Genomic DNA, 72089 nt, shown 5'->3' with positions numbered 1-72089 from the left:
CTTGCTGACTAAAAACCAACCCGTTCTTACTCCTACTTTTCGACCCGGAACCCCGGTAAACCCGCTAGGTTCTACCAATGAATATGATTGATAGAAGCCAAACGCATCCACAGCAACGAAGCATAGCACATCTCTGGTGGAAAAGCAACCTTAGAGTTTGATTTATAGTTTGAAATCTGACGCAATAGTCAAACTAATTTTTTTTACCCAAATCGAAGACTGGCCTAACCTAATACTTACTTCCTAGGCCACACCCACTTTTCATACCACACTTAAAATAATACGTGCTAAAAATATCTTCATGCCAATACAATGTGTAAATTCGCGAACACATTTCACATGTAACACATAATATCTGTAATTACATAATGTACTGAGATGAATCTTCTTTATTGAGGACATCTCAAAGATAAAAGCAACAATGTAACAATTTTTTTTAACTTTGTTAACTTTCCTGACCTGTGCAATCTTAACTCATTAATAAGTGTGGCGACACCTGACAAATGACAGATGACAGAAGTCGCACATAGACTATCTACGAGCAAAATCAATGAATGACGTCATAAATATCCTGCATCGCACATGACATGTGAAGTTTACATGGGGATTAACATGGACAGAAAATCAGAACGAATAGCAGTTGGACAGAAAGCCCGCCAGACATGATCACCTCGCCTGGTCGGAGGATCCTCCTTTTCTTAGGGAACTTTACTCTTTGTTCCCTAAAGTATAGCATAAAATACCACCATGTCAATTCAAATCAAAATTATTAAAAAAAAAAATACAAAATGTCTGTCTGTCGGTCAGTCCTCTAGTTAAGTGTGGGAGAGCCATGCTTCCGCACGACTGGGCCGACTCAACCGGAGTGATACGGCCACACCGAAAACCGACGTGAAACATCGCTTTTGTTGCGTTTCGTTGAGTGAGTGAGGTTACTGGAGGCCCAATTACCCCCTTCCCAATCTTCCTATAAGGTGTGGAAATCATCTAGTAACTTCTCCCTTCCTGGGCAAGGGCAAGAGGGAGTGTCAGACTCGTACTAACTAAAAACCACCCCGTTCCTACTCCTGTTTTTCGAGTCGGAGCCCCGGTAACCCACTAGGCAGTCCGCAGCTTCTAGTCGGCACTATAATTATGTTTAGGCTCTAGCTCTATTCAATCATGAAACCATGGGCATGAAAGCAGGCATAAAGATAGATAAATACTAAAGATAAAAAATAAACGCATATACTCACTTCGGACCCAAAAACATTAATCAAAAGATATGCCAAAGTTATCAAAGGTCAAAAACGTTATTGACATTATAAAAAATGTATTGAATGTGACCAAGCATTCGTGAAATACCTACTTTATTATATAATGCAATAGTATAATCGTATCGTCATATCGTCATGCCTTTTCATCTCAGAAGATATAGGAAGAAGTACAAATTACGGTACAATGTACGCCCACTTTTCACAATTTGTATTTTAAGTCCCATGTAATAGGGGGTGATCTTATTGCTATACTATAGCAAAAACAATTCCAGATTCCGTGTTACTATCCAGCGCCCGAGCCCAGCAGTACTTTGCCCGATTCCAGATGACTGGAAGGTTAGTGCGGTAGCTTGGCGACCGCCTGCCGCGCAATGTGTAGCGGCTTCGATTCCCGCACAGAGCAACTCTTTGTGTGATCTAGAAATAGTGGAGTGCCTGGAGCATTCAAAACCGTAAAACCTCGGATTAGAGTTACAGTGAATGAATTAATATGATCGATGTGGGATATTGTTTTTTAAACTATAAATTGCAATGTTTACCCAAAATTTTTTTGTGCACTCCATTTTTTTATTGTTTAAACAAATTATTATAAAAAATTAATGTTTGACCATATATTTTCACTTTAAACAGTATTTTTTTTATTTATATGTTAAATCTTACCTGAGTAGACATATAGGAACATTTTTCAAAGATACCTCTGTATAAAAATAGCAGTATCTCGAACAGGTAGAAAAACGTGGAGGGAGAGCGGAGCGACAGCTGCTATGTACAATGGAACTTCTTGGCCAGTTTAATTATAAATGAAACGCACTTTATTGTGTACATTGAAAAAAATACGGTAATTAATTATGACTAATGAAAAGAAAAAAAATATTTGTACAAAATCTGTTTATTTAAATACTAGCTTCCGCCCGCGACTCCGTCCGCGCGAATGTCGGTCTTCGCGTGGAAGTTTTATTTCTCCATTTTGAGTAACTCTGACAATGACATCTTATAAATATCTATTGGACCCAAATACGGCGAGGCCCATAATAATTAAGGAGATCCCTCTATTGAGCTACTGCTGTTGAGCTCGCGTTCTGTAGAATAAAACTTAAAAATAAAGATTTTTTCTACGTATTTTTCCAGGATAAAATGTATTCTATTTTATGCCCAGGACAATAAGGTATAATTATACCAAGTTTCATTGCAATGGAACCGTTAGTTTTCACGCGATGCCTGAACATACAGACAGAAAGACAGACAAACAAAAAAAAAATGATCACATATTTGGGTTTGGTATCGATTCAGTAACACCCCCTGCTATTTATTCTTTCAATATTTTCAATGTACAGAATTGATCCTTTTACAGATTTATTATAATTTATTCATATTAAGAATGAATGAATTAGAGTGTTATAAACGTAAGAGTAGACAAATATAATCAGAAAGCTCCGAACTGCTAAGCTATCGGGATTTATACGTGTTATTGTGAGTCAACCATAAAAGATAGACATTTGCTGTCGTGGAATATTTTATAAACAATTTTAAGGAGAACATTTCCGTCATACATGATTTCTATGTAGCTTTAACCATGAAGGCTGCACACGCGACGAAAGCTTAAAAAATGGAGTAAGTTCTTCTGTTTTCCCAACATTTCCCTTCACTGCTCTGCTCCTATTGATCGTAGCGTGATGAAAAGTATACTATAACCTGCCCAGGAGTATGAAGAACAATTGTACCAAGTTTCGTTGAAATCTGTCAAGTAGTTTTTGTTTCTATAAAGAACATACAGACAGACAGACAGACAGACAGACAGACAGACAGACAGACAGACAGACAAAAATGTTTCTAATTGCATTTTTGGCGTCAGTATCGATCACTAATCAGCCCCTGATAGTTATTTTGGAAATATATTTCATGTACAGAATTGACCTCTCTACAGATTTATTATAAGTATAGATATTACATGGTTATCTACATCAAATATTTTCTTCTATTTCATCTATCTGTATAATAGGTGAAGTATTGGAACAACTATTTCCGCTGCACTGTAAACATGATACACTGCAAAGCCAACCTCACCCCTAAACGGCCTACCACAGGCCCGAAATTGACGATCCGCCATCGGCAAGCGCGCATTCAATTTGCCCGAGAACACCTCGATTGGAGCATAGAGCAATGGAGGCCAGTCTTATTAACTGCCGAATGCAGAATGTGTCTGCACGGTAGTCGTACGGAACGCCGGGCGAACTGGCCAGGTGTTCTCGGGCAAATTGAATGCGCGCTTGCCGATGGCGGGTCGTCAATTTCGGGCCTGTGGTAGGCCGTTTAGGGGTGAGGTTGGCTTCCTTCAACCATCTCCGTACTGTCCACTCGCTGACAGCCACTCTTCGAACTCTTCTGAGTTCCTGTTGAACATCGACACCGGTTAAGTGACGATTTCGTAGCGAAGTTGAAATAATAAAACGGTCGTCTCACTCCGAGGTGGACCGGTGGCGGCTTATTTTTGGTTTTCGATTGAAGGCACTAGTATCTTGATACTACCTGTACCCTGTTGATACTGCAGATTGGCTCAAACTCAGATGAGCAGCAACTCTTCGCTGACTTAGTCCTTGTTCCAGTAGAGCAACGACTTGAGCGGCTTCTTCTGGTGTCAAATCCAAAATTTTTGGAAATAAAATGAAGCGTTTTTGCGGAGATGTGTACGATCAACTTTCGATAAGCCACGGATAAAGTTAACCTTAATGTGGAGGTTTTGTGTTATAACTTGTTGGAGTCGTAGTGAGCAAATACTCTAGTCCGCTGAATTAAGTAAAATATTTTAAAAAGTACTGATACAATTTTTATAATAATGGTACCAATATAAAGCTGAAGTTGTAAGCTTTCTAATGGTATATCGATTTTTAAAAGCAATTCAGTATATTTTTAAGAAAACATCTTCGAATGCGCACATGTAGGTTGAGTCGATTTGGTTGCTCGCGAGTGTAGTTTATACTGCAGTGTATCATGTTTACAGTGCAGCGGAAATAGTTGTTCCAATACTTCACCTATTATACAGATAGATGAAGTAGAAGAAAATATTTGATGTAGACAACCATGTAATATATTTAAATAAACAGATTTTGTACAAATATTTTTTTTCTTTTCATTAGTAATAATTAATTACCGTATTTTTTTCAATGTACACAATAAAGTGCGTTTCATTTATAATTAAACTGGCCAAGAAGTTCCATTGTACATAGCAGCTGTCGCTCCGCTCTCCCCTCCACGTTTTTCTACCTGTTCGAGATACTGCTATTTTTATACAGAGGTATCTTTGAAAAATGTTCCTATATGTCTACTCAGGTAAGATTTAACATATAAATAAAAAAAAATACTGTTTAAAGTGAAAATATATGGCCAAACATTAATTTTTTATAATAATTTGTTTAAACAATAAAAAAATGGAGTGCACAAAAAAATTTTGGGTAAACATTGCAATTTATAGTTTAAAAAACAATATCCCACATCAATCATATTAATTCATTCACTGTAACTCTAATCCGAGGTGAAAACCCCCAGGCGCTCCACTAAAATAGTTTTTTCGGGTCTGGGTGTCATGTGTATGTGAACTTGTATATTTATAAACGCACCCACGTCACAGGAGAAAATCCTAGTGTGGTTTTAAATAACAAAATATGAACCTGAGACCCCTTGTTCGGCATTCGCACTTGCGACCACTCGACTAACGAGGCAGTAATAGCATAATAGTTCAGTAAATGCCTCAGTGACACACACACAAACAGATTCGCTTTCTGTAAAAAACGAAAGTGTAGAACATGTGAAATATGTCAGTTCACAAAGTTATATGTAAATGTTCATATACATATAAATATATATTATGCGTTTATTAGCATAATGCTTATATATTAAAGAGGTAAATATAGCTCGGAGTTCGCGCTTATATGTTATGTAACTGTAACGTGTCCTGTTACAAATTATAAGACATACTATGAAAAGTATGTTTATACTATACTCTAGTTACAAAAAAAATATATTAATATAATATATATAGACTCCCTGCCGAGGTTTTCCCAGAGAGCTACAATATGGGGTTGTGCAATGCAACGTCACGCCTTTTATCCGGAGGTAGGCAGAGGTGCATATAACGGCACGAAATGCTGCTATACATTCACTTTTCACCAATTGTGTTATAAGTCCCATGTAATAAGGGGTGAGCCTATTGCCTATGATGACTAATGGTTAGTTTCTGAACTAAAATTAGGAAAATTAGGTTAAAGTTAGTTAAAGGTAAAAGTTAGTTTTTTTCTGTTTCATTGTACCTTTATTGTAGTAAGCTGTATCTAAATCTGCCAAAATAAAAATGCAAATACGTACAATGAATGGACATTCAAAATAACATAAAAAATATCCTAACAACAGGAGATTCATAAAAAATACACCTCATAATTATAAACCAATTTATTACGCAATACTTTCTTCTATTGCAACTATTTGTTTTAAATTAGCATAATTATTCAGAATGCATTAACAGATACGATTTTAATCTAAAAATAATATTTAAATACAAAGAGTAGATGATACCTACTCTCGCATGTTTTATGTTAATATTAGTATTAGTTTATCTTTTCAATCTAGTTAAAGCATGCTTATAATTTTGCGTGTCATCCTTGAATCTCTCCTCTTCCATAATCCATACAATACACAATTATTATTACCAAATCTTTTTATATACTGACACTACATGCCCTTTCTTTCTGTGTGTTTCTATTTCCATTGGAAGAAAGAAAAAACTTTGATTAAAGCCTGACGGCGTTCTCTCTAGTTCTAGTTGAATGACGATTGGCTGCAGCATCACTCATCACCAGGCAAGATGGTGGAAAAAAGACAACCTGATGAAAAATTCCACTAAGACTCAAAACTGGACTCAACTGCGCCACAAACACAGGGTTCATTTTCGATAATTTTGATAGATACCTTATAATAAATAATATTGAACATATGTACAACACTTGTACTTTAAGTATGTTTATGGATTAAAATTATCATCTCTACAACTACAGAAAGAAAAGAAAACAGAAACAACAGAACGTCACTTACAATAATCTTAATATTTATACTTCTTTAGCGTCCACCACATTTCTACCATTGGCCATAAGAATACGTAAAAACAAGCTTAAAAGTTAAAAATAAACAAATGAAATGCAAATATTTTTCCTCAAATCTCACAATGACAGCTATATTAACATAAAATATCTAGACTAGATAAATAATAATTTGAACACCAAGTCCCAACCCGACCACAGGTTATGATGTCAGAGGTATCTGACCTTTTGAGTAACATCATGTTAGGTAACGAGTAACATCACTTGTCACAGAGTAACATGATGACAAACTGCCTTCGATTCAGACTAATTTGTTGTAATTTCGTCGTCTAGGTTTTGAAAGAGGACTTAAAAGTCTAGATGCTAAATAATAGGTCTCTTATTAAGATAATATTGAGTATAAAAGAATGACATATAGATAGGTGTTAATAGGCAATTGGCAATGTCTGCTTTTGTTTGTCAAGTGCTCTGGTGATCGCGAGCGCGACTGCCGAGTGAGAGGTCTCAGGTTCGATGCATGGTTCAGGCACAATTCAGTTCAGTTCACAATGGGAAATCACTTGATAAAACAAAAATTGGTTGGAGCCACAATATCCATAATTAAAATTGAAAACAAGCATCGCTATACTCCTGTGTTCAGTTTGATCCACACTTTCAGGGACGTACTGTATTGTGAATACGCATAAACATCTTATTTAAGGTCTCAATCATAAAGGTTTAGGAATATAAACATAATGACCAACTACCTCTCTCCTATTGATCATAGTGTAATGTTTTTTTATAGCTTATAGCCTTCCTCGATAAATACAACGCAAAAATAATTATTCAATTCGAACCAGTTAATCCGGAGATTAACACGTTCGAACAAAGAAACAAATAAAGGCTGCAGATATACATATATATTATTGTAGATGTATAGCTTTGCAAGAAAAGCAAATAGGATTATCCTCACATATGCGATCATACGACTAACGAGGCGAAAAATCTAAATTCAAATAGTAGACAAAGATACCAGGTGCCAGTATTAAGTTAACAAAAAATATTACGCATTCTTATTTTAAACTCTAATATTGTTAAAGTGAAAGTGCCGATGTTCCGATGTTTAGGCACAATTACGTATTTTACTAAAATACGCTGTGAGGTTGTTAGCATGACTCTTATTATTTAACACAACATCACGCCTCCCAGAGAAATACATCAATAGTGCGAACTGCTAGAGAGTGGAATTCTTTGCCGGAGTCTGTGTTTCCTGATGGGTATAACCTGGGTGTCTTCAAAGCCCGAGTGAATAGGTTGCTTATAGGCAGACGTGGTCCATCGTAAGCCGCATCATCACTTACCACCAGGCGAGATAGCGGCCAAACGTCGACCTATCGAATGTAAAAAATAGGCTAGTTTCCTACGAGACAAATTCAATACTTATTTCGAAACGTAAAAAACGACATTTTCTATGAAATCTTGTATGAAATAGTGCGTTATGACGTCATCAGATTTTTACGTCTAATAGCAGACTTATTTCTAGAAAAATTTAGTAGTGAAATCTATGAATGAAAGTGTGATTGTTTTTGAATTTTTTTTTATATTGCAAAGTCGAAGTAATTTATTTTTGACTAAGGACCTAATTGTAGAATTCTAGATCTGCTTTACCGACAAAGCAAAGATTAAATTAGGCTATATAAAATGTACCGTGACTAAATGCAATTTGGCGTGACATAACTACTAACAACAGTGCATTCTTAGAAGCATGAAACGAATTCATTCATTGCTTGACATTTGCAGCTTAACAAGTGACGTTTTGAATGGCCATCGAGCAAAGGAGATTAGTTGCCATCCAATCGTTACGTAATTGAGGTGTTTATTTTTTAAATGTGTGATTTAAATTGTTAATGCATTCATTAGGCTTTTTTGAGAGGGGGGGGAGTTATCCTATTACTGGGGAGGGGGATCAGATTGAGGGTGAGAGGGAGTGTCAGATTCTTACTGACTAAAAGCCACCCTGGTCCTACTTCTGCTTTTCGAGTCGGGGCCTCGGTAACTCACAAGCCCGCAGCTCTGAGTCGACGTCACCCCAAATAGAACACGACGCGCCATATTGATTCTGGGCGGACGGCGAGCTACCCTTGCTCGCCGTCCGCTGACTCGCACTTACAGTGGCCGGAAATCGCCACGCGATCCCCGAAACCCAGAGTATCTCTCGCGACGGCTGGGGCATGAGGAGGTTCGTTCCCTCACGCGTCCCGCCTCCTCCTTAGAATGACTGATTCGCAGAAGGAGGAGACGGCATCCCAGTCCCCTCGCTCCGCACCATAGCCTGAACCAATGCCGGACGCGAGAGTTCACCTTTCCGACATGCATTTTAATGAATGCATGTCGTGCTGCCTTTCATTTTTTATTAAAGGTACCACCTCGTTGGATTAAGTCTTTGACTGCCAATAGAAAACTGTTGAAGGCAAATCCTCCGCTAATGTCGGTCACCTGGTGGTCCCCATGACGTATAACGTGTTAAGAACGGTTATGATGACTCCAACATTTTTTTTTAATAAAGACGATACGCATTAAATGAATTAATTACTTAATTATCAATAGCCTCATTGTCCTATAAGGTACCAACTTTAGATTAGCAGTATAAAAACATATTTCCTCATACAATTAAGTTGCGTATTTCTTATTCGACCTTATGTATTAAAACTTAAAGCTTGTAATTAGTACTGAAATACATCTGATAACTTTGTTTTTACTTTTTATTGAAAAGCTTAACACAGGATGTTATTAAATAACGAAAAAGGTCGTTTTACAATAATGTGTTGAAGAAATACATAATACGTATTAATTATTACGGTACTTACCACCGAACTCAGAATCATTTAACTTTACTTTACAAGATACAGAGATAATAGTTTAATTAATCATTAACGGCCAATTCCAATAACCTATCTATCGGTAGATTTGCCTACTAGAGATAGAATTTTGACATAAGCTCCATACAAAATGTGTCGGAAATTGGCCGTAAATGTCTCTGAGTACGGCAGTTAGACACAGATTGCGAGGAGACATCACAAGCTTAGAGATAGTTTTAAAAGGTGTTTGCTTTGACTTTGACATTGACTTTGACTTTGCACCGTACGCTGAAATCGAATTCCAAGTTCGTTGCACAACTATCGCAATATACCTCAAGACTAGACATTCAATTAAATTATAAAACAAAAGAAAAAAACACGTTAAGAATTCCAATAATTCCAGTTTAAACCTGTTTTTGCGGTTGTTTTCTGATCAATTACCAATTACTACACGTCTGTGGTATCATAACAATATACTTTCACACTCACTTGTGTTTTGTATATCGAAACTATATGAGAAATGTTGGGTTGTTGATCTTTTACTCATTCAGTAATTAGGGAGCTTTTCCACAAGAAATGTGCTATGATACGTTGCTGTGGATGCGTTTGGCTTCCACCAGTCATATTCTTTGGTACACATAGTTTAGTAATGGTGGAAACGGACTCAGCTAAGGTATGTTTTTATATGGAAAGGTGCGTGCTATGGATGGCTTTACTGCGATCGATACATAGCATACTCAACCTGAACATCTTCCTCGCAGAACTACATAGCTTAATATCAGTGGAAACTGTCACATAGTTTCACAGCTTAGCTATTATTAGATCTCCAGCACATGGCTATAGAGTATAGAGCACCCTATTTATTATTGTTAAAGAAATGACTTCTTTGGTAGGATAGAAATAAAATAACTGAGTGATAATTGGTGAACTTAAAATTAGCTGTATGGTTATGCTAGAATCTTACGGGGGATTCATTTAATCCTTTTGGGTATTAGGAATTTAAGGGTAGTTGGGGAATCAGGGATCATTGGGCCTCCGGTAACCTCACTCACACAACGAAACACAACACAAGCGTTGTTTCACGTCGGTTTTCTGCTAGGCCGAGGTATCACTTCGGTCGAACCGGACCATTCATGCCGAAGCATGTGCCGAAGCCTGGCTCTCCCACACTTATTATTTTTTATGTATGTTTATTATTTTTATTTCTTTCTTTCTTTACTTAAGTTATGGTTTTGTCCCGGTGTAGTATCAGCTCGCCCCCTGGATCTTGCCCCTTCCGATTAAAATGTTCCACTCGCCCCGTTTTTATTAATTTGGAGTTGTGGTTCGCCCCTTACGAAAACCCTTACGGGGCGAGTGAAAAATTTAACAATTAAATAATTATTTTGATGCATCGACTCGCCCCTTGCGGCATTCCCTTTGAAATTTAACTAAAAAATTGTATCCTTTTTCTTTATATGTCAATATTTCACTTTCAAAGATTTCTTGAATTGAGGTGCTTGCATCTTCTGCTATCTTATTTTTACAAGTATTTATAATACTTTTGATTTCAGTTTGTTCAAAATTTGGGATACATGAATGTTGTGTTTCTTTTAAAATTGTTTCACCAGTAATGGTAAGTGTACCTTTACAAGTAGGCCTGTTAATACAATGCCAGTTAGAAGCACCGCTCTTGTAATTTCTTTTTTTATGGTTATTCAAACATTGAAAAGATTAGTATGCGTGATTTACATTATATATATTACACTTTTTTAACTCCACATGCAGTTTTATTTCAATTTTCACTATTAAATCCCAAGGCATTATTGAAGTTTTAAGAAAAAATATTCATTTAAATATTTTATAAACTTAGAGTGCTGACAGTACATTTAACTAACCAACAATCGGGGGCGAGTTGGAGTATCTAATAATTTAAGGGGCGAGTTGATGCAGTTAGGCAATCAGGGGCGAGATCCAAGGGGCGAGCTGAGCCTAAACCTTTGTCCCCACCCACGACACCGGAGGAAATTCTAGTGTGACGCCATATCTCCATAATATGTCGCAATTCAACAATTGCAGACACCAAACAATGATTTCTAAACATTTCTCATCGATTCGTTCACTCGACTGGAACATTGTAAGTGTAGAATTATAATATTTCACGCATCTAATGTGACATTTCGATTTCATTCATAAACTTCGAGAGTTACAAAAGAAAATTATGTATTAGGTGTTGTGCTTTTACCGGCTTTTTGATTTCCAAATATTTATATTATTACAGTACTTTTGCTAGGTGAAAAATTAAAGGCCGACCCTTTTTTTAACGGAAAAATCATCTAATATCTTGAGCGAGGCGAGAGGAAGTGTCAGACTACTGACTAAAAACCACCCCGTTCCTACTCCTGCTTTTCGAGCCAGAGCCCCGATAATCCGCTAGGTAGTCCGCAGCTCCGGGTCATCAGCCTTACTGAACTCCATCTGAAGTGGTCTGATAAATCTTTAAAGCGCGCGCAGAACGCGACGCGCCGTACGCATGGATCTGGGTCTGCTTGACTTAACCAACCAATCAGAGCGCCGAACGCAGTCTCGTTTCGATTATTTTACATGGAAAGCAAACTTGTACTAAGAGGTCTCATACTAAGGTCGGGCGGCGAACTACACTACCCTTGCACGCTGTCCGCAGCCCGGCAACCCGCAACTCAGAAAGCAACTACCATATTGAGCCCCGTCAGTAGCTAGAGAGCTCAAGACCGATCGCTATAAAAGACCTTTCTTAACAACTTCTGGCCGAACTATAAGCATAGGACTTTAATCCCCGTTTTCACGACTCCGAGTCATTAAACACAGATTACGCGGTTATTATAAAATTAAATGCCGTAAGGTCGGATTTAAGGACACGCTATTGACAAACAAATGGCCGGTCACAAGTAGACATACGAAGCTATGTGAATCCAGTGTAAACTGACCGTCGAATGTGCGGTAAGGTGATACAAAGCGAGACCAAGATAAACTGGTTATTGTAGCTTGGAGTGTAATTGCTAATTGTTATCAAGTGCGCGGTGAGTCGGTGACAAAACTGTCTAATGGTTCGTCAACCGCATGACTGATTGTAAGTACTGGTGTGGACAGAAGTGTTTGGGTTAAACAAATTTTTTATTCACTGAAAAGTTTTATTTATTTATTAAGACCTTTGAACTGGGTGAAAGAATTAATCTTTGGGGTACTTTTCCACTAGAGATGTGCTATGCTAATCAAATTCATTGGTACCTACACTGGCTAGCACTGGTGGAAACGGACTCAGCTAAGCTTGTTTTACTGTTTGTTTTACTATCGATACATCGCATACTCGAGCTGCACGTCTTCCTCGCACAGCCACGTAGCTTAGTATCAGCCCCGGATCTAGGGGGCAAGCCGGGGCCCATGCCCCGGGCGGCAAATTTAGGGGCGGCAAAATTCACACTTCACGGACCAGTGGACAGCTCATCATTTATTTAATTTTGACCACGGAATAAATATAGTACCTACAAGTACAGGAATTTCATGGCCATATCAACTTGACCGATACCCTGAGCGCGGAGTGAGACGTGCTTCCCGAACATTTTATTATTCGCCGCCTCTACGCGGGTGTCGTGCGATCGATGGTCCTTTACGGGGCGCCTGTTTGGTCAGCTCGACTGTCAGGCGTCTGACGTTGCAGAACGAAAATCTATCGTCTGCAGCGGAAAATGGCCATCCGTATCGCATGAGGATACCGAACGGTGTCCTTTGAGGCGGCAACTCGCTTTCCGCCGTTGGATATCCTGGCGGATATGGACGCGAAGGTCTACGACCAAATCCGTTCCGTCCGTCAAAACGGCAGTGGTAGAGTGCCAGGAGCGGCGTTCGTTAGGCTGAGGCGGCAAGAAAGGCGACACTCGCTCGAGCGGTGGCGTGAGCGGCTACAACAGCCAGAGATCTCACGCAAGCGCGTTGTCGAAGCCATTTTGCCGCATTTCGAAGCCTGGCTGAAAAGAGAGGAGCGCATCTCCTTCAGGCTCACTCAGGTACTGACCGGACATGGCTGCTTCGGCGAGTACCTGAACAAGATTGGGCGAGAGACCACGGCAAATTGCCACCACTGCGGAGGTAACAGCACATGCTCGAAGAGTGTCCGGCGTGGGTCTCGGAGCGGCGGGTCCTGGTTACCAAGGTCGGGCGAGACCTGTCTCTGCCAGCAGTAGTAGAGGCTATGCTGGCAGATACAGAAAACTGGAGGGAGGTGGCCTCCTTTTGTGAGACTGTAATGTCCCAAAAGGAGGCTGCTGAGCGGGATCGTGCGAGGGCCGATCCTGCTCATAGAAGGCGTCGAGGTGGCAACAGTCTTGACGCCTAATCCCGCCTGCGTCAACTGCAGGTAGACCTTTGGGGTCGCGGGTACCTAGAGTGGGGACTCTAGGTGCCCATCTAGCGACCTCAGGGAAGACGGTGGCACAGTGGTCACGTGCTGCCGTGTAACTTGCACAACGAGGCTAATGGGAGGTACATGTCTCCCTAGGGATGTGCCGTAACAGGCGTTGCACCATAGGGGCTCCGGAGCAGGTCTAGTTAGAGGTCTCGGTGCCCCTTATCGGTGCTGAAGGTGGCCACCGGGGTGGTTTTAGTGAGGTAAAAATCCCGCACTCCCTAGTCTTTCTCCCTAAAAAGCTAGGCGCCTTTTGAAGGTTTCCCACCGACATCAAAAAAAAAAAGTACATAAAGTCGATTAGAAATACGCGCCCGGCTCTTGCTCGCCTGCAGGAATCGCAGATCGGGGCAGCACGCGTTTGATTACCGTGAGATGAAGCTATGTTCGAAAACTTCCTCGTCGATTTGTCTCCACGACAGTGTTTTGTTTTAAAAACGTGAGTAGTTTGTATGTTTACTATTTAGCACTCGTCGATTGTTACTTTTGCTCTTATGATGTAAAGGGTGTCCATTCGAAAAACAAACATACAATTCAGTATCCTAATTTACCGTCTGCTAAACGACCTGTGGACCAGGAATTTCGATTCCTCCACCTTTTCTTCCCACCATCCAACAGCAATCATCAGATGAAAGTTCAAACGGAAGAACCGTTGAAGATGAATTCAATCCTGATATAGGTTAACCTCAACAGTTTATCCAGGATGAATTAAATGACTTAGTGAGAGATTTGGGTCTATCAAAGGATGCTGCACAAATCCTAGGATCACGACTGAAAGACAAAAATCGATTGGCTCCAAGAACCACATTTTCGTGGTACAGGCATCGTGAAAAAGAGTTCGCGAAATATTTCTCTCAAGAGGGTTCACTGGTGTTTTGTAATAATATTCCTGAAGTAGTCATGAAACTGGGAGCTGATAATTACGATTCCACATCATGGAGGTTATTTATTGATTCTTCTAAGAGAAGTCTGAAGGGTGTCTTGTTGTACAATGGTAATACCTATGGTTCGGTGCCTGTTGCTCACTCCGTGCATCTCAAAGAAACGAACGAGAGTCTTGAGCTGTTGCTAAATAAAATAAAGTATATATAGCGAATATTGTTGGCAACTCTGTGGAGACCTCAAAATAATATCTATGCTTTTGGGTCAGCAGTCTGGATTTACAAAGTATCCATGATTTTTGTGCGAGTGGGACAGTCGAGCACGAAATTTACATTACATTAAGAAAGAATGGCCTTTCAGAGAAAGACTTGTACTGGGACAAAAAAATTTGCACCAACCCAAAATCAGTTCTTTCACCTCCCCTTCACATGAAGTTAGGATTGATGTAGCAGTTTTGTCAAAGCTTAAAATAAACAAGGTGACTGCTAATACATATGCGACAAATTTCCTGCACTTTCTTAAGCTCAACTTAAAGAAGAACTTTTGTAGGCCCTCAAATTCGAAATTTAAAATCGGATAGATTGTTCCAGAATACAATGACCCAGGATGAATCTGAAGCATGGAGTTCATTCATAGAAGTCATAGATGATTTCCTTGGAAATATCAAGTCTCCAAATTACAAAGAAATTGTAGCTAAGATGCTCCAAAATTATAAAAAACTGGGATGCAATATGAGCGTTAAACTTCATTTTCTGAATTCCCATGTTGACTATTTTCCCGAAAATCTTGGAGTTGTCAGCGAGGAACAGGGAGAGAGGTTCCATCAAAACAAAAGAGATGGAGAGACGTTACCAAGGAAGTTGGGATATTAGAATGATGCCTGATTACTGCTGGGCCTTGAACAGGGCGCAGTTTTCAGGGAAAAAGAGAACGATTTCATTAAAAAAACCAACGTCTGTCTAACGTAGGTTATTTTTTTTTATGAGCAGCTCAATTTTGCAGTGTAATTTTCTTTTAAATACATATATCTTTAATAAATATTTTCTAAGATTTTTTTGGCAGTTTCTATGAAAAAATTTATTCACACTTTTCCTAAAAACCTGACTTGCTAGAAAAAAACTAAGCACAGATTCGTGATCAGCACACCCCATTTACTATAGGAGACCTATTAAACTTGAAACACTTTTTCGTGAAAAAGAAAATGTAGGCCTGTGTGGATGTATTATTTCCGGAAGGTAGGTTAGTATGTAGGCTTTGTTCAAATTTCAAGCCAGGAACGCTTATCGGGTCTTGCAATCTAGCCACAGAAAATTGTATTGCACACGAGATAAATTACGACAAGGCTATAGACTTATTTGCTGAACAAAAAGCTCGAAGAGTAACATTGTAATTTCTGTTAACAAATTTAGTATATAATATATTTTTAATTTTATAATGCATATTTTTATTTTAAACCCTATCTTGTTATTAAATATATATCCTAGGTTTAGGTCTTTTTATCTGTAAATAATACACAACACAGAATGAACAATAATGGATGCATTATTTCCGGAAGGTAGGTTAGTATGTAGGCTTTGTCCAAATTTCAAACAATTTGTGGACATCTGATTGTTGCAATTAAATGGGTGAAAAAGGTGAAAATAAACACGATTTGACTGCACGGTTGGTGCGGTGACTGGGCAACTGGCTACCGTGCAACGGGTACCGGGTTCGATTCCCGCACGGAGCAACTCTTTGTGTGATCCACAAATTGTTGTTTCGGGTCTGTGTGCATGTGAACTTGTATGTTTGTAAACGCACCCACGACACAGGACAAAATCCTAATGAAAAAAAAAAAAAAAGTAAAGTAGGTGGGGGCGGCATTTCTCAAATTTTGCCCCGGGTGAAAAAATGTAGATCCGGGGCTGCTTAGTATTGGTAGAAACGGTCACATAGTTTCACAGCTTAGCTATCACATCTTCGTAGCGTAGCTACATAGCACTTCTCTGGTGGAGAAGCACCCATAATCTACCCTTTCGCAAATTAAAATAAAAGTAGGTAATTTATGTTATTTTGTAACTTAGCATTATTATTTTCGAACTGTATTGTAAATTAGTTACGAAATAACTCCAAGGGGGTACTCATTATCTTTCTTTATAATCAGGTTCATACTAACATTAAAATTACTATATGTCACAAAGAAACAAAATATTAAGAAACTGTGTATATAAAATACCTATTACATATATTTAATAGGATTTTTATTGTATGTAAATTAGGTATATTACTGCAGAAATCGTTATAATTCCTATGTTGTTTGGTGTCACAACATCTGTGTGCTTAGTCCTATATGTTTTCGTATATGTAGTTATATTTTGCATATAAATACTTTTAAATATAATTTAAACAAATCACGCTTACTCATTATCAACAAATCACCCATTGTCACTTGAAACTAGTTGAGGTTTTCTCAATTGACAACATTTCAAAACTGATACGACATGGAAACAAAAATACCATTTCTTTATTTTCGTATCCTGAGTTCAAATATATTTATGTCATATTTTTTTATTTTTTATTTCTGAGAAAAATAATTAAAATCACAAAACATGTGATGACGTCATAGGTACGGCAGAATGCAGTCGTTACCTTTGCCTTAGCAATCATGGTTTCAGATGAAAACATCAAGTGTCAAATGTCAATGTTTAATGTCAATTGAAGCTGTAACTTTTATTTACATTCGAAATCGAAATTGATTTTACACAATATTTTCCTATCGAATCGACACACTGCTTATTGTTATTATTCACAACTGTTGATTGACTTTATTTCGTCAATAAAATGGATTTCAATGAAACATATACGCCAATGAAGGATCCAAAATATTGTTTTGTACCAGCCTGCAAAAACAACACTGCCAATACGTATTTCTGCAAAATTGTAGCATTCATTTTCGTGCATATATTGCAATAGCATTAAATAGTCAACTTTCGGCAAGTTTCTGCAATCGGCAACTAGGAATCATATAATTATAACAACAATAACAAAATCTGAAATCACACAAACACAAGCGCACCAACGAGTTTGACAAGCTTAGTGTTGCCAACTTTATTTTTACCAGCCCACCAAATGAGGCCGTGAAAACCACCAGAAACCACTAAATCTTAGCGGCCTCTAAAACCACCAGAACTCCTCAAGATCATCACAGAATCTAAAAAAAGGGATTATGAATAATATTTTCATGGCCCCCTTTACTCTTTCAATAACTACGCACATTATTTCAAAGGGTTTTATTTTAATTGTATTATTAGATTTTTGTGCTTAATATAATCTACATATAATATAATTATGTATTTTAAAATATTCTTTATATAAACTGACTTTTTAGACAGACTGCTTCAAAAAGTTTTGATTCTGTTATTGCCTGCGCAGAAGCCAAAAATTGGGTTCTGTAAGTATGATGGGCAATTAAAATACTGAACTCTGGTTTTCATGAGTTTCAAGTTTCCTGATCAGGCGGTTGTACTTTCTGTTTCATAGATGTTAAGTGAATTTCAAATCGGTACCCCAAATAGCATTTCATACCTATAAAATCTTTAATATTGTGCGTAAAAATATTTACCTTCTGAGTAGGCAATATTATCTTGCCAACAAGTGTATCAATTAAGTATTTTAGTGGTTAATTTGTAACTTACCATTAACTGAAACAATCTAGTCCACTAAAATATCCACTAGCCACTAAAACCAATATTTTCCCGCTGAAACACATATCTAAACCACCAGATCTAGTGGAAATTCCACTAAATTGGCAACACTGGACAAGCTGTCAGTGACAGTACATTTGACATCTACTAGGTTTTTTTACGGATCTAAGTGAGGCAAAGGTATTATCGCCATTCTACCGTAATTTGGCACTTACGTCTTTTTAGAATACACTGAATTTCAAACTCGAAATCATGAATGAAAAGTACATAATTTCGAAAAATGAAAAAATATGGGTGCCCTAGTTTTCGATTTACTTTTATATAACATAATAGTACATGCATGTTAAAAATATGAAATGTTGTCAATTAGCTCACTTGAATAAGCCACGATTATGGCACGTCATACTGATGCTCGTCACTTCTTTTGCCAAGGATGGCCAAGCTTTATTTTCCTTTGGATTGACAATGTTAAAGAAGGGTCAAAATAAAAATACCCTTATACACACAAACATACTGATGACTGTTGATTAAGCGAAAGAGGTGTGTAAGATTCGTAGCAATTGGTGTTCCATTTGTCTCTACCCCAATGGGAGACAGGCGTGAGGTTATGTATGTATGTACGTCTTTTATGAAACTGAATTATATATGGAATAAAAATTATATCTCCTTTTTTCAAAAAATAACTCAGTAAAATATCTACCACTAATAATATTATACACATCCTTACTAACTGAACACGAACGAAGCAACAGGTGAAAGTTAGTATGTATCGATTCTATGTATGTAATTGAATAAAATTAATTAATTCCGAATCTCTAATTGATTTCGTAACAATAATTCCGTTTTTACATATAAATGTACGAATTAATTGGCGACCCGTGCGAACTTTGCACTGCCTAAATATTTTGTTTATTTGCTAGTTGCCTAACTGCCTACCAATCTACAAATTAATCGAATTCAACTATGTATAGACACGATTTATCATTATTATTGTGTTAATCAACAAATTACGTGGAATAACACCAAGATATTCATTAACATTAAAACTTAAGACGGGATATTTACCATGTTTATTTATGTCTATGAGTTTCCGATATTTCCTAGTAAACCCGTAAAAGTGCCAACCGGGCACCGTGGGCAACCGGCGGCCGCGCAACGTGTAGCGGGTTCGATTCCCGCACGTAACAACTCTTTATGTGATTCACAAATTGTTGTTGAGTGTAATGTGTACGTGAACTTGTAGGTTTGTAAATTTACCCACGATACAAGAGGAAATCCTAGCAACATTTTTTTATTTATTAATAAAACTCCTATTACATGGGACTTATAACACAAATGGTAAAAAGAAGGTATAAATTTGTACAGTGGCATTACGTGCCGTAATGTGCATCCTTTCCTACCACTTCGGAGATAAAAGGCGTGACATTGATTTTTTTACATGAATAAAAACTTCAAACACTTTTCTCCACAACTGTCGAAGGTACACTTGCATACATATATCGTTGATAAGTAAAAGGTCGCGGGTCGCTACTGAAGGCCGACCCGACCTCGACACACTGTTTGTTCCCAACTTAGAAGCTGAATTTGTATAAATATTACCTAACTATGTAGTTTGGTAGTAACATGTATGTGTATTTTTATTTATTTACCTATTAGCTACAAAACTACATGGTGGTAAGTGGTCACCGTAGTCCAAGTAACTACTCCTGTAACACCAGTACATGAGTGCGTCATGGATAAATATTTTATGTTTAAAATTATCGAAGAACTGAGCTTTATAATTTTAGGAATTCGAGGTAGGTACAAATTTTTACACTGTAGGGACACATCGTGTGTTAGGAAATATGATCGCGTGACGTATGCATGTATGTAACTATGCATGGGTACAGCAACAACTGCACTCTGTCAATAAGTAGATGCAGTCGTGAATATACGGTCCTACCAGTACTACGTCTTTCATTTATTTGCCCAGTATACTCAGCTAGATTAAATAACCCTAAATTCGTGTTTGTTACCTGTTACCTGCCGAAGTAACCAACACCAGAATTTCATAGTCCCTAATCATTATTGTTTATAGTATAAGGCGGTAAACGAGCAGACGGATCACCTGATGGGAAGCAATCGCACGATTTACTTTCCTCTTAGCACAATAAGAGATGCAGGTGTGATGATGCAACTCAAGGAAATTTCCAAAACGTTTAGTCATTGATTGCTTAAAATTTTAAATGTAAACAAAAGCTTAATGTTTCAGGTCACCTCTTGAACTTCGAATCATTAATAAATACATTATGTCAAGGTTGATTCGTTTTAGACGCAACAACAATATGTACAGTGTTAATGTTCTTCTAAGGTAGGTAATCGTCCACAGGTCCGCATCGTATGCATTCTGTATAAAGTCATCAGTACGCATCGCATGTAGGCATTACTGATGATGCGGTCCGTACGATGCGGATCAGTGGACGCAGTTATATGAGTTTTTATACAGGACAAATTAAAATCTGTTGCGTGCGATTCGTGTGATGCGTACGATGTGGGCCTGTACCTACGCGTACCAGTGACAATGAGTAATATTTTTTCTAAGCATTTCCCCAACACCCTGATGGGTTACCGGGGCTCCAGCAAACCAGGAGTAGGAATGGGGTGGTTCTTAGTCAAGAGTTTAACACTCACTCTCGCCCCAAGACAGGAGAAGTCATAAAGACTACTATAATTAGCATCAGTCATCATTATCCGGAATACGTTTATTGATGAACAGAAACTCATAGTGAAACTACCTAACCAATGTTATAAATGTGGGAGAGCCATGCTTCGACATGAATGGGCCGGCTCGACCGGAGTGATACCACAGCCTCACAGAAAACCGACGTGAAACAACGCTTGTGTTTTGTTTCGTTGTGTGAGTAAGGTTACCGGAGGCCCAATTACCCCTTTTCCCAATCTTCCTAACAACAACCCTTAAATACCTAACCCCTAAAACCCCCGGCAATGCACTTGAAACGCCTTTACTGTTTCGCGGCGGCGAATAGTTACTATCAGGTAATCTTATGCTCGTTTACTGGCTTATACCATAATAACCAATTACGGAATTAAATCATTACGTTAGCTTCGATTTGCTTAGAAAGCCTTTAATGATAATATTAAGTAATATTGAAGATTGAATGAAAGGAATCTTCTTAGGGCTTTATGTGGACGTAAATGCCAATAATATTATGAGAGTCGGTCAACGCACTTCAAAATGTCACATGGTTATGTGAGAAAAGTAATAGTGCTGAGAGTCAATAAGGTTCATTTTTGGTTAAAATAACCATAAGTATGACAGCATCACGATACTGACGCTACTTTTTAACAACCGTAAGAACGATGACTGCTTTGCTGGTTACCGGGGCTCCGGGGCTAAGAGCAGGAGTAGAAACGGGGTGGTTTTCAATCAGTAAGAGTTGGACACTCGCTCTCACCTCCCCCAAGGCGGGCGAAGTCATTAGATGATTTATATTTTTACTCCTATATACTTCATAGGGGGTGAACCTAATTTAATTGGTATAATTATCGTCATAATCAACAGATCAAGGACTGTTGCCCTAGGACTGTTGCCCTTAACTATCTACTGTTAGACTATGAGCTTACTTTCTGCATTTTTCGATTGAGAACGATATTTTTACATTAGCTCTATAGAATTGCTGTCAAAAATCATATTGGTGCATAGATTTTGGATTAAGAGCGGTTGTATGAGAGATGAGAGAGATCTCCTCTATCATCAATATTATATTATGTATTTACCTACGAAGAACAATACGAATTTTCTGAACTGAAGCCCTAGCCTAATAATTCCAAGTCAAGTCCCTTTGCTCAGCAGTTGCATCATTTGCGGTCACTCCATACTCATAGATTAGACATTGAGAGTACAGGCCATAATCATAGTATATTTAATAGGAATATCTAACAAATTAAAACAATAAAAGATACCAAACTACCCAACGACTGAAAACTTTCGCAAAACCTTGATAATGACTTTAGCAAGAGAGTCGACTGGACCAGTTAATCCGGTTCAGAGTGCTAAGCGAGTATGGCACATAGCTTCATATACATAAGCGATAACAATTATATTCCATTATATTATTACACGCCACGCTAGTAACATCGTAATAGAAAGTGAAAGCTCTGTGTGGCTAGGGAAACAACGGTTTTGTGAAGTTTTGACTAGATAAATACACTCGAGACCGTCTTAGCAGATGATGACCATTACAGATATTGTATCACCTATTGTGATTTTTAATAAAAATCATGGACTAATTCATGCTAAAAATCCAACTATGTAGTCTCAAACATTTTTATTCAAGACTGGGATTTGGTAGAAAGCCTGTCAAACTTCGTGCCGCCTCAAACATTTTTCTTCTTTTCTCACCTTTTAAACCTTGCACAAATAATTCAAAACCAAAATTTGCCAAATCGGTCCCAGTCTTTTTCGAGTTTTGGTCAGACTAATGAATAGCAATCGATTTTTTTATATAAGTAGACATTGAGTCTCCATACTCCACTGAAATCAGCTCGATATCTACTTATATAAAAATCGATTTCTCAATGAAAATCCCCGTAAAAGCACGTACTAGTAAAAGCCATCAGGGATAATACATATCTTTATCGAGATATGTATCGCGTGCCATAGGATCTTTAGCGAAAGGTGAAGACTCATTTAAGTACAATTATAGGGAAGAGGAAGGGACATACTTACTTAAGCATTATAATATCACCTGAGTAATGAAGACTGGCCACCATGATCAAATCGATTAAGAAGACAATATAGCCAAATGGATACATCTAAAACAGGCGAGTCTAATTAACAAAATTATATCCATGAAATTAAATTTAATCAATATTCTAAGTACCTTTTTAATTTTACAAGCTATTGAAGGAAGTGGTGGCCTTAAGGCCCAAAAGGTCACTTCTTCGTTACCATTCATTGTTCCCAAGCCATGATAATGATCTTTAGAAGAAACTCTTAAGTATAGGTACCAAATGACCCTGATTCGTGTTTTTCACAAACCTTTAAGGTCCAATGTTGATAGACAATGGGCTATTTATTTGGTCTATACTTATATCGGTGTTGGAGTTTTTTGCGCAAACGAAAATTGGTCTTATGAGTAAATTATACGTTGTTAAATGATACTTTAAGGTATTTTACTGAGTAGATGTAGTGAGAATTTAGATCAAGAGGACATAAGATTTGATTTTTGATACGTATAAATTGATTTAACGTGTTCTAAAGTGAAAACGTAGAATAAGACGTAGTTTAGCGACAAAATCGACAAAAAACTTGCAGTAGCTTAATGCGAACAGCTAAGGGTTTAGTACGATTTTGTTTTACGTTCAATGAAATCGAAACAAGACCACGTTTGGCGCTCTGATTAGCCAACTCTAATGAACAAACCAATCAAAGCGCGGAACGCTATGGCGTTAAATGTAAAACAAACTCGTACTAAGCCCTCTGAAGATCGAACTCAGTGAAGTGAATGGAAATCAACTGATAATAATGATAAATAAATTTCTGTGTTGATGAAATCTAACATCTAACCACCTTGGACTAAATCGGACAATCGAACTGAAAACTAAACACCCAAGTGCATTTACCAAGAAAATATGTTACACATCGTTTTACTTTTACTTAAACAATTTTATTTACTTTTCGCAATAAGTACCATCTAATAGTAAATGCAAATCTTGGCGTGTCAATAAAACGCGCTTTTCATGGCCACACCGAACAAATAACAGATGTAGCTTATGTTCGTGACTTATGAACTGTGAATTCCTATTTAAATGTTTGAGGACAAAATTAAAGCTAATAAACTTTATTAAGTAAATATCCTTTTGTCTATATACGCCTGGTACTTGTACTTGATTTTATTACGTTACTAGCTATTGCATTAGTATTTGAGGACAAAATTAAAACTAATAAACTGTATTAGGTAAATATCCTTTTGTTTATGAACGCCTGGTGTTGGAGTGGTTTGACAAAAAAAAGACTTAGTTTGTATTAGGTGTTAAAATACTTGAATTTAGTTTATACTAGCTTTTGCCCGCGACTTCGTCCGCGTAGAATAATGACTTCCAACAGAATTTGGGTTTTTGATTGTTTTGCTAAAAGCAAATTGTTTGTCGAAAATAAAAGTAGCCTAACCTTGGCGCATCAGCAAACCGGCAATAAAAGTTCAGTCAAAATTGATACTGCAATTTTAGAGATTAGCCAGAACAAACAGATAGACATAGTTCCCGTGGGATAAAAAGTATCCTATCACCCAAGTCAGCTAATACTCTGTCTGTACCTATACCAAATTTCATTAAAATCCGTTTAGTAGTTTCAGCGTGATTGACGTTAATATCAGTGATAGATAGTGTGATATCAGTTATGCAAAGATATCTGTCTTTTTCTTAAGGCAGACCTATATTTTTTTTTATTATTATTATAGTTACCCTATACCTATGTATGTTATATAACAAAGAAATGAAGAACTAGTGAGCACATACGAGCAATAATTCGCATCACACCCAATGTTGATGTTACAATCAGGAATAACTTGTTTATGAAAGTAAAATTATAGTGTGTCTAATAGAAAACTACTATCTATTGTTATAAAGAATGAGTATACATATTTGGAAACAAGGAATCCCGGAGCCACAGACTGCCTAGTGGGCTACCGGAGCTCCGGCTCGAAAAGCAGGAGTAGGAACGGGGTGGTTTTCAGTAAGAGTCTGACACTCCCTCTCGCCTCGCCCAAGGCTAGAGAAATCATTGGATGATTTTACCACCTTTAAAAAAATAGATTTACTACACATACCTAGGTAATTAAATATGTATTTATATTAGTACAATTTGGGTTAGTAAGGTAATTAGATGATCAAGTTTATTGTAAGCGCCTGATTAAATTATCTTAGCACTTGCATCTCACGCATGATACGAACGTTTGAACAAAATTTTCAGGCGTTAAAATTATCGATAGTAAAAATATACTTCGAAATCGTTACACAATAATGTAAATAGTATTTAATTTATAAAAAAAAAAACGTAAATAATGTTTAATTTTTAAATAAAAAAATACTACCATAGAAACAAATAGCAAAAATATGTTTCCGCCCGGGATCGAACCGGGGACCTTCTGCGTGTTAGGCAGATGTGATAACCGCTACACCACGGAAACTCATGCTTGCAGTGTCGAAATTATGAATCAGTAAATAAATGTAACATAATTATTTATTTATGTATGTATTGCTAATTTCAACATTAATTTCATTTACCCTGATTCACTTACTAAGTGTATTCTTAATATATAATATTTTTTTGTTCTATTTATTTGTTTACTAAACTTATTCTATGCAATTTTCATTATTTAACTATAAAAAACAACATTTAAAAGTATGAAAAAAGCAGTTAGCCATTAGAATTGTCAATGTTTTAGGTAAAATTTACTCGCGTATTATTTAAATTTTCTCAAAAACTACCCTATGTATTATTGTATTTAGACATTTTTAATTTTTTATGTGCTCATTTACTTTAGCTTTTTCTACTTGGATTACTATGTAAAAATAAGATACAAAATACATTCAAAACAAAGCATTTTATTACAGTAAAAAAAATATAAAATATAAATACATAGACACACTATACATAGATATATTTTACATAACACATTTCATAGTTAAGCTCACATTTACATAAGTTCTATTTCTATAGCATTTCATACAATATTTAAAAAATAAAAATCTTTGTTGAAAAGCAAGGAATGATTATTGTAATGAGCAAATTGATATGATAAAAGTTTTATAACTCGAGTTTTTGTTAGCAACGTCACGCCTTTGATCCCCGAAGGGGTAGGCAGAGGTGCACATTACGGCACTTAATGCCGCTATACAATGTACACCCACTTTTCACCATTTGTGTTATAAGTCCCATGTAATAGGGGGTGAACCTATATAGAGTTTTTGTTTATAATAATATGTATTAACTTTCGTGAGACATACTAAATTAATTATTATGTTTTTCAGCTTACTCACGTAATTATTTGACGAGGAACTCGCTATTTAGCAGCACGACCGTCCCAACGTCGTGGGTTACCGAATGCTACGCACTAGAACACTGACCGACAGACATACATTTTTCTTTTAATATTGTAACTTTTAATTTGCTTTGACATTCAGATGTGGTCTATTTGAAATAAATAATTTTAATTTTGACTTTGCTGCTCATAAGCATGTTAGACTAGTAGTTCCTAACAAATAGTTAGGTAATTAAGCCAAAAAACATAACAATTATGTAACACAGTTTTTAAATATTACACATGAATAATTTCATTTTGTTTTTCTAATTTCTACATACAATAAAGTAAACTATTGTGTAGTTTTGGGTTTATATTTAATATAATCTTTTTTGGAGATTTAATAACCAGATTTGGTTAAATATATTTTTTCCACTTGGAGCATAGATTAGACCTATTGTCAGCTAAACTCTTTGAACAAGAGGAGTCAATTCTCATTCCTTCTCTGTGTGAGAACAAGTCTTTACTCAGCAGTAGGAGAATCAATTATAGTACCCTTAGTACAAGTGTGCTTTACGTATAACAAAAATGAAACAAGAACGCATTCAGAGGTTTGATTGGCCGGCTCTATGAACCAACCAATCAAAGCACTGAACGCGCTCTCGTTTCAATCTCGTTAAGCGTTAAGCAAACTTGTACTAAGGCCTTAGATTGATGTGTATTTTTTATAATAACCGAAAGAATTCTAGGTATGTATATAGGTAATAACAACATTTTATATTAGTATTTTTTTTTAATTTCTCCTAAACTACACATTCTAGCTATCTATATATTTTTTTTATTTTCCTAAACTTTTGGTATAACTGGTATAAGTATTAGACTGAACTTGCCTATGAGTAATATTGTTTTCTAAGATTGCCTTTTTTAAACTGTGTAACTATTTGTATTGGATTTGATTTACTCTTTACTATTTTTATAAGCAGAGCACCTATTAAGAATATTGGTATATGTACTTCTGACAGACAATTGCGATGTTACAATACGATTTTTGGACAAAAAAGTATTCTATATCAATACATATAGACTACTTTTTTCTTTTGACAAAGCTGTAGAGAACTGCTAGTACAATAATATGTATAATATGCATTGGCTTCATAAATATCCTTTTTAAAAAAGGTCAGATTTGGGTTTACTCTTATAAATAAAAAGAGTGTCATCATCAATATTAACAGAATTGGATAATCAAATAAGACCATTACCGTAGTTGATACTTTAGTACAGAGGGCTTATGCCTTGTTCGCACTACGCTAGCAATTTAGTTGAGTAGCGAGTATTTAGTAGCTCTCTCTAGCTTCTGTCATAAAATCGAAGCGAGAAAAGAACAACTAAATACTTGCTACTTGACTAAAATGCTAGCATAGTAAGAACAAGGCATTAGTACCAGTAGTAGTGGTAACAAGACCAAAATGCTACCACATTCAGCTTTGGTTGGCCTACTCCAATGAACTAACCAATCAAAGGGCTAAACATGGTAATATTTCGTTCTTGTTAAATGTAAAACCAACTTGTACTTAGACTCTCAGTTCTAACAGCCATAATCCTTAAATTGCGTAATTTTAAAATAGTCCAATCCTTAGTCAAGCTGAAAAACAAATGCATGGTATGTATCAGTTGATTTATTTATAACTAATTCAGGATGATAAGAAATCCTCATTCATTTGTTTTTCTGTAAACTTGACTAAGGGTCTGTTTCATCACTGCTGATTGAATTTCAATTATCGTAACTGACACATTGTTTGATAATTAATTTGTTGAGAATAATATCAAATGATCTGCCAATCACACTAATGAAAACTCAACCAAAAGTGGTGAAACATGGCTTATGACTGCGGTAACCAAAACATATCAACTACGGTACAATCATTGATCCCAAGTCATCCTATCTATCTGTTTAAGCATGTACAATCCTAGATATAGCTACGTAACTATGTTTCGTTTCCATATCGTAGTATCCAACGGGCCCTGCGTCACAGTCCGCACAACTCAAGTACTTGCAATTGGCTACAGTGTGCGTAAAACCAATATTTTCAAACGTATACATGTTTTCGACATGGTAGAACTCGTTTACGGACTCATTTTGTATTTCGCCCTCCTTTCTGTTGTTGTCTTGCTGCATTAGCGGGAGTTCTTTCTGTAAATAAATAAATGAAGTGTTAAAATTGTTTTATAAGGTAGTTTGGTAGGTATTCTTACCAAAGAAAAAAAATATATATAAAAATATGAAGTCCAAACTGTTGTTGTGGTCAGAGAGTATCTAAAAGTGTTTCTATATTTAGAAAGATGATAACGGACTGTGTTTTGCTTATATTTAACTATAGGTACAGATTGAAACGCATAAAAAATATGTTATTAGTTCATTAGTCTTCAACAAGCCACAGATAGAAAAGAAAGCGCCAAAATGAAAGTATAATGTTTGAAATATTACCTCTAACGTGATATACTTCGCTGATTTCTTGTCTAATATCTTAGATCCACAGAATTTGCACTTAACAATCAGCTTGTTTTTACCATCTTCAACGTAGTCTTTCTCTTCGCTTTCCACCGGTACAACTTTATTTTCAACCTCAGACATATTGTACAGATATTAAACTTAGTATTTCAGCTAATAGTTGTAAAGAAAGTTCATTTGAAATTATAATTTCATGCGAAAACTAACCGGCTCGCTTTGCTGAATTTCCAATTTGACATTTTCGAATTTTTGCTGTCAATGTCAAATTGCACAGATTGTCTCTGTTGTGGATTAGTTGTAGTATTAAATAAAAATAAAAAAGATTGTTCTAAGTTGGTGCATTTATTTATAAAATAACAATTTGAATGTTTAAAATAAACGACAATTTCTATTTATTGTTCAAAATATAAAATACTAAAAAACTAAAAGCTATGTTGACGTCTTTGGCATAACAATAAGGTTTCCTTTGCTTGACAGCTACCAATCAAAATCAAATTTACTGAAAAAAGTTAGGTTATTAGAAAAAAGTGTGTGAGGTGCAGTGTTTTTTATCGAGATAATATTATTTTAATTAAAAATGAGTTCTGGATTTATATCCGAAAGTGAAATATTGGAAGCGAGGAGGCGAAGGCAAGAGGAATGGGAAAAAGTACGTACAGCAGACCAGCCGGAAGGTAAAATACCAGAATTTGTTTTGATCGCATTAGGATCATTCATCATTGTTACGTTTGGCATTGATAAAAAAAAACGAACGCTTTAAAACTTTACAGCGATATCTTTGGACGGCCTTCTCTATATTTTTTAAATTATCAAGATTTTAATTCTGTTTTAATTGCTAATTAACTTTGAAACGGTTATTTCGTGTCGTGATAATTGCATGACAAACAAACGAGTGCATTAAATGCATGAAATATGTCTTATTACGTATCGCATAATTTTTAATATGGCATTTATTTTTAAACACCTTCATTAATTCTGTTTCGTATTAAAAAAAAAAAATGTTCAAATACCCCTTATCATGTCTTGAATGTAGAAAAGTCATTGTGATGTATGCAATAAGGTCGGTTTTTGTAAATCAAATTTTACGACCGACATAATATGGATTTTATGTCGCCCTGTAGTTATTTGGTAAATAATAAGCAATATGGTTGTTAGTTTCCTCCTTTTAAATCAACATATTAATGTTTAGCTTGTTGGAAAGTGACTACTACTTATGTGTCATATTTATTCACAATTGAATTCTAGACTACCTAATACCTAAATTTGGAGTGTCTGTTTGTAATATTGAAATAACTGGTTTTTGCTATAAATATTCAATACAATACATACAATATAACCAATACAATGCATTTTGCATACCAATACATGCAATTTTGTATGTTCTGTTTGTCTGTTCTGACTAATCTCCGAAAACGCTGGACTAATTTTGACTGGGAAGTAACTAAAATGCCTTTAACAATAATAAGGGCCAGCTTGACCAGGCCGATTCCACGGCCTCAAAAATCAATGTGAAACAACACTTGCATTGTGTTTCATTGTGTGAGAACAATGAAATCTTCCCAATCCCAGATTCCCCAATAACCTTAAAATTCCTAACCCCCAAAAGGCTGGCAACACACTTGTATCGCCTCTGATGTTTCGGGTGTCCATGGGCAGCGATTGCTTACCATCAGGTGATCGGTCTCCTCATTTACCATAAAATATATCAATATATCAGTTGTTTAGTTATATCAAGTGTCAGGTTAATGTAACCGTGATGTACCTCTGAAAAGTTATTATCAAATAAGTCAGAACACTACCTATTATTTCTCAAAACTCTCTTTTTGGTGTTAGGTCATTGCTCAATCTATCGATCAACATACTTATTCTGTTCTCACGAAAACCAAAACAATAGGATGAAGTTGGTTGAATTTCTCAAAACATTTTATTATTTGACTTACCTAAGTTTTGATTTCGAATGCCTATTATACTGAGATAGACTCATAATTGAGTGTGAAAGCAAGGTGTGAAGTGTAAGTAGTGTATTGATTAATTTAGTTATTTAATATTTTTATCTTTAGGTATATTTCTTAGGTATATTATGTAATTACCCAGTGTGGTTGTTTTTATTTAATTTAGGTATTTTGTGATATTATGTTTGTTTAATTAATTAATTTAGAATCTTTAATTGATGGCATTTTCATCCGTGAGTCACTTAAGGGACCAGTAAATCAAACATATTTTGCATATTTTTAGAGCTATGTCTGTAACTCTTGTTCTTTGACGTATTTCCATATTTCGGTTTTTCTCGCTCAAAAACACCCCGAGCATAGCTCTCTCCTCTTGCTCGCTGGGCAACTCTAAGTCTTTCTAAAAGGTCCAGCAGGTTAGGGACCATGTCTTGGTACCATATGTCATTACAACAGAGGTTTGGTTCATAAATGTAGGGATAGAGTTAAATTAATTTAAAATGTTTAATATTTCGGATTTTGTCGCGCAAAGCAACTCCAAGCATGGCTCTCTACCACACGATGGGCGACTCTGAGTCTTTCTAAAAGGTCCAGCCGGTTAGGGACTATTGCCTGGTACCGTATGTCATCACAACAGAGGTTTCGTTCATAAATGTAGGGATAGAATTGTTTTTTTTTTTTAATATGACTGCATTGTATTTAAAATGGTTTTGTTTACCGTTTGCCTAAAATTCTTATGTGCGTTAGGTGTGAGGAGTATTCATACTTGTCAGAAATGATTAATACTGTTATGATAAACCATTTGTTATTATATTCTATTCCATTAGAATTTCTATTGTTATCCAGCTAATACAAACATGATTCTAAAATGTCTTCTGTTCAGCATAATCATTGGATTTTCAACTCTATTATCACTCTTTTAAGTGTTATTTCTATTTGATGTTCCATTATGACAATACATGGTAGTGTTCAAGGCTTTAAGCTAGCATAAGAGTACTGAATATTGATTATTTTGAAGGACATAGCCATCACATGATTTACTTGTACTTATTCAATGTAGTTAACTGTATGAATGAATAAGGTGATGATAGAAAGATTGGGAAGGGAGGAGAATTGGCCTTCCAGTAACCTCATTCAACAACGAAACAACGCAAGCGTTATATCACGTCGATTTTCTCTGAGGCCATGGTATCACACCGGTCGAGCCGGCCCATTCGTGCCGAAGCATGGCTCTCCCACACTTGAGTCCGTCGTCCACCGGCAATGCTGCTCATACCATCAGATGATTCCAGGGTCGGGCGAAGTATTTCTCAGTGGTAGCACGAAATCTGGAAATGTGCCTGGTATTTGGCAATAGGCTCACCACCTACATGGGTCTTATAACACAAATTGTGAAAAGTGGTGTACACAGTGGCATAACGTGCCATAATGTGCACCTCTGCCTACCCCTTCGGGGATTAAAGGCGTGACGATATGTATGTATTCCTTAAACAGGTGAGATACCGGCACACAGAGTGTATAGGATCGGAGCTGCGGATTACTTGTCTGGTTATCAAGGCTCCGGCTCGAAGAGCAGCAGTTGGAACGGGTTGGTTTTTAGTCAGTAAGAGTCTGACACTACCTCTCGCCTCACCCAAGGCGGGAGAAATTATTGGATAGTCTTCCCCAAATATCCCATCCATATCCCCTTGGATATGAGGCAAACTTAAACTTCAAGACTCTCTAGGCCTCTAGGCAATAATATGTATTTCTCTAGGGCAGGGGACGTATAACTGATGATATTATTTTCTGTCACAGAGGCGCCAGAAGAGCCTTATGACACGCGGCCGCTGTACCAGCGCTTGGAAGAGCAGCGACTGAAGAAGGAGGCTGAATACGAAGAGGCACATAAGCTCAGTAAGTTGCTCTAAATAGTTACCATGTTTATGATCAGCATCATTATACCTATCTTTTGTTTATATGTAACTAGGTACTTGTAACAGGTTTGGCTGGTAGAAAATGCCTACAGAAATAGGCCTGCCTTGTGTACACATTTATGTGCATAAAGAGTTAAAAAATAAATATAGTTAACAGTACAATTTACCTGTACGGCTTACGTGACTGTGACGCTCGTTGCGTCGGTTATCGAGTATACATTTTGTGACTATGGGCCCCCGGTGTGGCTTGTAACTAGTCGAGCAACCTCTTTCAATATTTATTTAAATAATCCGTTGGTACAAGTAAATAACCACTAAAATGCGATACAGTATAATTTGTATTAAGTAATCAAATGACATTTCCAATATTCTTTCGTTATTATGTAGGTATTACTATTACCTCATGTATATATTTTATAACAAAATGTATATTTGCAGAAAACATGATCCGCGGCCTTGATGATGATGAGGTCGGATTCCTGGACCTGGTGGAACGCTCAAAGGCTAAGGCTGCCCAACAGATCTCCATTGAGGAGCAGAGAGAAATGCAGGAGTTCAGGTAAGGAACAGATCCTTTTTTTTTTTTTTGAGGTGGGAAAATCATCCAATGACTTCTCCCGCCTTGGGCGAGGTGAGAGGGAGTGTCAGACTCTTACTGACTAAAAACCACCCCGTTTCTTCTCCTGCTTTTCGAGCCGGAGCCCCGGTAAACCCGCTAGGTAGTCCGCAGCTCCGGATAAGGAACAGATCCTAGTGCTTATAAAATTAAATGATACTCCAAATTAGGTTAATAGTAGATACTTAATACCCACGAGTGTTTTTTCGCGTTGATATAGATTTTGGCAAATTCTTTTTCTTATTATTGGACCTTTTCGGTTTCCAAAATTTCTCAGTAGTAGCTCGGAGTCTGAAAATGTGCCCGGTGTATGGCAAAAGGCTCACCTCCTATTACATGGGACTTATAACACAAATGGTGAAAATTGGCTGTAGGTACATTGTACAGTGGCATTACGTGCTGTAATGTGCATCTCTGCCTACCCTTTCGGGGATAAAAAAGGGGTGACGTTGAATTCTTGTTCTCTCCGAAATTCTTCCCTTTCAATTTAATTGATGACACGGTTCGCGAGTAAAAGCAGTTATATTTGTAATCATGTATTCTATTATTTCCTTAGGGAGCGGGTCTCCAACCTAGCAGAGAGTGAGGAGTTGACTCGACTGCGCGCTCAGCTCGCGCCGGCGCGCAACACACAGACCACCTCGCAAGGCCAAAACACACAGAAGAATAAACTGCAAGGGGTAAGCTTTTCATAATATTTTACTTGAAATACATAGATACAGGTGACTGCTTCGTTGATCGAGTGGTCGCAATTGTGACTGCCGGGCAAGGGGTTGGGTTCGATTCCCGTGTCGGGCAAAGTATTACTGGCCTTTTGCCGGTGTTTCGGAAATTTCGCTGTAGTAGTACGGAATCTGGAATTTTGTCCGGTATATGGCAATAGGCTAACCCCCTATTACATTAGACTTATAAAAACAAAGAGAGTTGCCGTTGCCGACCTTTTGGGGGTTAGGAATTTAAGGGTTGTTGGGGAATCGGGGATTGGAAAGGGGGTTAATTGGGCCCCCAGTAACCTCACTCACACAACGAAACACAACGCAAGCGTTTTTTTACGTCGGTTTTCTGTGAGGCCGTGGCATCACGCCGGTCGAGCCGGCCCATTCGTGCCGAAGCATGGCTCTCCCACACTTAAAAGATATATTATTAAAACATTGTATTAATGTGGCAGGTGGTGGTAAGAAAACGCAAGGCGAGTGAGCTAGATGGCGAGAAGCAGGACAAAGACTCGCCGCCGCCGAAGTCCAACGGAATTGTAACTAATACTAAGTAAGTATTCTTGTAGTACTCATCTTCTTCTAAAGCGGTTTCACTCTTAACACATTGAACGCCGTGGTTGTCACCGGTGATCGACGTTAGCGGAGGATTTGCCTTCAACAGTTTTCTATTGGCAGTCAAAGACTTAATCACGTGAGGTTTTTTTTACCTGCCCTCACCCTTGGTAATAAGTGGTTTTAGATATTTTCTCTTTTAAAAAGAACATTGCCCCCACGTTAGGATTTTCTCCTGTGTCGTGATTGAGTTTACAATCACACAAATAGTTGCTCTGTACAGGAATCGAACCCGTTATACGTTGCACGGCACCAGTTGCCACAATACACAAAACCATTTTATAGACCGGTAGAGTTCAAATAGGACTGTTTTGGCTGTAGATCTTACTGAATTTATTATTATAATATATTTATAGAAAACTATTTTTTCTCTTGTGGGCACGCCCCGTCTAGTTTCCCAACCCTAACCCATTTATTTTTCTTCTCTAGCGATTCGCAGAACGGCAACGCTACGGGCACTGAAGACTGCGTACTACGCTGTGTGGGCGTACTGCCGGGGCTCGGACACTACGACACTGACTCCACCTCCGATACTGATGACTCCAGTGATCATGATTCTGTAAGTATATCTATCTATTGAAAGTAATTTGTGCTGGCATTTGGACCTAACTTTTCTAGCAAATAAATGGTATTGTGTACTTGTATGTCCTTCCCTTTACAGCCTCGGTATGTAAGTTTGTTTGTTTCACCGTCAGTCACGTTGAAACTACTAAACAGATTTTAAAGAAATTTTGTATATAAACAGGCTGACTTGGTGATAGGATACTGTTTATGCCACAGGAATGCGGACGAAGCCAATGGCAGATGCTAGTCTAATATTATTACCAGAAATAAAACAGTATTAAATAAATTAATGTTGAAAATGTTAATAGGAGCACTTTACTTTGCTTGATTGAACACGTTATGGAACTTTTTTCTCGAGACATTTTAGACAGTGGTACACATAATACGTATATCTACTGTGTAACACCCGATTTTCACCAGTTATGTAAGTCCCATGCAATAAAATGTCTGAATAGCATTACTTGATACGGGAATCAGACCCGGTTACCATAAGACTGTACAAGTGCAAATTACAAGTGCGACTTGCAATTCGGATAGTAAGAATCTTATTTTTCTATTTCCAGAACGACAAATGCTGCGCCAAGCGCGACATGCTGGGTCGCCGGCACGAGGACAAGTCGAGGAAAGACGACAAGAGCTAGACAACGTCCTGTATGAACTCTCCTCTATGTTATGTGATGTAATCTAAGTTATCGATAGTACATATAATTTTAACAATTATAGCGAGTTTTATTACTTTACTTTCCCTATAGGTTTAATTTTTTCTGCTTCTATTGATCGTAGTATGTTGTTTCGTTCGTTTCTTTCTCGATAAAAAGGCTATTCAACACAAAAAGAATTATTAAATTCAAAACAGTATTTAGTTTTTGAGAGCGCCGTCTAGTGAGTTCTAATACGTTAAATCTTTTCAGGCAACGGAAAGTAAAGTTCCGAAAGATAAGAAGGATCCTCCGACCAGGCGAGGTGATCGTGCCTGCGGGTTTTCTATCCAACAGTTGTTCGTTGGGATGGTCTATCCATGTTTATTGGCATGTAAACGACATAAATGCGATGTCATTTCGTTGTTTTGTTATTATGTCAGTTGTCGCTATAATGATTTGTTATGTCAGTTGTCGCTATAATGATTTGTTCTGTCAGTTGTCGCTATAATGATTTGTTCTGTCACTTGTCGCTACAAAGATTTATTCTGTCAGTTGTCGCTACAAAGGTTTGTTCTGTCAGTTGTCGCTATAATTATTTGTTCTGTCAGTTGTCGCTATAATGATTTGTTCTGTCAGTTGTCGCTATAATGATTTGTTCTGTCAGTTGTCGCCATAAAGATTTGTTCTGTCAGTTGTCGCTATAATTATTTGTTCTGTCAGTTGTCGCTATAATGATTTGTTCTGTCAGTTGTCGCTATAATGATTTGTTCTGTCAGTTGTCGCTATAATGATTTGTTCTGTCAGTTGTCGCTATAATGATTTGTTCTATCAGTTGTCGCTATAAAGATTTGTTTTGTCCGTTGTCGCTATAATGATTTGTTCTGTCAGTTGTCGCTATAATGATTTGTTCTGTCAGTTGTCGCTATAATGAATTGTTCTGTCAGTTGTCGCTGTATTGATTTGTTCTGTCAGTTGTCGCTTTAATGATTTGTTCTGTCAGTTGTCGTTATAATGATTTGTTCTGTCAGTTGTCGCTACAAAGATTTGTTCTGTCAGTTGTCGCTACAAAGGTTTGTTCTGTCAGTTGTCGTCATAATGATTTGTTCTGTCAGTTGTCGCTACAAAGATTTGTTCTGTCAGTTGTCGCTATAATGACTTGTTCTGTCAGTTGTTGCTATAATTATTTGTTCTGTCAATTGTCGCTATAATGATTTGTTCTGTCAATTGTCGCTATAAAGATTTGTTCTATCAGTTGTCGCTATAATTATTTGTTCTGTCAGTTGTCGCGATAAAGATTTGTTCTGTCAGTTGTCGCTATAATGATTTGTTCTGTCAGTTGTCGCTATAATGATTTGTTCTGTCATATGTCAGTTGTCGCTATAATGATTTGTTCTGTCAGTTGTCGCTATAAATGATTTGTTCTGTCAGTTGTCGCTATAATGATTTGTTCTATCAGTTGTCGCTATAAAGATTTGTTTTGTCCGTTGTCGCTATAATGATTTGTTATGTCAGTTGTCGCTATAATGATTTGTTCTGTCAGTTGTCGCTAAGTCTAATAATTTGTTCTGTCAGTTGTCGCTATATTGATATGTTCTGTCAGTTGTCGCTATAATGATTTGTTCTGTCAGTTGTCGCTATAATGATTTGTTCTGTCGGTTGTCGCTATAATGATTTGTTCTGTCAGTTGTCGCTATTTTGTTCTGTCAGTTGTCGCTATAATGATTTGTTCTGTCAGTTGTCGCTACAAAGATTTGTTCTGTCAGTTGTCGCTATAATGATTTGTTCTGTCAGTTGTTGCGCTATAATGATTTGTTCTGTCAGTTGTCGCTATAATGATTTGTTCTGTCAGTTGTCGCTATAAAGATTTGTTCTGTCAGTTGTCGCTATAATGATTTGTTCTGTCAGTTGTCGCTATAATGATTTGTTCTGTCAGTTGTCGCTATAATGATTTGTTCTGTCAGTTGTCGCTATAATGATTTGTACAGTCAGTTGTCGCTATAATGATTTGTTCTGTCAGTTGTCGCTATAATGATTGGTTCTGTCAGTTGTCGCTATAATTATTTGTTCTATCAGTTGTCGCTATAATGATTTGTTCTGTCAGTTGTCTCTATTATGATTTGTTCTGTCAGTTGTCGCCATAATGATTTGTTCTGTCAGTTGTCGCTATAATGATTTGTTCTGTCAGTTGTCGCTATAATGATTTGTTCTGTCAGTTGTCGCTATAATGATTTGTTCTGTCAGTTGTCGCTATAATGATTTGTTCTGTCAGTTGTCGCTATAATGATTTGTTCTGTCATATGTCAGTTGTCGCTATCCTACATCCCTCAAAGAATCGACAACCCACTTGTAACTCCTCTAAAGTGTTGCCAGTGTCCATGGATCCGTAGTGTCGATTGCTTATCATCAGGTGATCCGTCATCTCGTTTGCCGGCCTAACACATAAAAAAATCTAACTACAGTAGGCATAATCTAAAAAAAAAAACGGTTGTTTTAATAGATTTTGTACATGTATTATATTATATTTATATATTCTTTTGGTTTCATTTAATAAACGATCGATCTTTGATATTGTGTATAATGGTATGGATCTTACAAAAGGCTTCTTGTCTTGATGTCATTAATTCGTCAATGCTTTACGCAGTCTCACGCTATATCGAAAGTTCTTGATTTAAATTTCAGCCATGATCGTCCCACTGCAGGGCAAAGGCCTCCCTACCCTCCTTCCACTCCTCTCTGTATAAAGCTATTTGCGGCCAATCCTTGTCTTAGATATAGAAAGGTCTTGAGATATTATTATATGTTCTAATCCGTAATAGTGATTACAAACTCTTAACTATTTTTACTCGATATGACTTAGGAATCTGTTATAAACAGCAACCGATCTTATTTACCTCTCACTACACGGCAACTTTAAGTGTGGGAGAGCCATGCTTCGGCACGAATCGGCCGGCTCGACCGGAGTGATACCACGGCCTCACAGAAAACCGACGGGAAACAACGCTTGCGTTATGTGAGTGAGGTTACCTAAGGCCCTTCCCAAACCTCTATCCCCCAACAACCCTTAAATTCCTAATCCCTAAAAGGCTGGTAACGCACTTGTAACGCCTCTGGTGTTTCAAGTGTCTATGGACGGCGGTGATGGCTTACCATCAGGTAAAACGTCTGCTCGTTTAAATGTTCCATAAAAAAAGAACTTTCAGAGTTAACTTTTTAGATAGTGGGGGCTATAGTAAACATAATTAGGGATAAGTAAATAAAACAAATATTGTTGTGATTAAGTTAATATAATAAAATCTTACAATATAATGGGTCACATCAATAGATGAATGACTACATACATCCACACAAGTAGATCTCTTTACACAAACACTGGCATTGATTTGTAAGTAATGATATTCATTATTATCATAAATATTAATTGAAATAATAATATACAGTCGACTCTCGTTAATTCGAAACAAGAGGGGCTCTTCATCATGAGCAGCGTGCGCAGACGCGGCGACGATGATGAAGAGTCCCTCTGTGACTCGAAACTAGTAGTGCAGGTGTCCCTTAATATGTGAGTAAATTAACCGTGTTTGTTAGTTCATTTAATATGTCTTAGGATACGAAAAATGTACGACTTACTGAATGTTTGAAGTATGAAATGGTCCAAAATTATAATTTGCCTCAAAATATCGGTACTGGCCTCTGGAAGTTCTGAGATTTTTCTGTCACTTTTTTACTGTAAAATCGAATTGTCGAGAGCTTGATGCCAATAAGTTCGAATTAATGAGTCATTTGGTTATGTAGAACTGATTTTTTCGCTCGAATTACAAGTGTATACAAAATATATTGATTTACTTGGAAATATAAAGAGTTCGCTTCAAGCGAACGAGATATGTAAGGTTCGTAACAATTGGCGGTCCATTGTAGAGACAGGCAGAAGCCTACCCCGTTGGGAGACAGGCGTAAAGTTATGTATGTAGTAGGGACCTCATGAAAACTTCGAATTATAGAGAGGTTCGAATCGAAAGTTTGAATCAACAAGCGTCAACTGTAACACATTACTTGCGAATGAAAACATTTATTTTTACGAGAAACGAATTCAATACACTACACATGACAATCTACCATCCATCCATTACACATACAGACACAAAATCAGTCGAAAGTTGCAAAACTAAAAAACCGCATTAGAATCGGGCCAGCCAATCGCGGACAGACATACATACAGGTGCAACGGGGGCTACCGTTATTTTGCTTACCAAATGGCGTAAATATAGCAAGAGGTTTTTTATCCAATCACAGCAGCTGTCAAAAGGCTAGTTTCCTACTAGTCAAATTCAATACATTATTCAAAACGTCAAGAACGATATTTTCTATGAATTTCGCATGAAATAGTGCGTTACCACGTCGTCAGATTTTTACGTCAAATAAAAGACTTGTTTCAAAAAGAAAATTAAGTAGCCAGAAAAATCGATTATTAAGTAGATCATCAAAACTATGAATGGAAGTGTGATTATTTTTGAACATTTTATTGTATGAATATATTTTTGAATATTTTGACTGAGGAAACTACACAGATATTGAGAGTCCAATGGTATGCTAGCTAATTCCCTATTGGACAAAAAAACGTAAAGCTTAACACTAGTGCCATCTGTTGAGCAAAAATACAGTACACCCCATTGAGAATCTATCTTTTTTAACAAAATTACGTAAGTGTCAAATAATGCATGCTATCATCAGAGGGTTTGTCCGGTAGTGTACCGGTCACGGGTTTGATTCCCGCGTCAGGCTTGAGTATACTAGGCTCAATGTCCGGTAGACTGCTGTCTGAATCCTCTTCACTAGTTGATTCACCTTGTTCCACCGATTTCGGTAGTTCTTTGCCTTTTCTTCGAACTCTGTAAAAAATTACAAGTTATACATTTGTTGTCTTATATACCAACTATATTATAGTTTTGTAGAAAAATATGGATTATAATTCTATGGTCATCAAGATTAAAAGTGTGTACCAAATACCAGATCAATCTGTCGCTGTCAGCAGGAAGGGGGTAACATTACAAATACTAAATTTAATCTAAACAAATGCAAGCTAATTTAAACATTCTGTACCTCTACCATGAGTTTGAAGCAATACTATTTGTTACTGATATACTTCGATAGCGTCAGCGGGAGTTGACGAGTAAAACTCCAAATATAGAGCAAATAAGACAATTGTGTATAACTACAGTAGAAGCTCTTTATTCGCGGGGTATGCGTTCCGTAAATATGCCGCAAATACAGAAACCGTGAATATGGAATGGTAATTTGTATGGGGTTATAGGGAATACGTTTGTAGATGACGAAATCAAGAAGCAAATAGTAGATAAAAAAAGCAAACTTAATTGAACTTTCTGATCATACAGATTGCCTGATGATAATATTATTATCATTATCATCAATAATATTATTATCATCATTAAGACAAAAAAAAACTTACCGTTTCGGATACGGCTCTTTAAGATGAAAAGTACGGTAATGTAGCTTCATACTGTTGCTCTGTGTAAACCGCTTGTCGCATAGAGAACATGAGTATGGTTTTTCTCCTGTGTGCGTCTGGAAATACGTGAGAAATTAACATCCCTATATAAATATTAATGAAGACTTTAAAATGAATATGTTTTTGCTTTAAGATGTGCTTTAAGATGAATCTGCATGTTGACGGCCGTACTTTTTTGGAGTGAGTGTGGTCTTAAGGACTAACATTAGAGTTTGTTGTTTCGCAGATGCGCAGCTTCAGTATGCCATGTATCGATAGTAGGGAAGCCATCCATAGCACGCATGTTTCCATATAAAAAACATAGCTGAGTCCGTTTCCACCAGTGCTATGTGTACCAATGAATATGATTGATGGAAGCCAAACGCATCTACAGCAACGTAGCATAGCACATCTCTGGTGAAAAAACATCCTTAGAATGACGGGAATCCATCCTTAGAATTAGAAACCAAAATTTAGTAGGGGGCAATGAGCATCGTTTTTTCTGCAGGTTGCCGCAATGCCCGTTTTTACCGGTTCAACCCGAATGAGTGACCTTTACAATATAATTAAATATATAAAATTATATAACTACTCGATTTACTTACCAATAGATGTCGCTTCAACCCGACAGCGGCGTGGAACTCCCGCCCGCACGTGTCACATCGATGTACCTTCTCTCTAGAGTGCATGTTCTTGTGTGTCTGTATACTGCCCGGCTGGGGAAATAAAGAATATTACTTAATTATTATAAATGCGAAAGTTTGTGTGTGTGTTTGTTAATCAATCACGTAAAAACGGTTGAAAGGATCGAGATGCAATTTGGAACAGGGGTAAATTGTGATATGTAATAACACGTTGACTACTTTTTATCCCATGTGAACGATTCTGTTGACAGAATAATTTTATAATAATATCATTAAATCAAATATGAAAATATAATCAAATTATTACACAAAATCTTGTTCTAAAACTATTCCTCTAGTGTTTCAGGTGTCCATGGGCGGCGGCGATTGCTTACCATCAGCTGATCCGTCTGCTCGTTTACCGGCTTTATTCTCCTTCTGAAGTTCGATACCTAACACTTATTGTTGCAGTTACACCAAAAAATATGTTGCCCTGTATAATATAAAAATTAATCCGTGATCGTGGCGCTTGCAACAGTGCCGAAATATCGGAAACTCATCGAAGTGAAAAACATGGTAAATATCCCGTCATAAGTTCTAATAATAGTGTTACTGACCATGTCACCTTAAAAACTAATATAAAAATATTGTGAAAGTACTTACAGCTAGAGAAGAGCCGCAGATCTCACAAATATATCTCTGGTTGGGCGGGAAGAACGAAGTTCGCGGATGTTCCGATAGATGGTGCTTCAAGCAAGCTGATTGGGTCTCGAAGTGTTTGCCACACTGAAATAGAATTATTAAAACAAGATAATAACATTAATTATATTCAGATCATATAAAAAATAGAGTAGATTTTTCATCACACATATAATTAACATCCACACTACTGTGCAAAGACGTTCACATGGAGAAGTGTTGAGCATTAATCACCACACTTGCTCAATGCGGGTTGGCGATTTCAAACTTATAACTAGGAATTACAAGCCTAGGTTTCCTCACGACGTTTTCCTTCCCCGTTTATAATTAGTGTCTAAATAATCTTACAAAGTACATTTAACTTCGAAAATCTCCGAGCCACCACGACTAATCTTTTAAACCGCAACTTTAACAGACTTTTACAAGCATACAACGCAAGCGTTGTTTCACGTCGGTTTTCTGTGAGGCCGTGGTATCACTCCGGTCGAGCCGTCCCATTCGAGCCGAAGCATGGCTCTCCCACACTTACCTGATGGCAAGTCGTAGGCTTCCTATGTTCCCTTCTGTGTTTCCTTCTTTTACTTGAAGTCTTCTGTTCCGTTATTAACATACTTGAGTCTGTGTCCCTGTGAGAAAAATTACAATAAGTAATTATCAATTCGTCACATTCATTATACGATGTAATTATCATAATCAACATCAGTAGATCATTTAAAAAAGTATTTTGTATTAACATTTAAAATTAAATTAACGAAACGTACCTTTTTCTTAAGCTTCTTGTTATCTGTAAGAAATAAAGATATTTTTGTTAAAAAAGTGTAAAATAATTATAAATTAAGAGAAAATTTTAAAATATTAAGAGCGCTTGTTCGTATTTTTCACTGAATTCGACCTTGTTTTAACTGGATTCGCGGTGTGGTTTATAAAAAAAATATTTATCACATGTTTCCTTATTAATTTATCCCCGATTCCCCAACAAGCTAACACCTAAAAACCCGCCAACTAACTAATGGTGTTTCGAGTGTGCATGGGTAGCGGCGATTGCTTACCCTCAGGTGATTCGAAAGCTAGTTTACCGGCTTATATCATATAAAAAAAAAAATTGTAAATTGATCAGGCGGATCTGTCCCCCACTGTACATGCTCCGGACATCGGTATATGACTGTGACTGTACAAGCGCTCTAAGAATGCATATAAATACTTATGATATTAGATACTAACCTTTGCTTGTTCCTTTTTACCTAATATCTTTTTATTGTTCCCTTGATCGAAGTTACTGAAACAAAAAAAAAATACATAAATGATATTTATGTTAAACGGTATTTATTCTACCAATCAATTTCACCCAAACAAACAAACGGGCCAGCTAAATAAGACAGTTTATAATTAGTGATGTAACAAAGGTAATATTTTAGACATTCGCGAATGCGAATATTGACCTAAGAATTTAGACCAATTTTTCTATCGCTTTATTTTGACACGTTACTAACACGCTATTCACAGGTAGTCAGGTCAAAGTTAACATCAAAACATTATTCTAATAACAATAACCAAAATAAGGGAAGAGCCAAATTTTGATAGAATCTAAGTTCACCATTAGGAATATAGTGTCAAAAGTCTCCGTAGATCCCACTAGTCGTCAAAAGTAATTTGGATCGAATTTCATTACATTCGTTACATCACTAACAATAATAAAAGCATCTACCTTAGTTCCAAATAACCTCTAGTTCTGCTTACCTCTCCCCGTCACTATGTAGAGCAGAATGAAACACGTGTTCCTCGAAAGCCTTTCGCGTTTCAAATGTAATGTCGCACCGCATACAGTATGTGTCCACTTCTTCATCGTCGCCCGGACTGTCCTGTCAAGGGAGAATGGACCTTAGTAGATTGGGTTTAGAGTACGTTTAATAATATAATAATCCTTATTAATTTGCTAACTTTTGTTTTTTGTGTTTACATTGCCATATATTGTGATAACTTATTGTTAGATTATCTTCCATTGTTTTTGTTTATTTAAGTTTAATAATTTGATACTTATAATTCTTTGTATGCTTAAGATTTAAAACTATAAATATTTGTACGCCTAGACGGCATAACATGTAGCTCAATGTACCTATTCTACCACCATTGCATGTATTCCCTATGTGTAATATCACTCATGTTAATGCAAATAAAAATATCTTTAGTTTAGAGTATGTTTTAGTTTGAGTGACCAGAGACCTAGGGAGTTAGGCAGAGATGCTAATTTATTCCAAGCTTAAGTATTGTGAAACAATAAAAAATTAGTTGCCTGGTCCAAGAATCAAATTCAAAACCTCGTTATTTTTCTCACTAATGTTGAGTACTCAAACGTAAACTGCTCAAGGATACTCGACTAGTTTCGAGTCACACCGGGGTTCATAAAAAGTCTATGATATGTGATTAAAACGACAAAATTTATGTACATAATTATTTATATTGCTCGTTGCGGTGCTATGTTGATGTAAAATAGACCGTAACACATGATTATAAGGTCCAGTATGCAATACTCACAAGTTTGTCAATGACATGTTTGACCCGCTTGTGTTGGTGTAGCCCGGCGTGGCTGACGAACGACTCTCCGCACAGAGTAAAATAGACCGTAACACATTATTATAAGGTCCAGTATGCAATACTCACAAGTTTATCAATGACATGTTTGACCCGCTTGTGTTGGTGTAGCCCGGCGTGGCTGACGAACGACTCGCCGCACAGAGTAAAATAGACCGTAACACATTATTATAAGGTCCAGTATGCAATACTCACAAGTTTGTCAATGACATGTTTGACCCGCTTGTGTTGGTGTAGCCCGGCGTGGCTGACGAACGACTCTCCGCACAGAGTACACACGTGCTCGCTGCGGTGCGTACGCAAATGTGTGTAGTATGTCGATGTGTGTCTAGAATCATAATTTCATAATTTATAATCAGGTTTATAGAGAGACTGGTAATTAGTGAACGATATTTAAACACGTGACTGTACTCATGATTACAAACAACTTTCCCAAAGAAACTTGTTTTGGAAAATGGGTGTAGTATGTCTCGTTAGTTTTTTTATCACTAATAAAACAACTAAATTTCGTTAGCACGCGCGTGTAAATTCCCAATAACCTACTATTATTCCTATAACGCAGGCGCGGGCGCCTCGCTGCTATCATGCGAATTGCGAAAGCACGTGCGCTCGAAATTTTGTTGTTTTGTTATTATGATAAAAATAAACACTTCCACACAAAAGAATTATTCAATATACACATGAAATGTTTGCTTGCACCTAATGAAAGCAGCTCTCTAGCGCGCGTAGCGAATGAAGCGTGGTGGTGGGCGGCGCCAACGCATGTGTCATCACCGACTAGGACAGGCGGATGTGTCCCCCATTGTACCTAATCAAGAATATATTTTAAATGTCTTACCTAAATTCTTGGTCACAGAAATCGCACTTCCGCTTAAGTCCACTGTGATACTCATTGTGAAGAATAGCTGTGTGTCTGAAACAATATAAGTTAACAATCACACTAAAATTATAAAGAAAGTTTGTTTGGATGTTTGTCCGTCAATCACGCTGAAACTACTGAACAGATTTTGATGAAATTTGGTATACAGACAGGGTATCAGCTGCCTTGGGTGATGCAATACTTTTAATCTCACGGGAACGCGAGCGTAGCCGCTAGCAGAAGCTAGTAATTACTATAGATAAAAAAGTGATTGTGTTGTTTTTTTTAACCCGCCATTGCTGACCTATATGTCTATGAGACTGGGTAATTTAAAAACTAAGAATAATTTTTAAACTGTTTATCGAATTAGGTTACGATTTCGAGTAGCTGCTTTACTACACGCCCTCTACCATTAGTCCACCTCGCAACAGCAATGCGGGCGTTTTTATTTTTATGTCCTTTCTATGAAATTTTATCTCTTTTATTTTCTATTTGTATATTTATGTCATTTTGTGTCCTTCCAATGTCAATGTCCTATTTTATATCGTTTCTAATTCAAAATATCTATCTAAAAAAATCTAATAATAATAAAAAAATAATACATAAACCACAAAATCACGGTGCAGGAGACCAGGGTCACTGACTATGTAAGACAAATACACGTCACCAGTGGTATAACCCGGCAAACTATCAGACTGATCACGTGATGTTAACTATACTATAAAGCCATACTCACTCTAAAGGACAGATGACATGACACCGCAAACACTCATACTTCACATAATGCTCCCTCAAGTGCTTCCGTAAGTAACATTTTAGCTTAAACCGCACGCGACAGAAACGACACTCCAGTGGTCCCAGCATCTGTTTGGAGAAAAATGTGCTTTAAGATTATTCGGTTTAAGTTACTTTTTCGATGACAAACATATCTACTTGAACTGTACATGTTAGAACCGACATTTGAGTTGGCTCAACATCAGAAAAATATGCTTTAAGTTTATGGTATTTAAGTAACTTTTTCGATGACCAAAATATGGTAACAGCAAACGGACAGCGAACAAGAGTAGCTCGCCGCCCGACCAGAACCATACCCGTGCGTGCGGCGCGTCGCGTTTCACGTACGCCTCAAAGAGCCATCAGACCAACACAGATGGGGCCCAGTAGGGCTGACGCCTGATCCGGATCTGCCGACTTGCGGGGGCTCTGGCTCGAAAAGTAGGAGTAGGAACGAGGTGGATTTTAGTCAGTAAGAGTTTGGCACTCCCTCCCTCCTCGCCCAAGGCAGGAGAAGGCATTGGATAATTTGGGCCCCTCAAAAAAATAGTCTAGTTGTAATCAATGCTATCTTCAATAACATTTCATATCACAAACCTCAAAATGCCGTAGCTGCAAATGTCTATCCAACATATCCTTCTTAGAGAAACCTCGGAAACAATCCGAGCACTTATACGCAGCATCCACATACTTCTTGTCTTCAGCCCTCGCTCTGAAATTCTTCAAAGCCTCCTCCTCATTCAACGTAATCTTCCTCCAATGCTTACTATTTAAAACCTTATTACCTAAGCCTTTGGACTTCTTTTTGCTTTTCTTTTCTTTGATAATCTCACATTTAATATTCACTAGATTGTCTTCATCTCCATTGAAACCGTATGTCACTTCGTTGGTATCAGCTTTTATTTTTTCTTCTCCGAAATGTTCAGGGAATGTGTCAAATTCTAACATTGGTTCTGTGTCCTCTGGCATTGATGTTTCACTAAAATAGTCTAGTTCTATATTTTCTATTTTCTCAACTTTTTCTGGGTCGAACATATCATTTGATTCTTCTATGCCATTCTTCGGTAAGTAATTCTTGATATGGCTTGGAAAGTCTATTGATGTTACTGGTGTACTATGCAAAGATATTGGGCGATCCATTTTGTATATTACTTCATAGGTTATCTGAAAATAGTTGTAGAAGTCTCATTTAAGTTCATAGTAAAAAGATTTACAACAGCATCTTTGGCATACTTAAAATAACTACGTAACTATTTAAGTTATTTATTACTGTGACAGTTAGATTAAATAATAATGGGCTTGTAAGCTACCATGAAGGCATTAATACGATCAAATCAACAGGGGCGGGAGAAATAATGGGAAGCATTCATTAATTACCTTACTCAAAATTCTATACTACAGCTGTGTACAATTCTAATTTGTTTTTTGTTCATTAGTCTTATAGAAATGACTAATACTACTTATGACTAATTCTCACAACAACACAATTGTTAATAAATTGAGGAAAAGCGAGGTTCATCCCATCACAAGTATCTTCGGGTTACTTTCTGGAAAGCCCCGGCATTTAATTTGTATGGAAATAGTGATAATAAACACATTTTTATTTTTTATTATTACAGCTATCTCAGAATCATAAAGTGTAATAAAATTCATACTTACAGGACCTCTCCAAGCCAATTCTCGGAGAGCCTTCTGCCCGCTAAAACATTTCTCCTTAAATCTATGGAACTTGTGTAGTATGGTGGCACATTCATAGCAGAAGTACTGAGGTAGACCATCTTGTTCATTGAACTGTTTATAAAAGAAAACAATATATGTTAAAAAAAAATATCATAAAGGAATGCATGAGATTTGCATCAAAGTCAAGTCAAAGTCAAAATTATTTATTTCATATAGACCAGGAAGGCACTTTTGAACGTCAAAGCAAATATATTAATAACGTCTGTCTGTCGGTCAGTCCTCTAGTGAAGCTATTTGTTCGTTCCAAAGTGTAGATTCGAGCAATTAGCTCAAAATTGATAAATGATATATTTATCATTTTGTTCAGTTAGTTGATATTTATTTCTGCAAATGAGTTACACTTTTACATGTCAATCTTTAAATGCAGAAACAGTCAGAGGTCTTAGTCTTTTTTAAAGTTCAGACAAACTAAAAATAATTTGAGAGAATCATGTAAATTGATTCTGTAATGATTTTTTGAGGAATGATCCACAACAGTGTAAATAGGCCTGTTCCATACCCTTAGTATGAGTTAGCTCTACTTACTTACAGTACTTACTTAAAGTAATCGAAACGATTACTTTAAATGTAGAGCTAGATTGTAGAGCAGCCAATCAGTAAAGCAAACTCATACTAAGGGTACTGATAAGTTTGTGTTTTAGTTTCTTTTCAATTTTATAGTTTTCGCTCCTGATGTAATACTTTAAGAGCTGCTTACGTTAGATAGATAGTAATACTATGTAAATTATTTGAGCCCAAAGCGTAAAAGTATAAATAAACTTGCCTGTAGAGCCATAACTTCTTCATAATAAAACTTAAGTCGATATGAACTGTAATGATACATTTTAGCCTCTGTTCGAAGGCATATTCTGCACACTTTTATGTCCGTCATTATTCTAAAGAGAATATTTGTATGTGTTTATTATTTTACAAGTCATTAAATTAATTCTTCCACTTTAAAAAAAATAAAAAGCAGTGGAAAGTAAACATAGAGCCGAATTCGATGCGTCCAATATTCGCCTCGCCATACTTGTTTACCTGTCAAAGTCAAAGTCAAACAGTCACAACAATATTGACAAAAATAATACAGTTCAGAAGCTTCATGTAAAAATCTTTTGTACACTTCAGAAACCTATCTTTTCTTTAACCGTTCAGCAATTTTTATAGTGCTCATTTTGACGAAAAGTGTACCGAATTCCTTGGTCGTTAAATTGCAAGGTGATCACAAGTTGTTATGAGAGATGGTTAGGACCTAAGTTACCCAAATTAAATTCTCTTACCAAACCAACACCAAATAATTTACCGGAACTAACATAGATGGTTACCGGACACGAAAGTTTCGGTCGGTAGGTCTGTTTCAGATTCGGCGGGAAGAAACGCTTGGATGTCGTCATTGCGAAGACCACTTGGAGAACACGGTGGAACATACGGAGGCGGTATGATCAGCATGGGCTGAACATCACCGTGTCCTTAGGGATGTGATCAGCGACGGTGACATCTTCTGTCCAGTTTTGGTTTAAGCCATGGTGCGTAGCGAGGAGGAATGGGTCACCATCTGCTCTTTTTGCGAAGCAGTCATGATAGCTAGAATAAGACGCCTCTGTCACCGCAGGAGACATTCCGGTTGTCGGGAATTTTACGACAATCTCCGGCTACCGTAAGTGCGTATCTGCAAAGGAGGCGTAGTTCTGGTCATCACCAGAACTATGCCCGTACGCAACGTAAGAGCCAACAAACTATCGCAAACGGGGCGGCCATATTAGGGCCCGGTTGGGCTGATCCCCGATGTAGAGCTAACCCAACACCAATTATCCCGGATCCGGATCCGGGATTATAAAGCAGGAGTAGGAACGGGGTGGTCTTTAGTTACAAAGAGTCTATCACTCTCTCTCACCTCACCCAAGGCGGGAGAAGTCAAGTCCATGTATGATTTTCTCCTCTTAAAAAAAAATTAAGGATTTTTGACTTTGTGACATTAATGACAGATGACAGAACAGAGATTGTTGCTAAGGGCGAATTTGTGTTGTATTTATTTTGTTTTATTTCGCTTAAATATTGATAAATGAATAGAATTCTGTATTAAACAATGTATTAAAACGTATTATTAATCAATTAATATGTCTGATCTCAAAGTATGTCGCATATGCTTGTGTAAAGACGTAAAAATCTATAGTTACGATCGTTTTCATTTAAAGCAATATTATGAAGAAGTTTTAGGTAAAAAAGTAAGTAAATAAATCATTTTATATTTCATTAATATTTATTACTTAACAACGTACATAGATAACATAATATGTGAGTATATTTAGCCAAAAAACTTATTGAAATATTGTATACAAATTATCTGATTCAATTAGCTCTCTCAAGCAAAATAATGGACTTTAATTTGCTACTAACTGGCCTTAAACTAGCCTGGATCGTTGCCAAGCTGAGTAATGAGATTTTCAAACGATATATTTGTTTCTAAATTAAACAAATGCCCTTAGGAAACTGGGTCAATATGTTTTCTAAGTTAAAATATTGCCATCAATTGTAAAAAAAGGTGTCTTAACTGTTTTATAGTGTAAATGCATATTTAATTATCTAAGTATTTTGTGTCTTCCAGTGACTTTATTCACTTCCCGTCCGGTAAAAAGTGGTCTATGTGTTATACCAGACCCTAATCATTCCCTGTTCAAAATTTCATCTCAATGCGTTAGATAGTTTTCCTCCATAGACATAGGGTTCAAACTCTTGTGGAATTTAAAGAAATAATAATAAAATTTATTTTAAATTTTCACAGATAAATAAACAAGACAGTCTTCCAAACTGCTTTTGCTATGAATGTGCTGGCATGTTGTACAAGTTTCATAAGTTCAAAGAGAAATGCTACAGAGGAGAGCAGGCTCTTAATGAACTATTGTGGAATGGATCTGTAAGTATTTGTTTAATGTATTATTCTTTACTGCCTCATGGGTCCAGTGGTCTTAAATGCAAGGGGTTTCAGGGTCGATTTTTGTGTTGTGCAAAGTATTACTGTGCTTTTTCAGGTTTTGTCAATTTCTCAATTGTAGCATAGAGTCTGAAATTGTGCCCAGTATATGGCAATAGGCTCACCACCATATTACATGGGACTTATATCACAATGGGGGTGTACATTGTACATTACTTAGCATTTCTGCCGTAATGTGCTATATCTCGACCTACCCCTTCGAGGATAAAAGGCGTGACGATACATTGTTATTCTTTAATTAATAAATCGAAATTCCTCAAACACCAACCTACATCTCTAAAAACTTATCATAGAAACCAATTCTTTACAGATTACTCTATCATCAATATCCAAAATAGACAGACAGAAGAATAACTTAAAATCTTCTGTACACATACTTTCAACCAACAAAAGAGTAAGGACATACATTATAAAGAGTAAAACACTAAAACAAATAAAGAAAGAAAGAAAAAATGTCCAAATAGCAGAATTAAAGATAGACTATGATAGTGATTCTTCTGTGGACAGCAAAAACTTAGCAGAAATAAAAAACGAAATGTTATATGAAAAAGAAGAATGCAAAATGACCGAAGAGAAGATTAGTAATGATTTTGTAATAACAGATCTAGAAACTGATCACATTTTCGATGACAATGAAGAAATAGAAGAAATGAAACAAACAGAAGAATTAAATGACTTTAAAGACATAAAAGAAGAATCTGTAGACAATAATATTGACCAAGAGAACAGTTATAATATAGAAATTGAAGAAGAGAAAATAAACCATAAAAGAAGGAAAGCAAGAAAGAAAGATGTTGAAGGGAGAAGTAAGAAGTTTGAAGTTTTAGGTACAGAAGATAATAAATTAGATCCTAATCATTGGTTGAAGATTAATTTGACAGAAGAGGAGGCCTTAGAAGGTTTTACAGCGAGGGCAAAAGATCGCAAGTACTTGTCTGCAGCGTATCAATGTAATGATTGTTATAAGGGCTTCTCTAAAGAAGATATGCTGAATAGACATTTTAAATTAAGACACTGTGAGGTGAGTTTTACATACAATGTATCCTAGGGCTCGTGTACATAATACTCAAATCTAAATTTCTAAATTTCTCGAAGCGTTAATTGTCGTAATGCTTCCGCTCCGTGGACACAGTATAAATAGTTTCCACGCAAGTCGTAAGTTCGCATGAAGTTTACATGCGAAATTGCGTCTTGGTGCAGTTTTCATTGATATTCAACCTCAGTCGAGTGACTCGGATGTCCCTATATTTTATCTAATTTTTTTATATTTTTACCTAAAGTTAATATTTTAATCTTAATAATTAAGATAGGATTGGATTTGGAATAATTTCCCAAATTGTTGCATCCAGCTGACCTGGAAATACTTCGCCTGAAATATTATTAGGGACTTCATTTTGACTTTGAAATTGTTTTCCAAAATAATTTTACATCGTTTTTTTTCCAGTCTGTAGGTCCAATAGTCTGCCGTTTCTGCCACATGCGTTTCAAATGGAAATGTTACCTAACCAGGCATATAACACAGCATTATACTAAGTACAAATGTCTGCGGTGTGATCTCATATGTCCATTGAAGTAAGTATGTATTTTTTTTCATTTTCTTATGTATTTTCCTCAGTGTTGCTTTCAGAACTAATGTGCTCAAACTTGGTACACTATCAAGCAGCTCACATTACCTTACGATGATTTAACATAGAGTACCCATATTACGCTCTATTTTTATCAATGTAAATGACAAATAACTAAAAAGTCACGTGTTTACCTACACTTACATTAATATAGATTAAGGTCTTCCCTTCAGTTTGTTACATGCCAGAAGGCTTAGTACGAGTCCCTCTGTGTCTCGAAACTAAATTTTCCTCCATTAATGCACGTGAATAAGCCGTGATTTTTTAGTTAGACTACTCCGCTTAATACCTATATTTGAACAATGTTTCAGACAAATAACACGTGTCTTATGAAATGATATTTATTTCTGTAGGTAGGTTATAAAATAATACTTATACACGTCAATATTTCAAATAGCTAGATGAGGCCGGCATTTCCTAGCAGACTACTCTGAGAAGAAATGCCGTAACAAACTTCTGAGTTTGTTTGAGACTATGACCTCTGGGTCATAGTCTTTTTAAAGTCCAGACAATGAAATAGAGGATAATGTGAGAGTGTATGTGAAATGTAATTTAGGTCTCCTATTCAGTTTGTTACTTGCCGCAAGTTTGTTGATCGAGTTGGTTGATCTTTCTGAAATATTAACATTTTGTCATTTGTTTTGTTTACAGGAACACAGCTTTATTTCACAATGAATATCACAACGGTGTGGTCAGGAAATGCATGCACTGTGGAGAGGAATTCAGGTACGGATTAATGACATGATCACCCGGATCTGTTAATCGAGGCAGTAAATTAGGCGGGGTATTTTTTTTTTTAGGGAGAAAATCGTCCAATGACTTCTCCCACCTTGGGCGAGGCGAGAGGGAGTGTCAGACTCTTACTGACTAAAAACCACCCCGTTCCTTCTCCTAGCTTTCGAGCCGGAGCCCCGATAAACCCGCTAGGTAGTCCGCAGTTCAGGAGTAAATTAGACGGAGTAAATTTATGACATTGTTTTGGTCGTTCAAAAGTACCTTCCAGGTCTAATTAAAAGAAATATTTTTTTCGTTGATTTTGATTTTATGTAAGTTGCAATGTATGTGTGTGAAGTGGAATCTTGCAACTAGATTTTGAAGCATATATCTTTAACCGATTAACCTGAAATTTTGTATACATGTTTAGTTTGCATAACCTAAGCTGCATTAAAACATATTTTTCAAAATTTTTTTTTTTGTTCCAAGACATTTGTCAACGTACTACACGCACTTACGTACGCACCGCAGCGAGCACGTGTGTACTCTGTGCGGCGCGTCCTTCGTCAGCAACAACGGACTCAACATGCACAAACGTACCATGCATGTTACTACTGTCGTTGTAAGTTATTATAGTCGATAATTAAATAGACGTAAGGTTGAATATTGCTTGCAGTTTATAAAACAATTTTAGGTACCAAAAGATCATAGACTGTAATACAATATTGTTAAGGTTAAATATCGATTGCTAAGTACAAAAATATTTACTATTACGAAAATTCCTCCATTCCATCCAGCATGTCAATAAAACAATACCATTATTTTTGATAAACTCAGTTTTTTTATGATATAGGCCGGTAAACGAAGAGACAGATCACCTAATGTTAAGCAATCGCAGCCGCTCATTGACACTCGAAACACCAGAGGCGTTACAAGTGCGTTGCCGGCGTTTTGGAGGTTAGGAATTTAAGGGTTGTTGGGGAATCGTGGAATGGGAAGATTGGGAAGGGGCTCTGGTAGCCTCACTCACACAACGCGAGCGTTGTTTCATAGCTCGTTGAAGCATGGCTCTCCTATAGTTGAAACTTGATACATATCTAATCTTCTAGAGCCGAGAAGAGGAAGAAGTGAACACATACTGTTCGCGGTGTGACATCAGGTTTGAGACCCGGAAGGCGTATGAGGAACATTTATACCACTCAGCCAAACACACCGAAGGATTTGAGTAAGTTACATACATAAAAATAAAGATGTAACTATTACCAGCTTTTTACATTAATTTAATTTGCAATGTACAATAGTGGTCACATTCGCCTGACCACTACTAATTTATTGCTTGCACCTGATGGGATCGGCTCTCTAGCCCCGCCCCATGACCTTGATGAATGAAGTGGGGTGGTAGGTGTCGCCGCCGCTCACGATACAGGAGGATATCCTAGTGTGGAGCAAAGTTCATTTTCAAGTTACTCTTAAAAAAAATGTATTCACATTTACAGTAACAATACTGTAATATGATTACTGTTCTCAGGGATCTTGCTTGTGATGGTTCGGCTGTGTCAATACCTAAAAGAAGGAAGAAATTCTTTAGAAGGAATCCGCGGAAAATGACACCCTGTAACATAGTAAGTATTATTATTATAACCTATTTGTTCTTTCGCCAGTAGACTGCGCTCGCTACGTCGTTTTTCGAACTATGATATTGTAAACTATAAGCCCCTAAAATGGTTTGAAACTAGTTGAGCAACCTCGTCAAACAGTTTACGAGTAAGCCGTAAAAAATATTAATATTTATTTTATCTTTTGTATATGTAATATGTGTATGTCTATAATAAAACACTGGTTTATTCACGTACTGATGAGAAAAGCTCTACTAATTTCGAGTCTCATGAAGAAGAGTCCCGCTGTGACACGAAACTAGTAGAGCTTTTCTAATTATTTTAAGTGAGTAAACCTGCGTTTTTATTAAAGTTAGTATGTTACACGATAGTTATTATACAAATAACAATACTTTTGGAATATACTACCTACATAAATAAACTTAAAAAGAAAAGTGTATGACAATAATACAATCTTCCAATTTTCAGTGTAACAAGAACTTCCCGAGTTTGACTGCGTACATGAAGCACCACAGCGCGGAACACAAGGACGAGCCGCTACCGACCAAAGACGAAGAGAGACATATCTGTGAGATCTGCGGCGCGTCGTTAGCGGTATGTTTTTGATGAAACATAATTGAGCAGACGTATCACCTGATGGTAAGCAATCGCCGCCGCCCATGGACACTTGAAACACCAGAGGCCTTACAAGTGCGTTGCCGGCCTTTTGGGAGTTAGGATTGTTGGGAAGGGGGGAATTGGGCCTCCGGTAACCTCACTCACACAACACAAGCGTTGTTTCACGTCGGTTTTCTGTGAGGCCGTGGTATCACTCCGGTCGAGCCGGGCCATTCGTGCCGAAGCATGGCTCTCCCACACTTAGTATGGCTCTCCCACACTTATATATGTTCCCACACTTAGGTATGTTGTAGTTATACTTTCACTAGCTTCTGCCAGCGGCTTCGCCCGCATTTAAATGCGGGTGCTACACGTTACCTTAACCGCATGTTTTGGATTGGGCACGTTGCCGCCTTGTTTTCACATGTAATTTTTTATTGTATTTTATTTTAACTTTTATATTATTTTATTTATATTGTGCAGTACTTTCTGTTACTATATGTTATTTTTGTAAAAAAAACAAAATTGTTATGTTTGTACTGTTTTTGTTTTAATTTTTTTTGGTTGTTTTGTGTTTTTTCGGTGCTTTGTGCCTGGTGCCAATTAAACTTTTATATTATTTTATTTATATTGTGCAGTATTTTCTGATTCCCCTGATTTTTGTAAAAATACAAAATTGTTATGTTTGTACTGTTTTTGTTTTATGTTTTTTCGGTGCTTCGTGCCTGGTGCCAAATAAATAATTTTTCTTTCTTTCTTTCATGTTAAAAATACATCTATAAGTGGAATTAGAACTAAATATCTAATGTATTGTTAGTGTACTTTTAAACTTATTATATAGGGACTTATAGCCAATGTGGATTGTTTAACTTCAGGTTAGCTCTATATGCTCATTCATACGCCGTAAAACATCATCTTATAGGGCACTAGACGCCTGAACAAAGACTTCTCCTGATGATTTCCAGATCGTCCGGTTAGCGTCCAGCCGCACCTTGCAACCTCTATCGTATTGTCTCACACTAAAAACATTTAGCATAATGTCCGATTGAATTGCTGTTAGCTTAAGTGACCCTTATTTTGACACATCGTTTGGTTAAGTAAAACGGTGTCTTTACCCTTTAATTCTATTCACCTTTTGAATTCTATTCTCCCCGTTTTACAGTATTCTTCTTTGTCCACAGGCGAGTAGCGTGGCAAGTCATCTAAACACACACACGCGGGAGAAACTGTACACTTGTGCTATATGTCACATGCAGTTCAATAGTAAAGGAAGCATGAATAGACATCAGCTGGTAAGATAATTATGAGTTTTAATTGGAATTTAATAAGGTGTAATTTATGATATCGTGGGTTTTGTCCCAATAGTGTTTCAGCTAATAAGGATGATGACGGGGTATGGAAATAAAAAAATCTATACGAACACAATATTAGAATAAAACGAATCAAAGGTTAGGAGTGAGAGCTATACCTAATGCGCTCTAACAAGGTGCGGCTGACAGATGCCAGTATGACGTTGACGTCTCTCTTTAGGGATGGACATTAGAAAAATCTTTTTTTATCGCTATCGATACTCGCAGCATACATTTAATTCTCTTGAATTTTTTTATTAAATTTGTGTGTTATTTAGTTGTGCAGTCTAACTACGTGTATATACTTGTCAAAATAAATATTTTATGACCGAGCCCTGAGGTGTTTCAGAGTTAGTTTTACAGAACCGTGAAGAAAACAAGGATATATTAGTTTGTATATGTTGGAATAGTACCACCACGCATTATCAATGGCGCCGGAAATGTCTAGAAAAATGCCTACTACATATTTCTGCTCAGATAATGTCACTGTGGTTTGGGCAGAGAGAGCCGCGTCTACAGTGGATTTACCCACATAATTAAAGGTTTTTTAAGAATGATAATTGAACGACGCACGATTTTCGTTTTTTATTCTAAAAAAACATCGACTACCTATCCATCGTAGCCGTACATCCCATCACTAAACACGACTATGGCTTTACGTTATACGCATAACACTTTACTTTATTTTTCATTTCATTAGATTTTAATTGAATACTAGAACATTCCGGTTGGTTTTAATTTAATTAACTACGCATCCGAATGATTTAACATAATACGAATGTGATACAGCTAAAATATTAAGGCATAATTTTTAAATCGCAGCAACTTTCAAGAGTGATACGAAACGTTACTGAATCTGTCAGCCGCACCTTGTTAGAGCGCATTAGGTATAGCTACGTTTATTTCTAAGTATAAAAAGTTCCTAGATGTGATGTCATGCGATATTTCAAATCAATATATTGTCGTTAGTATTTGTTTACCAATACCGGGCACAATTCCAGATTCCATGCTGAAAAAAAATCGAATGAAAAATTTCAATATAAAAATAATATTTTACCCGACCCGGTAATCGAACTCGAGTCCCCGGTAGTCGCACCTACGACCCCTTGATCAACGAGGCAGTCAGTTTAATAGAGAACTAAAAGACATATACAATGTAGCGCCCACTTGTCACCACTAGAGCAGTTATTTTTAATAATATTTGTTCTATTTCAGACCCACACCGGTGAGAAACCGTACGAATGTTCAATGTGTCAGAAACGGTTCACGCAGAAGTGTAGTATGCAACTACATTACCGCACGTTCCATTTGAAACAACCGTATCCGAAGAGGTAAGGTTCCAAATACGTATGGTGAGAGTTGAATACATTTGTCACCCTTTTTTGTTGAGGGGGGAAACTTTCATGAGGCTTAATCTTGAATTCAATTCCGATCGATCGACATTGATATTATAAAATTTCGTACTCTTGAGTTACAATTCAACTCTAGAGCTTATTATATTCATATTGCGTGTATATTTAATGAACTAAATGGTATCGATTTTGGCTTCATATTCCGTATTCTGAATGCTATTTTAACACTTACAAACCTTTCAGCCGTTTTGATGTGATTGAGTTACAAACATACAGACAAACTTTGGCATTTATTAACATATTTATTGTATACTAGCAAACCCGGTGAACTCCGTTTCGCCACCAATGATTTTCCTTGTTTTCCTGCGTTGCTTTTGAATTTTTTTTGAATTTTCTTTGCTATAAACCTTACAGAGCCCGAGACCTTTCCAACAAAACCGTGGAAATCGGTTCGTGCGTTCTGGAGTAAAAGCGTCAGGAAGGAAAACGCGACTTATTTTTTTTATTGTATATTACAGAAACAGAAGAAAAGTGCCAGGCAATCAATTAGAGATAGAAGATTACAGAATAATTAACGATGATTCGGAAGAGAATCATAAAGTTGATCGATGGCGATGATTGTCAATTTATATTACCTACCTATATGCAATATTGTAAAATGAAGTGTAAATAAAAATTGTTTCCGCCTAAACAGTGTTGTCTTCTTTTAATCCTTTCAAGAGAAATTAAAATGTTTCAGTGACAAATGAAATTTTTTACTTCCCATTTTCGATTACAAGTTTGGAGGGCAAACACCTAATTGTACCTTGTCACACATAAATTATTTTTATCGATTTATACATTTTTGGGCATTCTCCTTTTGAACTGACTGTAGACCTATTCTGTTCCAATGGCAACGTCGCCATAGCGTTTTAGGAAAAGAAAGTAAAGTTCCCTAAGATAAGGAGAATCCTCCGACCAGGCGAGTTGATCGTAACTAGCGGGCTTTCTACCCGATAGTAGTTCGTTCGGATTTTCTATTCGTGTTTATTCACATAATATGTGCGATGTAAGATTTATGATGTCATCCTTGGTTTGTTCGTTGATCGTCTATGTGCGACTAATGTCAGCTGTCTTATGTCATATGTTGCCACAGCGTCCTGTTGAAGCATGAACACTATTCTAATCTTTGAGTATGGGGTGGTTTGGACGACTTGATTCCCCCTAGTCCTTTCCATCATCGTACCACAAGACAATCGGCGAAGCGCCACCGCTTCAAGCTTTATTGTGCGAACTGTTAAGGAGTGGAATTCGCTACCGGAGTCTGTATTTCCTGATGGGTATAACTTGGGTGTCTTCAAAACTTGGTTGCCTAATCGTAGGCCACATCATCGCTTACCACCAGGCGACATAGTGACCATACGTCGACACATCATATATTTATTTAAAAAAAAAAACATAGTGTTAATAAAACACAAACACTAGAAATAATACTTTACTAGAAATAAAATAAACATTCTTATAAAATGTACACTTACACAATACATAGACTACACTATAATTAGACGTCGACGCTTATACAAAATAACATTAATTACTAAAATTGTAAAATGTTTTAGTATTTAGAGATCTATGTTATTTATTACAGTTACCTTTATAATAATTATTATTATTACATAATATAAATACAACATTAATAGTAACGAGTTTCGGCAGTGAATGTATTTCGGAAGACGATTCAATGTACCGATTAATTATTTAAAACCATATTATAACCTTTTCATACCTTTATCTTTTTTTCTTTAAAAACGTTGCCCCACATTAGGGTTTTCTCCTGTATCGTGGGTGCGTTTACAAACATACAAGTTCACATACCTACACATGACACCCAGACCCGAAACAACAAAGTGGATCTCTCAAAGTTGCTCCGTGCGTGAATCGAACCTAGCAGTCGGTAGTACGTTTCGTTTGCCGTATTATAGCCGGTGTTAGGATCTAATGCACGCCTAGTTTTAACTGTACAGTCGAATTGTAATCAAATCATTATTATGGCTATCGACTCTATTTCCTTTACATAATTTTATTGGTACAAGAAGTATTTACATTTTATTAAAATTACTTCAGTGTAGTTTTATTAATAAAAAAATGCTTATTCACTGATTCTTTTTCATAACAACGAAACAATGGATCATACGAATCATATATTTTTAGAGAACTTCATGATTTTTAAACTAAAAACCAATAACAAAATTCACAGTAAAATTGTGCATATTGATACAAAGGGGCATAATAAAATAACGAGAAAACATTTTTTCTCTAATGTTCTTTGATTAACAAATAAATATTAGACAACGCCTTCAACGACAGAGGCGCCATCTAGTTTACTAGCGTTAAAACAATAGATTTATTGGATTTTATGAGTTTTCTACAATTTTTTAGTCTCCTTTAGCTGCCTTACACCCTAAGGTCCGGTTAAAGAGTATAATAGTCCAGCAATTTTAACGTAAAAAGTCTCATATACACAAAAAGTATGAGTATTAAATAAATTATTTAGAACTTACAATCTAAAACTTGCGCGCGTAGAAGTTATCTAGTGTCATATTGTCGTCCGAATCTTCGTGTACATAGTCATCTTTCGACAGTTCGTCCGTTTTCTTTTTTCTATTCCTGTAATAAATGAAAATGTATTAATAAATAATTAGTTGATGCCCACGGTTTCGCATTCTGTGTATGTGTGCTTTAGGGCGGCCGTACGCGGACTGCTCGAACAGTTAGCGGCTGAGCGAAATACACGGACCGCTCGAGCGGTCGGCGTCGACTGCTTGAGTTGTCGGTTGTTGACTGCTCGAGCTACCTATCCAACGCGAGGCCGCAAAGGGCGGGGGAGGTGAAGTCGGAGAGCGGTCGACTGCTCTAGAGCAGTCAACGGCTCGAGCAGTCGGTGTATGCCACGCAACTGCTCGCGAGCGGTCGACGGCACGATGGACTTTCATTATGCAGTTGACGGCTTGAAGCGGTCGCGACTGCTCGAGCAGTCGGTTATAAGTAATTATACACGGACTGCTGCAAGCAGTTATAACTTACAACTGCTTGAAGCAGTCCGTGTATGGCTGGCCTTACGTTGAACGAAAACGAAACGAGAGCGCATTCGGCGGCTTTGATTGATTGGTACATTCGCACCGGCCAATCAGAGCGCCGAACATGCTCTTGTTTCGTTTTCGTTTCACGTAAGTGCTAAATTTGGGAGAGCCATTCTTCGGCACGAATGGGCCGGTTCAACCGGAATGATACCACGACCACACAGAAAACCAACATGAAACAACGCTCGGGTTATGTTTTGTTGTGTAAATCCCCAATCATCCCAAAACAACTCTTAAATCCCAAACCCACAAAAGGCCGGCAACGTACTTGTAACGCCTCTGGTGTGGACATCTGATGTCTATGGGCGGCGATTGTTTACCATCAGGTAATCCGTCTGCTTTTTTACCTATATACCATAAAAATAGTAGAAGAAACTCGTACTAAGGGTACATAAAACTTTTTCGGATCTTTAGAACATTTTTGTGATAGTATCCTTACCTCTTAGGATACGGTTCTTTCAAATGGAAGGTCCTGTAATGTAGCTTCATACTGCTGACTTGCTTGAACCGCTTGTCGCATAGAGTACACGCTACAGGCTTCTCGCTTGTGTGCGTCTGAAACAAATGTACTGTGATGAGAGATTTAGTAAATTCAACTGTGAAGATTATAAGATTATTATTATGTAATAATAAGATTGACTTTAACTTGTGCTTTACGCAATGATAGATAGATAGAATCAGATGATGATAGATAGACGCGTGACTGCCTCGTTGAGCTCGAGTGGTCGCAATTACTACTGCCGGACAAGGGGTCTTGGGTTCGATTTTTAGGTCGGGAAAAGTATTATTGGTTTTGTTGGACTTTTTTCGGCTTGTCGACAAATTTTTTAGTAGTACATAGCACGGAGTCTGGAATTGTGCCCAGTATATGGCAATAGGCTCACCCTTGTAAGGCATGAAACTTAAAACACGAACGGTGAAAAGTGGATGTAGATTGTACAGCGCCATTACGTGCCGTAATGTGCACCTCTGCTTACCCTTTCTGAGATAAAAGGCGCGACACTCTTGCGTATAACTTTCGTGAGACATACTAAATTAATTATTATGTTTGATGGGTCAACGTTTGGCCGCTATCTCGCCTGATGGTCTACGATGGAGCACGTCTGCCTATAACCAACCTATTCACTCGGGCATTGAAGACACCCAGGTTATACCCATCAGGAAACACAGACTCCGGCAAAGTATTCCACTCCGCTAGCAGTTCGCACAAGGAAGCTTGAAGCGAAGCGCTTCGTGCGAGTGGGCTGAATTAACTATTATTATGTGTTTCGGCTTAATCACGTAATTATTTGACGAGGAACTCGACTCAGTAGCAGCACGACAGTCGCCGCGTCGTGTATCGCGGAATGTCGAGGTAATTAAAATTAATGGGTTTAACTAACCAATTGATGAGTAGTCATGCCTCCCTTACTGCTGAACTGTCGACCACAAGTGTTGCAGGTGTAAAGCTTCTCCCGAGTGTGAGTATTTAGGTGGCTGGAGACACTGCCAGGCTGGAAGGAAGTTAGTTGATTTTTAACGTTATTTTCATTGTAGTAAGGTTGATTTTTGATAGTCTAAGATTTCTGATCTGGGTAAAGGACTATTGATAGGGTTTCTTCGCGATTACTATAAGAAATTAATCATTATCATTGTCTCCATAATTAGCCATTAGTTGTCTCTCATTAGCTGGTAGCAGCTTATAGTCTAAGATCCAGCTGTAGATTTGTGTACTCATATTTATGATTAGGAGAATAAAAATCTACCAGCTTGCCACTCAAAATGTGGCCGCTAGTATTTTTAATTAAATTATTGTTAATTGATTTCGCGGGAAAAATTAAATACATCAAGTTTTGAAATAAAATTTCGTTCAATTTCAAAAATGCTCTCGTACTATCAAGAGCATATCCGATTATGACATAGAAATTAATTCAAATTAGACCTTATTAATTATTATTGTTACCAATGTCGGTAATTCATATTAATTTACAACTGAATATTATATTATATTGTTACTGACCGCTAACGACATCCCGCAGATCTCACAGATATGTCTCTCGTTGGGCGCGAAGAACGAAGTTCTGGGATGTTCCGCTAGATGGTGCTTCCTACACGCCGCCTGCGTCGCGAAGTGTTTGCCGCACTGATGGAGAACAAATAAGTTGTATAGTCGTTTTTGTATAGATTTCTTGAGTAATAAGATGCAATCGCTTTTTGTATGAGACCATAAAAAGACAATTCGATTTGGCTTCTTAATATTCTGTAATAACTGGGTACATTATACAGACCTCATTCAGACCTAGCACTTAGACCAATATTATATTTAGTTTTGATTAAACATAAATTAGTGCTGAGGGGTCATCGTCTTCGAACCGGAAGGCTCGTTTTACTAAGCAAGAGTAAGTACAGAGGGGTAGAGTAAGTTAGTAAGAGTCTAACACTTCTCGCCTCACCAAAGGCGGGACCATAAGATGACAGTTGGATTTCTCCCCTCAAAAAAAAAAAAAACTTATGGAATAAGTTGCAAACCGAATGTTACACAAAGCACCCGGTATCCGTAATAGGTACTGATACAGTGCCAGTGAGGTTTTAGAAAGGTAATAAATAATCTCAAAACCCCTAGATTTCCTCCTCAAAAAATTTAACACCTTTTGAAGGTGAGGTCTTAAGGACCAGATACGAGACAATGACATTATTTTTGTAACAAGGCTACAAAAGATAACTTTTACTCGGCAAACTTATTATAAAAAAATCTACATGACGTTGGCAATTCCTAACGGACATGGTATGGTACAAAATACTCACAATATGACAATCAGTAGGTATTCGAGTCAGCCTCTTGAGATTCTGCCGCCGTTTCCTGGGGTTAGAAGTGAGAGGTGCATTTATTTCTAAGTCTCTGCAAAATATAAACATATACATACATCTCAGTATACAGGCCACACGGACGTGGCCCGTGTCTTATTGAAATTTGAACCTAATTTGGATTGAAATAGAGTTAAAAGTGATAGTTGATATGAAAATTGTGATGTGGACGTATGATTCATGACTGTATAACCATCTGACGTTTTTCTTTCTTCAAAATATTATATTAACTATAGATTAAAAAAGATTTCAAATAGAACAATAAAAAAAAAATTGATGACATGACATGTATGTTGGGGCTACAATGCTCAACCCACCATAGGTGCCACAGCTAACATTGACAATACTTAATAATACAATTCTCTAGCACTATGCAAGTTATCGACTGAGAGAGAGTGACTGACAAAAAATTTAGTCTGGTTTAAGGTAAGCGTCCACAGGCCCGCATCGTACGCATCGCACGCAACGGATTTTTAGTTTGTCTTGTATAGAAACTCATACAACTGCGTCCACTGATCCGCATCGTACGGACCGCTCATCGGCAATGCCTACAAGCGATGCGTACCGATGACGTCATACGGAATGCCGATGCCATCAATTCGATTGTAAGTGGGATCGGCAATCCGATTGCTAATACTGCCGATACAGTGGACGCAATACAAGTTTTTAAACTGACACGGTCACTAACACTATTATTAGAACTTATGACGGGATATTTACCATGTTTATTCACTTTGGTGAGTTTCCGATATTTCGGCACTGTTGCAAGCGCCATGATCACGGATTAACCGATTTGTCTGCTTGTAAACATCCACCCGCATTTACTCCAATAAACATGGTAAATATCCCGTCATAAGTTCTAATAACAGTGGACGCAGTCTGAAAAATTAATCCGTTTGATGCGATCCGTCCGTCCGATGCGTACGATGCGGGCCTGTGGACGCGTACTTTTAGGGGCTATTCCGCTACAAACAAAACTCAAAATGATTATGAAATACTCACTCTATCCCATCCACATGCATGGCTGAATGTATCAGATGTTCTTCATACGCCTTCCTCGTCTCGAACTTGACGTCACATCTCTGGCAGTATTGCTCTTCGCCTTGTGGCAGTTCCTGTGTAATATTCAAGGGATAAATTACTTTATGAGCTTTAGAATACGGTTGGAAATTGTATGAATATGAAATCAGTCCATTTCTTTATCTTTCTGTAGTGTATTAATAGGACTTTATGTAGCATGGAATACGGTTGGAAATTGTATGAATATGAAATCAGTAGACTTCTTATCTATCGATAGTCCCTGTGTGTAATATGAATGTATGTATTAAGGAATAAGGTTGAAAGTTGTATGAATGTTGAAAAAATACTTTATCGGCTTTTAAATACGGTTGAAAATTGTATGAATATGAAATCAGTACACTTCTTTATCTTTCGGTAGGTCCTGTGTAGTGTATTAATAGGACTTTACGTAGTAAGGAATAAGGTTGAAAGTTGTATGAATGTTGAAAAAATACTTTATCACCTTTTAAATACGGTTGCAAATTGTATGAATATGAAATCAGTACACTTCTTTATCTATCGGCAGTCCATCTAGCGTAGTAATATAACTTTACGTAGTAAGGAATAAGGTTGAAAGTTGTATGAATGTTAAAGAACAAATTGGCAATTGAAAAGCGACTTAATTTTCTATACCATAAGGTTGTAAATCGAAGTTTTATGAGCTTTGACATAGTATATTATAAAGGAATACTCACAGACTCAGCATTAACATGTTTAATCTTCTTATGTATGCCCAGTCCGGTGACACTGACGAAGGACGCGCCGCACAGAGTACACACGTGCTCGCTGCGGTGCGTGCGTAGGTGCGTGTAGTACGTTGTTAGATGTCTGGTGGAAGAAAAAAATATTATTAATTGTTATTGTTTGGTTTTACACATCCTTACGACTGACAGAAAGACGATGGACAATTGAAATTTTACTAGTATATTGGTATTTGGAGATTTAATTAATTTTATTTATTTATTCAATTGAATAGACCGGTACAAACCAATTACACTACTTCATTCATTCATCTCTTTCAAAACACTTCAAACCATCCGACAAAAATAATCTTCCTACTCTGGCTTTGAATCCAGGAATCGGTTTAAAAGTGTCACAGTACGCGGTAACGGAAACTTAGCTCTACTAACTGTTCTGCAAGATGGTATAGCAAACAACTGCAAAAATTCGAAGGATTTCGTTATGCAGTAGAATAATCTTGTAAATTACAAAAAATTGTTGCATTTCCCATCTAACTTTTAAAGAATTATACTCCAAACAACCAAGTAAAAAGGTAAGGATTTTATGAACTTACTTGAATTCTTCGCCGCAATGATCGCATTTCCTCGTAACACCGTTGTGATATTCTTCATGGAACAGAGCTGTAGTTCTGAAAATAAGGTTTTTAACATTTTATTATTCTATAAACTAGTATATAATCACGACTCATAACTAAGGAACATTTGACACTAAGGATTTAGTACTTCTTTATAATATTTAATGTCTTCACAGTCTTTAAATAAATTGACTTTAGTTTTTTATAAATAGTAAAGTCGGTAATCGAGCAGACGTATCACCCGATGGTAAGCAATCACAACGCCGCCCATGGACACCTGAAACACTAGAGGCGTTACAAGTGCGTTGCTGGCCTTTTGGGAGTTAAGAATTAAAGGGTTGTTGGAGAATCGGGGTTGGGAAGATTTTGCCTCCGGTAACCTGTGAGTCCGTGGTATCAGTGCAGTCGAGCCGGCCCATTTGTGCCGAAGCATGGTTTTCCACACTTAAGATTATGGGTGTGACATGTAACAAGGAGTATTTCTTCCCCTTTAGGGAAAGAAAGGCCATGTTGTTTGTTAAAATACTCACTCTAAAGGACAGACGAGGTCACAGCGCAGACATTTGTACTTAGTATAGTGCTGCCGCATGTGTTTGTTCAGGAAGCACTTCCATTTGAACCGCATGTGGCAGAAACGACACTCTATCGGTCCGTTTGACTGAAAATAAAAACAAATATTTGATGAGTAAGTACTTTGTTATTGCCAAACAATTTCAATGCAAAGGTCGAATAATTACTTATTGGGGATTTTCCAATTTTTTTCTTAAGGAGATCATTATGAAACCATACATTTTAAGGCCATAACTGAAAGTGCGTGCCAATTAAAAAAAAATCTAACAGAAAAAGCCCAAAAATTATCTCCTTCTTAGAACACATTCATTAACTTACGGTGTTAGACTAACTGCCGTACTCAAAGACTTTTAATGATTATTTAAACCATTTCTTGGTAACGATTTTGCTCGAGTACGGCCAAACAAAGTACGATCTAAAGGCGGAAATAGATAATCGTGCGCGCGCGTGGAGTGATGTGATGGTAATAGGTGCATCCTCTACTACATAGGGGCTGACAACATAACTATTAAAAAAGGGATATCATCACACTATCATGTGATGTTTGTCCATCAATCACGCTTAAACTACTGAACGGATTTACATAAAATTTAGAATACAGATAGAATATGAGCTGACTTGGGTGATTGGATACTCTTTACCCCACGGGAACGCGGGCGAAGCCGCTGGCAGAAGCTATGTAGTGTTTCTTATGTTCATTCATATGTCATATGTGTCTCATCATGTTATGTGTGTATTCATTCACCTCATCATACTCATTCAAAAACAGGCTTTATTTCTATGTAAAATACAGTCAAAATTTAAACAAACTCACCTCACTATGTCTTAACTTAGCATGCCTCTTCAACATATCCTCTTTAGAGAATCCTTTCAAACAGTCCGTGCATTTGTACTGAGCATTCAAATACCGCTTGTGCTGCCCTCTAGCTTTAAACTCCGCATCAGCCTCCTCTTCTGTCAAATTGATTTTCAACCAGTTATTCGGATCCATTTCTGCCTTTTTAGTAGTTTTAACTGCAAACTTCTTCTCTTTAGGTATTGATTCTTTCGCTTTCTTCTTTTTACTATTACCACTGTTCCTTGTTCTTTTCTTCTTAGGTACTTCTGGTTCATAATCTTCTTCATCTTCTGATATAATCTTTATATCATCAACAAATACTTTTTCATTGTCACTCGGCATCTCATCATCGGTAAAGACCTTTTCTATTTCAAATGTTTCCGTTGGCTGTATTTTAGCTTCAATTGGTTCTAGATCTTCAAATTCTATTTTATCTTTCTCTATCTTTTCTAGTTCAATAAAATCTTCTTTCTTTTCTTTTATGTCTATCTTTTCTATGTCAATTTCTATTAGATGTTCTTTGTTGTCTTCGAATGTATCGTCAGCGAAATCCCCATCGTCACTGAGAGATGCCACATCTACTTCAATTGGTTTTGTTTCTTGTAGTTTCATTTTATTTGAAGTTTTTACTACACAAGTCCGTACTCTTTTGTTGACAGTTATTATGCTTAGTGGTATTAGAATGTTTTTGCTTTCTCTGTCTATGTTTCTGACTGCTTTTTTTGTTAGCTGAAATAGAAGAGTTTTAGTAAATAACATTTAGATTAGGTAACTTGCTTTATACATTCATCTTTTTAAGTAAATTTTGTTCAAAACAAGAGAAAGATGAAGAGTTAGGAAAAGACTATTAATATTTAAAAAATTGTTATCGGAAATATTGCCTTCATTGAACAGAGTATTTTAATATTTTTATGTTATGATAAAATAAATATTGCTGAAAAATATTTCAATTCAATTAACATAAAAAGTCATGGTTTCCTCACATAAATGCTAATGGAGAAAATCTACTACTGTGTTCGTATGTGACTCGAAATTAGTAGAGCTTTTCTCCATGAATGTATGTTAGTAAACCGCGAATTTTAGATTTTTTATTGTAAATTTTTATATGTATACTAGCAAACCTGGCGAACTCCGTTTCGCCACCACTGATTTTCCCTGAATTTTCTTTGCTATAAACCTCACGGAGCCCGAGACCTTTCCAACGAATGCCAAACCGTGGAAATCGTTTCGTGAGTTCTGGAGTTATAGCGTCAGGAAGGAAAAACCGACTTATTTTTATATAATAGATTGCTGGTCTATACTTACAGGTCCCTTCCATATTATTTCTCGGAGAGCCTTCTGCCCGATGTAGCACTTTTCCTTAAACTTATGGAACTTATGTAGTAGAGCTGCACATTGATAGCAGAAACATTTAGGTAGACCATGCTTTTCATTTACCTGTGAACAAAACATAGTTAATGTAATTTTTTATTTGTTACAAAATGTAGAAATTGGGTGTATTGACAAAAATTTAGTTTGGTGGTTATTTAGAAACCATTGAAAAACAGTGAAGGAATACATTGTGACAAAACCTGGGCTTATAATTTATAATTATAATTTTTAAATCAACCTGCATGTAAATAAATAGTTATTTTTGAGAAAAAATTAATAAGTATTGTTCATGTATCATGCCAACCTGCATTGAGTAAGCATGTAGAAGAGGCCTTTGGTCAATAGTGTAAGTACTTACTTATACTTAGGCTGATGATATGATTGTTTATGTATCATATTAAAAGATAAAAAAACAAGAACATTTTTAGGGAAATTACTTTAGAGTTTGATTTATCAAGATTTTTCTGGTTTTATTTGGTATAATGACTGATAGCTTTTAACCTTAGGCGAAATTAGGTAAGTTTTTAGCGGTTTTTGTTTTTATAACATAATTAATGTTATCAGTTGTTTTCTTTTTTAATCTCAGCTGTTTAACAACAACAATAACAGCAAGCCTTTTTATCTCCGAAGGGGTAGGCAGAGGTGCATCTGCACATTACAGCATGTAATGCCACTGTATTATCTACCTACTTTTCACCATTTGTCTTATAAGTCCCATGTAATAAGGGGTGAGCCTCTTGCAATATACCGGGCACAATTCCAGACTCTGTTGCTAATACTGAGAAACTTTTGAAAAGTCCAGTCTCAGCAGTTTAAACTTATTTATGTAGGTCTGTTTATTCAGGCAGATATGATATTAAATAAAACATTTCTCATTCTATTTTAAATTAAATTAGATAATGAACATTCTGTGACATCAATACATTTATAGTATAATCTAAATAGACTATATTACTGAAAAAAGTACATTTAAGACTAAATTAAATGGTTTATAAGTAAAAAAAGCTGTTAAGGAAGAACTAGAGTATAACATATTTTTTATTGTTCCCTACTATTGTTACACCCAGTTATGACAAATTAATTGGCTTAATGAACATTAATTATGATCAAATGAATAAAAGGTAACATTATTCACTATGTTAATTCAATCTACATATTAAAAAACATACATAATGCATCAATATACAAAAAGCTACTCGAATTCTAGTTAGTCCCCATTTTTCTGTTTATAATCTGTATTATACCTCGACTTAAAGCTACAAAAACTATTTTAAATGATAAAGGTGGTTGTATACAAGTAAATAGGATGAATAAACACCAAACATTCTTACTTTAGTGGCCATAATCTCTTCATAGTAGCTCTTCAGATCAAATTGATCGTATTCATACATTTTAACATCAGTTGAGAGACATATTCGGCATATTTTTATATTGGACATCTTTCACAGTTTATATTAAACACAAAAACACATCAATTTCATTAATTATAACACGAAAATTGGTGTAAATAGAATAATTAGTGCCGCGGCATCAGCACAGCTTGAGTAAAAAATGACAACTGTGGTGTTGCTAGGAAATAATTCTGATATCTCCCAAGTTTATTTTTTACTCTTTTTAGGGTATTTTTTTTTTAGTTTCGTTTTGTTTTAATTATTATTTGGATTGTTGTAACTTAAACATATTTTATCAAGTAATGATTATAGGAACAAACGGTTCTCGAAGTATAGAATGTAATTTATCTCACAACCTTCTGTGGCACGTTTGGTGTGTGAAAGTAGAGTTCCGACGAACTGTTTTTTTGGCTCATCATTTTTGCAAGTTCTCCTAGGATGGCATAATTATTAAAGTTTCGTATATAGTTTGCAATGTATGTAGTCGTTTCAGGTGTACTGACCTATGACCTATATAAGATTGCAAAAAAACGACGTTGACGTTTTTCGTTTCTAAAGCGCTTAATTAATGATAATTTAAATAAATGCGTTGACTCTGCCTATACCTTCGGGGCAAAAAAAAGAATGCTTTGACTTTGATCGTCACCAATCTAACATTTTTTCTACCTAGTAGCAAGTAAGTATTCCATCAAGTTTCGACCCATGCTATAAAAGAGATTGTTTCATTATTCGCCGATATAGATAGTGGTCCGCCACACTGATGGGAACGATCAACCTTCTGTTTTATTATATTGGATATCTATCTCAAAATGGCTGCCCCTAAATTGACCTTGACCGTATGTTTAGTAAGCTTTGCTAT

General features: G+C 36.7%; 5 protein-coding genes and 1 non-coding gene across 7 annotated transcripts; 2 read left to right on the top strand and 4 right to left on the bottom strand.

Moving 5' to 3' along the window:
- Positions 1-25282: 25282 nt before the first annotated feature.
- Trnav-aac (transfer RNA valine (anticodon AAC)) lies at positions 25283-25355 on the bottom strand. The gene has a single exon. It is a non-coding gene; the product is annotated as a tRNA-Val (tRNA).
- A 398-nt stretch (positions 25356-25753) lies between these two features.
- Positions 25754-28946, bottom strand: LOC118277506 (guanine nucleotide exchange factor MSS4 homolog). The gene is made up of 2 exons (XM_035596334.2): positions 28675-28946; positions 25754-28380 (listed from the first exon to the last, which is right to left on the bottom strand). The coding sequence occupies exons 1-2, from the start codon at positions 28819-28821 to the stop codon at positions 28141-28143; spliced, it is 387 nt and encodes a 128-aa protein (XP_035452227.1). The 5' UTR covers positions 28822-28946; the 3' UTR covers positions 25754-28140.
- Positions 28947-29183: 237 nt separating this feature from the next.
- On the top strand, positions 29184-35789 carry LOC118277542 (PSME3-interacting protein). The gene is made up of 7 exons (XM_050696553.1): positions 29184-29372; positions 32445-32543; positions 33002-33122; positions 33736-33859; positions 34348-34445; positions 34937-35066; positions 35635-35789. Exons 1-7 carry the CDS (start codon positions 29276-29278, stop codon positions 35710-35712), a joined length of 747 nt encoding a protein of 248 aa, XP_050552510.1. The 5' UTR covers positions 29184-29275; the 3' UTR covers positions 35713-35789.
- A 3434-nt stretch (positions 35790-39223) lies between these two features.
- Positions 39224-49717, bottom strand: LOC118277541 (zinc finger protein 354C). Its single transcript, XM_050696531.1, has 14 exons — positions 49263-49717; positions 48419-48550; positions 47357-47923; positions 46722-46849; positions 45965-46039; positions 45322-45454; positions 44275-44396; positions 43759-43813; positions 43299-43321; positions 43067-43163; positions 42502-42624; positions 41821-41931; positions 41177-41292; positions 39224-40598 (listed from the first exon to the last, which is right to left on the bottom strand). Exons 1-14 carry the CDS (start codon positions 49368-49370, stop codon positions 40406-40408), a joined length of 1983 nt encoding a protein of 660 aa, XP_050552488.1. The 5' UTR covers positions 49371-49717; the 3' UTR covers positions 39224-40405.
- A 747-nt stretch (positions 49718-50464) lies between these two features.
- LOC118277400 (zinc finger protein 431-like) lies at positions 50465-59414 on the top strand. Its single transcript, XM_050696532.1, has 12 exons — positions 50465-50703; positions 51261-51392; positions 51781-52491; positions 52915-53042; positions 53747-53821; positions 54299-54431; positions 54919-55034; positions 55338-55431; positions 55894-56019; positions 57204-57314; positions 58587-58702; positions 59242-59414. The coding sequence occupies exons 1-12, from the start codon at positions 50596-50598 to the stop codon at positions 59339-59341; spliced, it is 1950 nt and encodes a 649-aa protein (XP_050552489.1). The 5' UTR covers positions 50465-50595; the 3' UTR covers positions 59342-59414.
- Positions 59415-60644: 1230 nt separating this feature from the next.
- Positions 60645-71407, bottom strand: LOC118277639 (zinc finger protein 260). 2 transcript variants are annotated; one of them, XM_050696530.1, is made up of 12 exons: positions 71171-71407; positions 69774-69905; positions 68445-69197; positions 67591-67718; positions 67040-67114; positions 66441-66573; positions 65689-65801; positions 64627-64681; positions 63842-63964; positions 63225-63335; positions 62282-62397; positions 60645-61369 (listed from the first exon to the last, which is right to left on the bottom strand). In XM_050696530.1, the coding sequence occupies exons 1-12, from the start codon at positions 71276-71278 to the stop codon at positions 61267-61269; spliced, it is 1950 nt and encodes a 649-aa protein (XP_050552487.1). In that variant the 5' UTR covers positions 71279-71407; the 3' UTR covers positions 60645-61266. The 2 variants fall into 2 exon arrangements, with proteins under 2 accessions (XP_050552487.1, XP_050552486.1); XM_050696529.1 differs by having other exon boundaries at positions 60646-61369; positions 64627-64720.
- Positions 71408-72089: the final 682 nt, after the last annotated feature.

This window comes from Spodoptera frugiperda, chromosome 10 (genome assembly GCF_023101765.2).
Source record: "Spodoptera frugiperda isolate SF20-4 chromosome 10, AGI-APGP_CSIRO_Sfru_2.0, whole genome shotgun sequence".
Lineage (NCBI taxonomy): Eukaryota > Metazoa > Arthropoda > Insecta > Lepidoptera > Noctuidae > Spodoptera > Spodoptera frugiperda.
This window is presented reverse-complemented; position numbering and strand designations above follow the sequence as displayed.

Coding starts and splice junctions, on each gene's coding strand:
- LOC118277506 (XM_035596334.2), bottom strand. CDS start 28,821: ATGTCTGAGGTTGAAAATAAAGTTGTACCGGTGGAAAGCGAAGAGAAA. Junction 28,381..28,674: donor CGAAGTATATCACGTTAGAG/GTAATATTTCAA, acceptor ATTTATTTACAG/AAAGAACTCCCGCTAATGCA.
- LOC118277542 (XM_050696553.1), top strand. CDS start 29,276: ATGAGTTCTGGATTTATATCCGAAAGTGAAATATTGGAAGCGAGGAGG. Junction 33,860..34,347: donor AGAAGAATAAACTGCAAGGG/GTAAGCTTTTCA, acceptor TTAATGTGGCAG/GTGGTGGTAAGAAAACGCAA. Junction 34,446..34,936: donor GGAATTGTAACTAATACTAA/GTAAGTATTCTT, acceptor TTTCTTCTCTAG/CGATTCGCAGAACGGCAACG.
- LOC118277541 (XM_050696531.1), bottom strand. CDS start 49,370: ATGACGGACATAAAAGTGTGCAGAATATGCCTTCGAACAGAGGCTAAA. Junction 48,551..49,262: donor AAGAAGTTATGGCTCTACAG/GCAAGTTTATTT, acceptor TTTTATAAACAG/TTCAATGAACAAGATGGTCT. Junction 43,814..44,274: donor CTACATAGTGACGGGGAGAG/GTAAGCAGAACT, acceptor TTTTTGTTTCAG/TAACTTCGATCAAGGGAACA.
- LOC118277400 (XM_050696532.1), top strand. CDS start 50,596: ATGTCTGATCTCAAAGTATGTCGCATATGCTTGTGTAAAGACGTAAAA. Junction 51,393..51,780: donor AACTATTGTGGAATGGATCT/GTAAGTATTTGT, acceptor AATTCTTTACAG/ATTACTCTATCATCAATATC. Junction 57,315..58,586: donor GCATGAATAGACATCAGCTG/GTAAGATAATTA, acceptor GTTCTATTTCAG/ACCCACACCGGTGAGAAACC.
- LOC118277639 (XM_050696529.1), bottom strand. CDS start 71,278: ATGTCCAATATAAAAATATGCCGAATATGTCTCTCAACTGATGTTAAA. Junction 67,719..68,444: donor CTAAGTTAAGACATAGTGAG/GTGAGTTTGTTT, acceptor TTTTATTTTCAG/TCAAACGGACCGATAGAGTG. Junction 65,802..66,440: donor AACATGTTAATGCTGAGTCT/GTGAGTATTCCT, acceptor AATATTACACAG/GAACTGCCACAAGGCGAAGA.